The 59822-nt window shown below is 39.5% G+C and overlaps 6 protein-coding genes across 9 annotated transcripts; 2 read left to right on the top strand and 4 right to left on the bottom strand.

Moving 5' to 3' along the window:
• Positions 1-346: 346 nt before the first annotated feature.
• thap12a (THAP domain containing 12a) lies at positions 347-3888 on the bottom strand. Of its 2 annotated transcripts, none has more exons than XM_026327684.1 (5): positions 3709-3888; positions 3170-3287; positions 2830-2928; positions 2718-2754; positions 347-2582 (listed from the first exon to the last, which is right to left on the bottom strand). In XM_026327684.1, exons 1-5 carry the CDS (start codon positions 3792-3794, stop codon positions 766-768), a joined length of 2157 nt encoding a protein of 718 aa, XP_026183469.1. In that variant the 5' UTR covers positions 3795-3888; the 3' UTR covers positions 347-765. The 2 variants fall into 2 exon arrangements, with proteins under 2 accessions (XP_026183469.1, XP_026183470.1); XM_026327685.1 differs by having other exon boundaries at positions 3858-3884.
• Positions 3889-4731: 843 nt separating this feature from the next.
• On the top strand, positions 4732-8068 carry LOC113143008 (cytoskeleton-associated protein 2). Its single transcript, XM_026328423.1, has 7 exons — positions 4732-4836; positions 5184-5257; positions 5369-6102; positions 6182-6473; positions 6563-6617; positions 6756-7020; positions 7166-8068. Exons 2-7 carry the CDS (start codon positions 5213-5215, stop codon positions 7419-7421), a joined length of 1647 nt encoding a protein of 548 aa, XP_026184208.1. The 5' UTR covers positions 4732-4836; positions 5184-5212; the 3' UTR covers positions 7422-8068.
• stt3a (STT3 oligosaccharyltransferase complex catalytic subunit A) lies at positions 7940-15400 on the bottom strand. 3 transcript variants are annotated; one of them, XM_026328420.1, is made up of 18 exons: positions 15298-15400; positions 14442-14562; positions 14286-14346; positions 14079-14200; positions 13794-13939; positions 13055-13145; positions 12849-12955; positions 12590-12754; positions 12225-12405; positions 11925-12080; positions 11702-11793; positions 11355-11510; positions 10480-10668; positions 10276-10392; positions 10097-10199; positions 9520-9708; positions 8809-8924; positions 8208-8246 (listed from the first exon to the last, which is right to left on the bottom strand). In XM_026328420.1, exons 2-18 carry the CDS (start codon positions 14527-14529, stop codon positions 8208-8210), a joined length of 2118 nt encoding a protein of 705 aa, XP_026184205.1. In that variant the 5' UTR covers positions 14530-14562; positions 15298-15400. The 3 variants fall into 3 exon arrangements, with proteins under 3 accessions (XP_026184207.1, XP_026184205.1, XP_026184206.1); XM_026328421.1 differs by having other exon boundaries at positions 14442-14655; positions 15298-15356; XM_026328422.1 differs by lacking the exon at positions 15298-15400 and having other exon boundaries at positions 7940-8246; positions 14442-14529.
• Positions 15401-16850: 1450 nt separating this feature from the next.
• On the bottom strand, positions 16851-23454 carry ei24 (EI24 autophagy associated transmembrane protein). Its single transcript, XM_026329074.1, has 11 exons — positions 23328-23454; positions 21993-22129; positions 20944-21089; positions 20486-20546; positions 20055-20121; positions 19846-19970; positions 19402-19521; positions 18757-18868; positions 18570-18681; positions 17438-17512; positions 16851-17359 (listed from the first exon to the last, which is right to left on the bottom strand). Exons 2-11 carry the CDS (start codon positions 22032-22034, stop codon positions 17197-17199), a joined length of 1023 nt encoding a protein of 340 aa, XP_026184859.1. The 5' UTR covers positions 22035-22129; positions 23328-23454; the 3' UTR covers positions 16851-17196.
• A 2104-nt stretch (positions 23455-25558) lies between these two features.
• LOC113143571 (beta-galactosidase-1-like protein 2) lies at positions 25559-31704 on the top strand. Its single transcript, XM_026329301.2, has 19 exons — positions 25559-25650; positions 26211-26396; positions 26475-26543; positions 26920-27015; positions 27412-27520; positions 27600-27692; positions 27831-27912; positions 27992-28056; positions 28188-28272; positions 28746-28883; positions 29075-29155; positions 29258-29364; positions 29447-29593; positions 30026-30097; positions 30236-30314; positions 30410-30497; positions 30581-30692; positions 30791-30907; positions 31505-31704. The coding sequence occupies exons 1-19, from the start codon at positions 25559-25561 to the stop codon at positions 31589-31591; spliced, it is 1905 nt and encodes a 634-aa protein (XP_026185086.1). The 3' UTR covers positions 31592-31704.
• On the bottom strand, positions 31668-58814 carry b3gat1b (beta-1,3-glucuronyltransferase 1 (glucuronosyltransferase P) b). The gene is made up of 8 exons (XM_026329302.1): positions 58480-58814; positions 41362-41602; positions 36983-37052; positions 35690-35832; positions 34910-35421; positions 34425-34721; positions 34125-34230; positions 31668-33248 (listed from the first exon to the last, which is right to left on the bottom strand). Exons 4-7 carry the CDS (start codon positions 35799-35801, stop codon positions 34144-34146), a joined length of 1008 nt encoding a protein of 335 aa, XP_026185087.1. The 5' UTR covers positions 35802-35832; positions 36983-37052; positions 41362-41602; positions 58480-58814; the 3' UTR covers positions 31668-33248; positions 34125-34143.
• Positions 58815-59822: the final 1008 nt, after the last annotated feature.

Here is a 59822-nt window from a genome sequence, read left to right as displayed (position 1 = left end):
TATAAACTATTAAAATGAAAAAATTGATATATCACATTTACAACAGCAACAATGTGAGAGACTACAGGGTCATGCTCATAAACACAATATATAGTTTACTTTGAGCTTCCACACTGTGTATAGTGACAGACATTACTGCCCACTGAGGACGCACTGATTATTGAAGCAATAATATTAGTAAAGATAGCCTTTGAAAAATAAATGTCCAAGCAGGACTTTTGATCATCCTCTTGCAACATAAAGACAATGTTAATGACTTTATGTCAGCTGGGAGTTAACAAACTCAAAAATGTTCATTATTCCTACTTTTTGGAATACACCCTAGGATTCAAAAACACAAACCTCATGAATTTAGAAAGCAAAACAAAACTGTAACCAAAAAGCTATTCCTTTATTTAGATTCCAGGAGGGATCTATAGCTGATCCCTCTTACACACTGTCAACACTTTCACAAAGTTTGTAATTCCTACTCTAAAACAACAATGTGCAACTGATTTAAAAAAAATAAAAAAAGTCACTGGCTTCGTAAAACCTAACATGGAGATGGCAAATGACAGCAAAAACAAAATAAAATTCAAAGATGTCTGGTTTGTAACATTTTGCAGCCCAGTTTATGTTCATATACATTTTTTCATATTAGCCAAAACAATCTACAAATAACTGCTACTTCAATATAAGGACTACACAGATGTTTATGTCACACAATCAACACTAATAATGCTGTGGATAACCTCTCCACAGGCTTAACTGCCACATCACAACAGGCTAAGACACCACCTCTCTGTCAGGATATGTCTTCATGTAGACATCAACCATTGAATCCAGGTCATACTCAATATCATAGTTCATGTTCAAAAGAGCAAGACTTTTTGATTTAAATGTGTCAGGCATGTTCTCCATATACATCTGAAAGCGCTTATATGCCACATTGTATCTGTCCTCCAGAGCCAAAGTAGGCAGGATGCCGATCAGTCTCAGGACTGCAAGCATATTTGGGAAGAACTTTACATCAGCCAACTGCAGTGTTTCATGGAGACTGGAAGGCAAAGTCTCACCTTTGCCTTTTTTGCTCCATTTAACCCACCAGCAGTGAAGCTCGGCAGAGAGGGATCCTGCATTAGGGATGTCATTTTTAAACACTTGTATGTTATCCTCTTCAGGCTCAGTAGACTTATGCTGCTCTATGACTGATGGTACCAATGAGAGACACCTCAGAGGCTTCAGGTGGTCCTCACAGAAGAGCTCATTCATTTCTTTGATGATGTGGTTCACCACAGGAACAGACAGGTGGTCCTTGTAGTAGCTCTCTGACTGAGTGCTTCCAGATTCTGACTGATGCTTTCTCAAGAATGAATGAGGAACCTTAACTGGGATCTCCATCGCAGCAGCTAGGTTAACAGCTTCGTCATTCCAGAACTCATGATACACATCAATGTTGTCAGACACTTCTTTCAGGGAATGCAAGACAGCTTTTAAACTCACTGCAGCGAAATGGGTATCTGTTGCTTTCCCTTGCAAGTTCTTCCCAAACGCTCGAGTGAGTGTCATAGTGTTTTTCAGCACGACCAATGCCATGACAAACTCGAAATCCGCTAGTGCTTTTGAAATCTCTAAGGCATCATGTGTGACTTGATCGCTCCACCTCATGTCTTCATTGTCATGCACGCTGTCTACACAGAGTAGCAGTGCCTCTAGGAGTTCCACTCCCATCTCAAATGCATCATGTCTTCTGGTCCACCCGGTATGACAGATCTTCTTCAGTTCAGTGGCTTTCTCCTCTTTGTCTGAGTAAAATATTGAAATGGCATGCTCCAACTCCAAAACCAGTAAAGGGGACTGGCTGAAGAATGACTCAATCTTCTTAAAGGTAGACATGACAAGCTGGACACCTGGCAAAGCCATACTACTGGCCAATGACACATTCAATGGACGAGTAGATCTCAGTGTAAGCACTGCCATTGGATACCTCTTAATCAACATCGTAGCAAATGTTTTTATTTTACTAAAATGTGTCCCAGAGAAGGAGTGGGCTTGACCTCTACACTGTTCCATATCCAAGCCCCATTTGTCAGTCATTTCAGACAGAAGTTTCTCTGCCAGGGTTTCTCCATGTTCTTCAAAGCTTAAAAATCCAAAAAACCTCTCTCGCTGGCAGTTAGACTGGTCCACAAACCGGACAAAGACGGGAAGGTACCATTCTTCTGAGATCTTCACCGCATCATCAGTAAGTATTGAGAAAAAGCCATTTTGTTTGACTTCCTCCACCAGTTTACTGCGGATGCATTTCTCACACACCTCAATGAGCTGATTCAGGTGAGTTGAGGAGTAGCACTCCTTGTTCACATCATACCTCTTCTTCAGGATGTCATCTCCACAATTCATGTGATATTCGAACAATGCCTGAAAGTTGCTTGACCCAAGACTATCCTGTTTATTATCACCAGACCCTGTGGGAGGAATGCTTTGCTCTGCCAACAGTAGAAGAACTTCAAATGAGGACTTGAGATACTCTTTGTATTCCTCTTCCTCTGTTACTGTATGGACATCCTCCTTCGCTGTCTCTACTTGAGACTTTTTGATTTCTAAAATAAAAACAGAAACAGATGCAAAGACAGAAACCAAATCAGTCTTTCATCTTGTGTCAAATGTGGGTGTCGGCCTCATTTACTTAATCAAGAAATAAACATGTATTTCTGTGTGTTGATATTTCTACTCACTTTTTCTGCCCTTACTCTCTGTTTCATTGTCTTTGGTCTACAAAAAGAGAGAGAGATAAGTTGATAATGTGACTACTCTAATTATACTAAATATTTTTTTCCTTTTACCCACCATCTCTTTGGTACGCTTATTATTTCCATTTTGAGGTTGGCTTGTCATGTCAAATATAGTTGGTATGGCATCATCCTTTAGCACTGTACCTTGAGCATCCTGAAAATAAACAAGACAAAATTAAGTTAAGCTTATATTAAATACCTACATGAAACACGCACCAAACACTCCACAATGTACTGCAGTTATTAGACAATAATTAGTCAAATAATACACCAGCCTGGATTGTCCTAATTCTCACATTAAGATTAATTACATTAAATGTACTGTAAGGTCTGGGATCACATTGTGTCCTGCAAATTGATCTGAAAGCATTTGCAACTTGCCGTATCAAACTTACCGTATCAGTTAAAGATGTTTCGAAATGCTTTCCACAAAGTCTGTAGTATCTGTACAGTTGCGCTGGGGATTTGTCTACGAGATCTGGTCTCTGGCATTTTTCAATCCACTTCTTGGACCTGAAAATAAAAATCAAACCAGATTGAGAGCAAAGTTTTGTTTCAGTGCTATATATGCTAACAGCATGTTATAACGTTACATACTCGAAACATTGGGCATAGAATACTGAGCAGTGTATTTAAAAACTACTAAAAAACTTAAAATGTCCCAGTTGTGGGCTACCGAAAAGGCTATACTGAGTCTACCAATGCACTTAATAAAATATCTTATGTGTAACGTTACACGCTTAGCAAGGACATCTGTCAAACTGAATTTGCGCATCGTAAAGCTGTATTAAAATGTTTAACATCATTAAATAATGCTGTAAAGAAACTGACATTTTAGTTGAATTTCTATCTTTAAACGTGTTGTCTACAAATTACTGTCCAAACTGTAGCTGGAGAACTCCGTTTGTTTAGCATCGATGTTAGCATTAGTTACCTTTCTGCATCGTGAGGAAACCTGAAGAGTGGCTGAGAGTCGAATTTACTGCTTGTGCAGTTTAATACAGCACAGTAATTGTGCATTATAAATTTGTATTATAAACCACTGTTTAGCTATGAGCTATGATCAGTTTTGAGGTTACCCACCTAGCTTGATACTACGTACAACACAACGACTTCCTATTGCTGCTTTCAAAATACAATGCGTCTTGCTTAGTGATAATGATGTCAACTAACAAGTTGGTATTTTAAAAGTAACATCGAAGCAATACCCGGCCTGCTGGACAACTCCAAAAGACCTCTTTTGTTTTATTTATTCTGTGGCGCACTTTCTCTTTAAGGCCACAGACAAATTGCATAGTGTTTAATTTTATTTTGAAGACTTGATTGTTCGTTCACACAGAGCTGTAAACTTGGGCGTGCATCGACGAACGCGCGCTTATAGGGCTTACCCATAATTCTCAGCGTTACTTTTGAAATCCAGTGGTTGAAAACTAACACCCCCATAATGGAAACATGTCATGACATGTTTTCAGCATACTTAATTCATAGTGCTGTGCGTTCCTTAATTATCATACGTATAAAAACAACAACAGTTGTATTAATAATAATGATATCGTTGCCGATGTTTTAAAAACCTACACGCATTTGTATATTTGTACTCGTACAGAAGAAAATGACCTATAGAGGCCAACTGCCTTTAGGACAGTGAAGGTATGCCTTTCAATTCTACATTATGGCAACATGATCTAGTTACACACATAATGTTTCGTGAAAATAATTACTTCTGTTAATCTTATTTCTCTTATGACGATTTGTTTGTCACTGTATCTGCTGTAAACATGCATTCAAGTGAAACCATATTTGCTTTCAAATATTCAAACATTCAAATCACAGGAAAAAAAACTCGTGAGACAGAGAGTTGAAGCTTTTCTTCTTCTATTCTCGCGCTTTGTTTGGAGACATTCTATTGGTTAATGTTGGTCTCTCGCGATACTATTGTGGGCCAATTGGATTGCAGCCGCGCGAAGTCAAATTGGTTTCAACGATACGGCTGAAAGTGTTTTGCCTCAGATGCTTGGAGAGGCTATCTGTCTGTACTGGTCGACACACGGCCACAGCAAGGGTAAGATAACGTCGTTTACTGTTCACTTTGCTGCTTATGGTGCTAGAGCAGATTAAGGACTAATGTCACACAGAGCTTGCTAACGTTTAACTTCCAGCGTATGTGGACGCTGCTTCTCGCGTTTATCCTCCTGTCACCTAACGGCTCGTTGTGTTAGCTAACGTTACGTGACATAACGTGAACAGCTCCTTTTTACCTTAACAAAAAAGTAAAAAACATACTTGGAGAGAAAACGTCATCGACAGCTTGCTGTATACTGTCATACAAATAGTTAAACACCTAATAGGCCATTGCATGCACATAATACGTTAAAGAATAAAATCCTGGTGTGTTTGTTCGCCTTTCAGAAAACCTGATTTAACCGTAACTTGACGAAATGGACAAAGTGGCCGTTACAGGAAGAAAGCACATAAATAAGAAAGTAAGTTAATGTTTGTGCACATCACATAAAATGCTGGTCTTGTGTTGAATGGTCTTTGTTTTATTTTGAGTTTTCCCTGCCATCACCATGGTCTTATTGTCTTTGTATAAGGAAAACAAGGAGAATGCTGAGCCTACACATGGAAGCAAGTCCTTTATAAAAAGAGCTAAAACATCAGTTGCCCCACTCCCACTGAAAAGCAATGACAGAGTGGAGCCCTTGGCAAAAAGTGGTCCTCTTAATCCCAAAGCCAAACAGACAGAGACAGTGGCTCAGAAAAAGTTGAGGACTGTGCAGAAAGATGGGAAAGGAGCTGTTGCTGTTACTGATGTTAAGCAACAAGAAATCTATAGTCGGGTCTTTTTTACAGAACAGTCTGTGAAACTCAAAAAAATTGTCTCTGAAACTTCAAAGCCCCCATCTGCTGTGCCATCATCCAGACCAGCTCCAGGACTGTACAAAGGCAAGATTGTTCAGTCAAAAATCGGATCCATTTGGAAGTCCAGTGTGACTATGGGTGGGGCAGATCCCAAGCCAGCTGCACAAAAAACAGAGAACCATATGGTTGGAAATGTGCCAAAGGGCAGGTCCAAATCAGTTTCTGACCTGCCTGGTCCTCGCATGCCAAAACCTACATCGGCAAGGTCCAAGTCAGCATTCAGTAGACCTGCTCAGGTGTCCAAGCCAACTGTCACTAACCGCCCATTTGCCAGAACCATGCCAGCAACACTAACCAATACCAGCTCCAGAAACACTGCTGTGGCTCCCACAAAGGTCAACAGACCTTCTGTGTCAAGCACTCTCAGCCAATACAGATGTACCAGGGAGACTGCTGAGGAAAAAAAGTAAGTTTTTTCTTTTTCCTTCTACATTTGATGCTTGCACATCAGAAATGTTCATAATGTTTTGGTCTTCTGTCTGCAGAACAAAACTGGCAGAGTGGCTGGCATCCAAGGGCAAGACTTTAAAGAGACCAGCCATGACAACAGCAGGGTCCACAAAAGTCAGAGTCTCTGCAAAACCTGACACTCATCTCAAATTTCAGTCTCATGTTGAGCTTGAGCCTGCAGCACAGAGCAAACCTCAATCCGACCACTGTGTGGATGCAGAGTTACTGACAGAGAGCCAAACCCAAACTATCATGAACACCACCCTGGAGCTGCTTGAAGACTCTGATGCAAATCTACCAGTGGACTCAAAGGACAATATGGATGATGTAAGTAAACGACAGTGTTTCTGTTGCTGTTTTAGCTGGATTAAAATATTGACCACAGTAATAAACCATGTTTTTCCCCATTTTGACAGATTGTTGTGAACCTGTGTCATGCCTTAGAGGCAATGTTGACACCCTCTAGTGGTGGTAAGTTCAAATGCATTTTTGTGATTTTAATATTGTGATGATTTGATTTCGTATCACTGGCATTTCTTGTCTAAAGTTGAATAAAATTAAGTTATGCACTCTATGCTTTTGCTTTTACAAACACGTTTTTGTCTCCAGACGTTGCACAGGTGACAGCTGATGTTCAAAAGGAGGATGGCGAACCAAAGGATGAATGTACAGAAGAGGTGAAGAATGAAATGCCATGGGAGGGGAGAGAGAGTTTGAAGGTTGAGAAAGTGAAAAATGAAGAAGAAAACAGAGATGAAGTGGAAATGGATGATTTTGAGGAAGTAGAAAGTCATAATGAAGGCGTAACCACACCAAAGAGAGAGGATGCCTCGGTAATAAAATACAGTGTGAAGACAACTCCATACCTACAAAGGTGAGGCCAGTCATTTTTCATTTGCGGTAGTAGCATTCCTTCCTGTTCTCTTTAAACAACTTATTATTCTGCCAGGAATTAATTAACCATATATTTACTTTAATTAGTAACAGTATTTATTAAGCCTTCAGATATGTCTTTGCAGTGTGAAGAAGACAATTGGAGAGGCCAGCACAAGTACTTCAGGAAGAAAGAGTAATATCAAAGACCTAAAGTTTCTGACACCAGTGCGGCGCTCCTGCCGCATCCAGCGCAACACCTCCCACCTTCCATCGATGCTACTTGATCACGATCCCTGTGTATCATCATTGGCTGAACTGGTGAAACTGGATGATGATCCCAATGCCTATATTTACAGAAAAAACCCTGTTCTTCTGGAAGATCTACCAGACCAGGCCTGACGGTAAAGGTTTTCTGTTTCCCATACTGTGGTTGGTGTTGACACATCTTTACTGATATTATGATTTTACTAATCTGAGAATGTCTTTTCAGAGCATTTTAATTGTCATTTAAATGGTTTTATTGTATTGTAAGAACAGTTCATTTTGTTGTGTTGTGCTTGTTGGACTGTATGTATACTTAATCTTAATATAAAGTTAACATGTTGCCAAATGCACTACAAAAAGTATTATCTTAAATAGTTGTGCTTTGACAATAAAATTTGATAAACAAAACTCATTATACAGTTTCCATGCTAAAACACATGATAATGCCACTACCTAAAGGTGAAAAAACTCAAGTTATGAAAATAGCTGCTGGGGTTTAGTTGACCTTTGTTCTGTATACTTTTATAGGTTTTTTTTTTTTTTTTTTTTTTAAATATTAGAGTAGATTGAAAGTTAATCTAGGTGGATATCAATGGTTACCACTTCAAATGTTCAATTCTGTGCAGTCTGTAGGAGGAGAAAGAGAGACAAACTACATTTTGTAATGTTTAATCCCACACTAAAAACCCAAATCACTCAAATGAACAAAGAAAATGGACATTTTGACACCTGTTCCTTCTGATCCCAGATGAGACATTTCATAACAAAATTAAAAAATTCACCAAAAAAAAGTGATGCATTTTTTTTTTCTTTCCCCCAAAACAAAAAGTATAAAAGGTACTCTTCCCACTCATCGGCAGACCACAGGGGAAGGTGTACAGTGCTGTGGCAAAATGACTGTCTTCACTGTGTTTCGAAGTTTTATGTTCTTGAAAGACCCCGGTTGTCAAGATCTTTTACCTAAAAACAGAAAAGAGAAACTAAATTTTCATACTTTTTATGTTACCAACACTTCAAAATCTAAAGCTAAAGACTTTACAGTGTTAAATCAAACAGACATTCACACCCTGGAACGTTCAACTGTCTGGTGATGGGATAAGAGAAGATAAACTATTAACCCCTAAAGGGAATTCAGAGTGATGACCTAAATCAGTTGCTGTCAAAATAGTTATTTTAATAGATTTTCAGTCAAATGACCTCGATATGTCACGTTCACTTGACTTTCTAAATTGCATTAACAAAATTGTCTGAGAGACTTATCAGGGTGAGTACAGCAATATAAGGAGCCCAAAGGATCTTCTTGGCCAGGGGTCTACAACTCCAGTCCTCAAGGGCCACTGTTCTGTTTCTTTTCCAACTATCCCTGCCCTTGCAGTTTCTGACTGGTGGAACACATCTGATCCAGATAATCAGCAGTGGGTAGGGCAGGGATAGTTGGGAAAACAAGCAAGACAGTAGACCTCGACTGGAATTAGAGACCCCTGGTCTAGACTAATATGTCACATAAAGCTAGCTACTTTACCTTGTATATCCTAACCAGCCAGTGCTCTGTTGTGTAGGCTTCCTCCAACACGTCCAGCTCAAAGTCTTTGTTCCCAATCTCAGCGTTCCTCACTCTGTCATAACCAGGTGGGCGCTCTGCAATGAAGATAATTACAATAATTAGAAGTGCAGTACAAAAATCTAATTCAAATATGTATCTCATAAGAATAACACACATATATATGTATAAATTCGCCACTCGCTTCTGTGGGCAGTGTTTTTGTTTTTGTACTTTAAGCTTGGGCCCTCTACCAGAGACCTGGGAGCAGTACCCTAACTGTTCCTAGGACTGTACAATTCTGGACAGAGTTCAGATGTTGATCCTGGGATCTGATGGATCCCCTTGCCCAATGTTCCAATCACCACCGCGACCATTGTTGCCTTCCATCAATCTTCCACATCTTTTCTAGTTCTTCTTTTAGCCCTTGGTGTGTGGGTGTGTGTCTCATTTGTTCAGCTTCTAAGCTGACAGTTCAGTCAGAACACCTGTCACTGGGTGTTATGTAATGGCTCTAATCCATTGTTAACAGTTGTAACTGCCTAAAATGTAGCGTCACAAATGAAAGAATTGGTCAAACAGCCTACACTCAAGTCTTTTCACATAAATGCTCTTTGTGGAGTTATTGTCAATATGTCTCCGACTACAAGGTAAAACTGGTATAAGAAACAGGCAGGCTTAAAAGTCACTCACTGGCCTCTGTGTAGACCTGACCAAAGCGGTAGTAGCACATCTTGTACATGAGGCAGTTGAGCAGCACAGGTGAGCCCTCCCGGTCCACTCTGAACTCTCCAGTGGGCGTGTAGTAGTCGTGCTCCTTGATGTGTTTGCCTGTGTCTGTGCTTCCTCCAATACGGACCATCCAAAGAAACTTATTGATGTCTGTGATGCAGAGATATTAGTAAGACAGCAGCTCAGAAAATGTCTTCTGAAATAAAGTCACTAAGGCATTTGGTTCAGTGAAAAAAGTCAATTCAGTGAAAAAGTCAAGAAATTTGGTGAACTAGCTATGTTATTACTTCACACAATGGCTGTCTGACCCAAATTCCATAATATCTGTTGTACTGCTTTAATACACAAACCCAAGAAAGAGATGGAGAAATAATCCACATAATAAGTGGTCAAGTTATTGTGGCAGAAATATAGTCTTTCTTCATGGTGATGAATTTACCTATGGTAGACTTCTTCCATGAGTTCCTTATTGAGTCAAGCTGCATTAAAAGCCAGTGCATTAACAGGTTGAACCTCTTATCTGACACTTGAGACGTACCATCAGAAGAATAGCCTGTCAGTCCTCCGAAGATGACAAGGACATAACTGACATCCAGCTCCCTCATGATCTCATAGGCCCTCTCCTCTGTGGAAGCCATGGCCTACAGGATAGACAGCAGTCCGGTCAATACAGCAGCACTTTGTAAACATGAATACCCTAAAAGTTACCCAGTTCACCTGTCCAACTCTAGAGATGTGAGTGTTGTTCCATGTGTTGTTGTCCACTAGAATGGTTCGATTAGCCATGGCAGTTATCTGGTAGCCATAATCCCACCACGACATGACTTTGGCATCCTGGAAACAAAATAACTCTAGATTTAACTCAATGTCTATACAACACAGACAAACGGTTTATTCTTTCTTTCTTTGGCTATGACTGACCTCAGGCGTGTTGTGACGGAGCCAGTAGTAGGCCTCTCTGAAATCATCAAAGATGATGCGGCTGCCATCTCCTCCACGGGCTGACAAGACAATTGATGGAGAGGAGTAGGCTTCACTAGTAACCCAGGTAGAGTGGAAGGTGTATGTGATGAGGAAGAAGGCCATGACCAGAATCATTCCACTGGCAACCTATATGCAACACACAGAATGTGATCAGATTTTAACCCCACTGAAAATGTGCTTCCACTCTGAGTACTAAAATTTAGAAATGGTTTAGCAAAACACTCAGATATACTTCTTTTAATTACAATAGAATAGCAGCTTATCGGTGAAACTGTACATGTCTGCACGGGGAATTTTCAATGTTACTAAATTAAGTGGTGGAAGAAATATAAAGATATTTTACTCCTGAAGTAAAAGTACAAATACAGAAATATCAGCTATTAAATTAAATGTACATAAGTACGGGTACCAAATGGCCACAAAATAAATTGAGTACATTTTCACCACTGGAAAGGGAACATTAAACAAATGAAAATATTTATGGCCTTTAATATGCAAAGACAACATGTAGCCCATTTAACATTTACTTTTTCAAAATCCTTGAGGACACACAGGACATTACCCTCGACTTGTTACCTATCTGTTAAAGCTACAGAATACAAACAAACAAGCAAACAAAACAGAAGAACAGGTGAAACATGGTAGAGGTCATGACCATGGCTATAGTATCAAGAATGGGCAAGATTTTTTTTTTGCACTTAAAAGTAACATCCATGCAATGATTGTGATTCTTACAATGACTACATGCTTTACAAAATGCCAACCAGACAAACTGCTATAACAACACTGAGCCAGTTGCTTAGGCCACCTACCTCATTTTTGATGGGGTAGGTGGAGTCCTGCTGCTTCTTGCTCTTCTTGTCTGGCCGGCTGACATCCAAATTCTTCATGTAAGTGGTTAATACCTGTGACACACCAATGCCTGACAGGATACACATAACTGGAGCCAGCACCAACATCAGACGCACCTGAAGAGGCAGCAAACAAGCACTGTATAAATCCATGCGACATACACAGAAGGTGCAAATTTGTAAATACATTTTTCCATTTTCTTCAGTTATGCTCAATGCTGTTAATGTACCATCATCTACCGTTTCTTTTGGAAAGCTTCCTGAGGATTCTAAGATATACTGTATGTGTAGCTCTATACAGGACATACCATGACAGCTGAAAAGTACATGCTGGTTACTCCATACATGATAATGAAGATCCTGGCATCAGAAAGGTTGTTGAAACAGTAGTAGAGCCCAACTGGAAGAAAAGCAAAGATAATGGTCCATCAAAACCTAACAGGCAAACAGCAAACTGTGCTCTATTTGCATCTGAGATAGAATGATCATGGAAACTGTTTTATTGTACTCTCCTGTGGAGTGTACACTTGCCTGGGAACATGAAGACCAGCAGCTGAAGGTCAAAGTAGTATGAGGACCAGGTTGTGGGCTGGTGCTCAGAGACAGAAGCAATGATGGGGATGTTGTTCTTGGCATATGAGGGATCCAGCAGGGAGTAGAAACGACCCGTCCATGGAGAGATCTTACCTGAGAGAAACAGGCCAATCATGATCCAAAAACACTTCTCATCAACTTCTTAAAAACAAGCTGAACACACATTTTTAGGTTTTTCCATCCACTATGCAACAATTTCCCCAATTTATTTAACTTGTGCACTGACACTCCTCCTACCTGTCAGCATGAGAACAGCACCCACAGACAGCAGGATGAAGCCCACCAAGGAAATGACACTCTTGAACAACACCTCAAATTGCTGGGCATTGAGCTTGCTGCGCAGATAGTCCACAAAGGCATGAATCTGGCACAAGCCAAACATGCCGAAAGCTGCCATGTGCTCTGATGACTGCACTGGCTGTTTGGGAGAAGAGAAACAGGGAGGTCAGCTGTAGGCCACAACAAAGTGAAACCTCTTCAAAATCAAGTGACAATGATCATGATGATGTTTAGACCTGAACAATTGTGTGAAAATGCCCTGTAAGTCAAGACAGAATCATCACAGTAACTAAAAGGACATGAGAAAGCCCTTTTCACCTTACCTGGAAACCAACAAAAGAGATCTGCATGGAGAGGATGGTGCCCAGGCAGTAGACTGTACAGTAAGCCACATATATGCGGTGAGAAAAACGGCCTGTGAGCATCAGCACCAGGACGTGGAGGGGGATAAGGTTAATGAGGAACACGTAACCACCCCAGGAGGAAACCTATATACACACAAAACACCTGATCTCATTGTGTCCAACTAATGCAAAGTCTGAATTAATTCAGTGAAACATGATGAGTTTTAGATCTCCTAACCATGTAAAAGTAGGCCAGGGCACACATAGAGGACCAGTACACGGACCCTGTTTTAACAGCCTTGATCCACATGTAATACGTCAGCAGCATACAGAAGATGGCAATACCTGAGAGGGACAGCACATAACAGCAAAATGTAGAGATTTGATTAACAATCTCTTGTAGATATTTTCTTTAGATAACACTGCTCACTTCATCTGTCTAACCTTCGTTATCATATGAGCCAGCAACAGAACGGGAGATATAACCAGGCACCACTGCAATCATGGCAGCAGCCAAGAGCCCAGCTCCTGCGTCCTACAAAGACAAATGAAGATTTAGTGACGTATAAAAAAAAAAATAAATAAATAAACAACACACACACATCCAATTCATCAGATAGTGGGTCTACTTTCCAGTGAAGCTACTAATGGGATGGGATACTAAAATGACGGTAACAAAAAGTGTCCTGGGCAGCTTTCTTAAATCTCCTTAAAAATAATCCTGATTATGTCATTATGGAATCTCTCTTTAGTTTGATACTTTAAGATCTGAATAGAAAATTGGTGTCATAAGAGTTTGAAAGATGTGGGCATTTACTAGCCAAGTAGAGGCTAATGAACACCAGTACTGAGTTACATTATTGGAATTGTATGATCCAGTGTTTTTGGGTCTTGACCCAAGCTAAAATCAAAAAGGCATAACATCTCTACTTCTACTGTTTGGTTTTGGCCATATATGAATGGCAGTCCTTTAATTTAACTGAACCCATTAGGTATCTTAAATAACACTATTATATATGTTTGTGAAGATTCTCAGTCGTCCAGAGGAAGTTATCTAAAGGTTGAGTCATGGCAACTGGACTTTCAGTTTTTAAGTCGAAACATTTCACCACCCATCCAAGTGGCTTCATCTGTCTGAGAAAAAGCTGGACTGGAACCTCTAATTCGTATATGTGTTTTTTACCTTCAGCTCCTTGGTAAAGTGGTAGGTGACTATGGCAGTGAAGGAGGAGAACAAGGGAGCCAGGAAGACACAGACATTGCGGATGTCAATGGTGATGTGGAAAAAATGTAGGATGTGGTATAGGACAGCAGACGTGATCATCAGTCCTGGTGAGGGAGAAGACAGGGAGAGGCTCCATGACATCTTCGTTTTAAAGCTCAGGTGACACATTAATTTGACTAGTTCTGATTTTAAACAACGCAAAAAAAAAAAAAAGTTAGGAGCAAATTTAAGTCTGATTCCTACCTGGATAGATGGTGCCACCAATGATCCTGCCCAGAGGATACCATGCCCTGTCATCAAACCAGTTGTGAAACTTATAAAATCCTTCTTCTGCCAGGAAGCGGGTGGTACGGTAGTTGAAGTACCTGAAGATGATATGGGTGAAAGCGAGACATTGTTTAAGGTCAAATATCAACCCTAGAAAATAACCATGAGAGAAACAGCACTTACGGGTCGAACTCATGGATGACGCTTTCAAACCTCAAGACGGAGAAGAGTCTGGTGGAGAATGCTGAAGAAAACAAAGCACATGGTTGATGCAGGTGTGCTGCTTGTTTTTAGTGCGACACAGACAGTAGTTGTGTATATATGAAGTGGAAGACTTACAGAGGACAGCAGCCATAGACAGGATGAGCAGCTTCAGCAGTGTATCCTGTTTCTCATAGGACAAGCGTAGGAAGCCCAGCTTGGTCATCGTGGCGAGGTTAGGGACAGCTCACCGTACTACCTGACAGGAGGAAGACACACACTTGGAAATCAGCTGCAACAGCCTCTGTGGTCCAACACCAGCTAAGACAGGTTTCATTTGAAAAAGAAAAACCTACAAAACAAGAAGAAGCATTTGATCAAACCAGACACTTTGGAAAAAGAAAATCAAAGCAGTGCAACTCTCAGCAGCCAACCTTCATGAGCAGGCCAACCAGATAAGGCCACGCACTACATACAGCGTCAGGAACCAGGAAGCGGCTACTCTGGAAAACTTTGGCGAGGATCTGTGCCTGTCTTATCCGGACCACATCATTAAGCCCAGCTGAACTCTAAAGTTAATTAACTCCATCTCTCAGTGCAGCACAATCACAAGTAAGTTACTACAAGGACCACCAGCCTGCCAACCTTTATACCATCAGAACTGCATCACATCAACTGCAGTTCATATTTGTTAACACGCATTTTGTGCATCTTTATAATGCATGCAAGACCTGCTGCAGATTAAACAGCAGCTGATATGCAGTCAGCATGAGGCCGGCTCCTGCTGATACTGCTCCAGCCACCTAAAAGTGTGAGTAACGTTAGCTAGCGCGGCTAACTTGCTAGCCGCGACACAATGAGCAGCGTTACCCTGCGCTCCTTCTCTAAGTTATTCTGAAAACACCCGTACCCCCTTAACTTACGGAAGCAGACCAAAAGCCTGCAAATAAGAAGTAATACTCAATTTTTATATTAAATGTTCAGTAAGACTCACCCACTCCGCTCCTGCTACTCACACACTTCTCACACACAACCCTGACAGTGCTCTTATCCCGCCCCTAACATGCTGGCTCGCGTGTTTATTGGTTGAGCGTCAGTCAACAGTAGCACAACATAAATGTGATTGGTTCTTAAAATGTCATTCAAGCTTGATTCACCACCTTGCTTTTCTAGTGTAGTGACGTGTCCTTAGTGAATAAAGGAAACATCGCCGCCTACTGGATCAACACTATTAATAAAGCATCGTCTCGTGTGTGGTCAAGAGCTATACTAATTAACATTCATCAACAACTTGTTAAATGTATTAATGAACTTCCTATTCTTACGATTATTAATATTATCAATACCATTGTTATTAATAATAGTAAATATGGAAATTGAATGGAAATGCAAGATACGATTGCCCACCCAACATTTCTGCTTATTTCAGCCACTTTACTATTATACCCAACGGGTCAGATTTGAAATACTGTACTTGTAGTACAATATTCAACACTTATTTTTTTCAGTTGTCAACGTCATCTCTGTGGGATCTCAAACCAACTCTAACTGCCCTCTTTCATTTTTTTCATACTCATCTTCTAACTCTTCTCTGGTAGCAAAGCCCTGAACACAGCAACCAATGATTTCAATACTGACCAATTTTATTGAAATTACACATATTACTTTCACAAAACCTCACTCACAAACACTATGCTCTTCTTGCAATAAGTGCACACTGTTTCAAATTCATGGCCCCTCCCATGGCCAAGTGCTGTGACAAGTGAATGAAACTCTGACTGTGTTGTTGCATGGTGACAAACTTCTGGTTGAGCATTCAGGATGTGTTAATCCTATGTACAGCACAAAAAACAACCAACCAATGTATGCTCTTAAAGGAACAGTTATATTTGCTTGAGCTCTCAGGAGGAAAACTCGACCAAGCAGGTCAAGGCTGTGTGTTACGATACAAAGACTTTAATAAGAAGAGTCCTTCCTATATTACAGAGTTTAGCAGTGCAGTGGTCAAAGTGAAATAAAACACAGATGCAGCAGTTTGGCTGTGTCATCTCACCTATCACCCACTAAGTTCAAAGTGACTGGAAACGCTGAAACAGCCTTTGCTGGTGTCACCTTGTGATTTGCAGCATGTACATCCCATCCGACAGTAAAGAGAGGCTTTGGAATTTGCGATGACACACCAAGCAAACCTTAAGTGAACACACAACAGTGACGTTATTTGGTTTCCACTACTAAGGTCACCAATCATTTTTATAGCAGCACCTGAACTCATTTGGAAATTCTACTAAAAACTAAGCTGTAACAGGATTAAAAACATCCTCACTATTTACCAGTACAAAGTTATTTCTAGAACTGGTTGGACGCCATCATTTGACAGAGGAACAGATATCCATGTGCAAGAAAGCATTCGATCTGCAAGGAAGGAATGTGACTTGCAACATCAAGAAAACATACTGTAGTTAAAAGCTTTGCTTCAATGCAAACAACCCGCTTTAAAGTTTAAAAAAAAAGTCCTTCTTTAGCCAAAAGTTAGCCTAAAACTACATGATCTCTTTTGCTGTAATTTATTAAAGGAGTCTCACTCAAATGGCACATTATACAAAAAATGATGAAAGAAAATTCACAAAAGAATACAAGTCAACAGCTGAGTATATAATGTGTTTTTGAGTGTGAGGCACAGAGCAGTCTTCAGTTTTTTGTATCACACCAAATATGTGTCTGGTGGTTTTCTGTGAATATATAACCAAAGGGGCTGAGATTAGATAAAAGCATGTAAACCGTTTGTCCTAAACCACATATCAACTTCATTAAGGGCAACCTTTCTAGCATAATCACTTTTACACACTGAGCAAAGACACTCAGTTGCTTTCCCCATCTCCTTCAAGAGAATCCATCACTGGGTGGGTAGAAGTCTCTGGCGGGTCGGGGAGGTGTGAGGAGAGGATAGTCTCTCTGAGGAGGTGGATGATGTCAGCGAAGACTGCAGGTGGACTGTCTTGTGGAAAAGCTTGTTGCTGATCAGCACAACCAGGGAGAAGAGACGCAGCTGGAAGTGGCTGGAAGAGTAAAGACGTCATCAGTTACTCATGTATTTATACAGATAGTTAAAAAAAAAAAAGGTTCTTTACACTTACTAAAGCTTTGTTGGTGTCTTGGCCTCATTAGCACTGATGATGAACAGAGGGAAGAGGATGGAGAACAGGCAGCCACTGGATAAAAAAAAAGAATACAGACAGAACAAAGGCAGTAAAAGATACCATCCCACAGAAAACATGAAATGTTTCCCAGAATACCCTCTTTCTCAGGTTGTGTGGTTTTCTATACACAGGAATATTGTTGATTTGGCTAATATGTTAACCCACCTTTCTAAACACCACTTATATAAGGTCAACAATTACTAATGTTCTTCATCAATTAAGGTGTTTTTCCCCCCACATTTGAACCTTTGGCCCATGAAATATCAGGCAACATTGTAAAATGGCCAAAGCCCCATATTTGAATGACTTGTTTTTATTAAAATTATCACAGAAGGATTTAGTTTACCCTCATCTATGACACAGGAAGCTTCAGATATTAACCTACTGTTAACTTGCCATTTTTGAAGGACTGGAACAACTGGAATTGTTAAAACAGAAGATTTTTTTGCTAACTGCGTAATTAATGAATCAATTCTTTCCGCTTTACTTACACTCTGTTCTATAATGCTATACAGGTAGGAAACACCTTTGAACTGGAGAGGTTCATCCTGTCTATGGACCCTTGCCCTGGTTAGTGATTCTTGAGATGTGAAAAATACCGTTTTTTTTTTTTTTTTTTTTTAGAAACCCATAGATCTGAGGAAGTTCATGTTTTCCGTCACATTAAACTTAATTTCTAAGATTAAATTGTTTACATATATTGTTTCCAGTGGTTAGAATTAACTTTCGAATTATTGAAAATTATAAAAGCATGTAAAATTAAAAACTTGTCTAAATGAAAATGTATTTCAACAAAAAATCCTTTACATATACAAAAATGTAACATCAATTAAAGAGAGGTCCAAATGTAGGTTATGAAGTTGAAGTTTGTTTGTATAGTAATGTTGATAATTGTTTTTATGGTAACATTTATATATGTTTCTATGGTAAAAATTTATAAAGAAACCTGTTGGACACCAGCTGGAAAATAGAAATTACATACAGATTAAGTTCAAATTACTGGTTCACCTAATGATTATTTTCCATTACCAATTAATCAAGGGATGAATGAAACTGAGAATTAGCTTACCTAATGATGTATGAGGAGGGCAGGGCGGTGAGCAGAGCCATGGGTAAACCAAAGCCGAAGTAATAGGGCCAGTTCCTCTCAATATTGGACAGACGCTGGTGCATCTCAATGCCTTAAACAAGCCACATTTTCATCATTAAATGCAGATGGTTTACTTTGAGTCTAAAATGTAATGCACGTGTCTTACCATGGTTAAACCAGCGATACTCAAAGCAGTACAGGGAGTAGAGCAGAGACATGTGGAGGAGGCTAACCATCTGTCCAATCGCATCAATGGGGAAGAGACTAACAATCATTCCCTAGAGAACCGTGAAAATATATATCACAATTATATTCACCAAGAATGCACAGAGAAAACTGTCCTTTACATTTCATTTGCTTTAGCTTTGTGTTTTATCTAACTTGTTTAAAAATCAATGCCATCAAGTTATGTATTCAACAAGTAAGAACAGCCCTCATCATCACTTCCTTAAATTCAGAAAAGGTGTGTTTTCATATACTGGGCCTTCTCTGAACTGAGTGGCTATGAATGGAAGTTTGTCTCACATGCTGAGATGAAGCTGCTGAATAACTGTTCTGAATAACCAAACTCTTTGTGCAAAGTACAGTTAGAAATCGTTGCATGACTTTGTGACACACAGACAAATTAGATAATTTGCACACTGAGTAGACTATTTGATGAGTCTGTGCCTACAGAGAGACCACAAAATCAATTTCTCTGGAACTGCTCAGATATCCTGTGTATAGCCAGTGTGTCAGGTCAGAAACACAGACATGGGACAGAGTTTTGAAAATAGAAAGAAAACCAAGCTATCAGTGTGCAAAAATGTACCTGAATGAGGAAAAGCGCCTGCAGGAGAAGGTTAAAAAGCATATCAGCGATGATCTTACTGACGCTGGGGAAGGGCTGAGCTTTACAGCCAGACACTTCAAATGCTAGGTCAGCAATATCCTGTAACACATAATAACACAACAATATCTATGCCATAGTTAGGTGCAACAGAGCATATATAAAACAAATGTATTAACATTAATGGTCCTTTGTTCTGCAGTGGTAATCTGAGCTGACAGGAGATAAAGCAGTTTCTCTTATGTACAACAAGTACAGACACTGTGTAGACAGTGTGGAACAAAAATCATTTGGAAATAGATGCAGATACAACTTTCATTACTCTGGACATAGCATATCAGTCTGTGCAGTGGGATATGTGTTGATTTCGAAAAGACTGCCTTTTGTGTGATCACATCATCACAGCCTGGTAAAGCTGGGCCTGACCTGGAACCAGATAGCATTGACTATCTTGCTGAGGACAAACAAAGGGAGAACCCAGAGAGCGCTGAAGACCGAGGTCAGGATGAACTCTAGCCAGGACCACACGTTGCCATGGAGAGAGGGGTCACCTGGAGCAAAAACAGCCTGTTGACTGACTGGTTCCTACCACAACCCATTGAACCTGTCCCAGATTCACAAGCAGTAATACATACCGATAATTTTTGCAGTCAGAGTCTGCAGCAGTGGGATAAACACTCGGTAGAAGAGAAACAGACTGAGCTGCAGAGAAAATGAAGTGGTTGCTTTTCAACTCATAATACTCATAATCCACTGTATTGTATGATAATTACTGAAGTTTTATGAAACAGAAAACTAACTCAAGTGGGATGATTGATTGAAATTGGTCTATAGAACATTCTCATCACAACAGGGTTTCAATAGTTTCAATATTTGTAGGCATAGATACTTTTTTCACTGAACATTTACAAGACAGACTTGCAAAAATTGTACAGAAGCTAAGAGATACAGCTGGGATAATGCAGCTGAAAGGACTACCATCTTGGAAAATTAGAACCTGTAGCTGCAGATTCTTCAGTAGTGCAAGAAAAACAAGCTGTACTGTAAAAGCAGGTAAACATCTTACCCAAAACACTCCTCCATTCCAGGCACAACACTGAAATATCCTGCTGGCTACTCTGGGTTCACTGAAAGAGAAAATAAAAGTGATGATGACAACCACAGTAAATGATTAATGATACAGTGTTGTTTAATTTTAACATGACTTTTCAACTGAGCGAGTGTCAAAATGTTTGGATGCTGCTTTCTGTGTTCGTAGGCTGCAGGTAGTTGGAAGAGTGCACTTTGTTGACCTGAATTCAGCCCCTACTTTCAAGTTGTGTAAACTCCTTTTCATTCAAATTTTCCTCCTAATTCAGAGAGATATAACCACTGGACTGAGCGATAGTCCAGTGATTTCTTTTGTGTAAACAGAATGTCTAACTGTTAGCTGATGTTACTCCATCCTATAAATAGCATGCAAATAAATACAGATAAGATTCATGAACATTTCCTTTATTAGCCAGTCTTTTTTTTCAGGCCTACTTTTCCGGTTTGCGCTCCTCACTCTGAGCCCTCCTCTGTGCCAGGGCCCCACTGGCCCTTCTCCTCCGCTGTTCTTCCCTTTTTTGCTGGATGCGGGCATCCAGCTTAGAGATTGTTCCAATTCCCAATATGGAGTCCTTGATCCCCTAGACAGCCCAGAGAAAGACTTGCTGAAATTACCTTTGTAAAGGAGATTTCAAATGTCTCAAGGAGCATTTGCTGGACCTGTTGCTTCTGTGCACCATGCTGTGTATAGCCAGTGCTTCTGGTTAATATGTATCATTAGGTTTAATCAGTATATTAGTAACCAGCTGAAGAATCCTCTGAAACAGCATGTAGACTACCAAGACATTCTGTGAGATATTCCGATAAAAACCCATATAAGTGAAGGTGTTTCAGGGTCAAAAGTATTTCATGGCAGCTGTAACATTGAGTTAACTCAGGGGCTACTATCACACAGGCCCACTATCATCCTTCTTATGTCCAAACATCAAAAATACAATTGCACCATTAGCAGCTATGTTAAGGAAAAGCATGTATCATGTGAGAGGGGGATAATGAAGACTGGGTGATGTCAGAATAATATGCCATAAGGAGCAGTTTTAATGAAGATGACTGTTGACTCACTATTGATCAACAGCTACCGTACACCATTTAGTAAAAGGCTCCACCAAGTCTAGTCTGCTATATGAAGTCAGCTGACAGACACCATTAAGTAGTGAACAAAAGACACATATGGAATTATTCCAGACAGACATAATCTTTGGATTCTTACAAAGCACAAACGGCTCACAATCAAGTTGAATATACAGCTCAACCATCCTCAATTGTTCTGAAAAAAAAAAAAAAAAACAACAACAAAAAAACAAACAAAAAAACACCATGAATAACTCTGCCTCTTTAGACTGTGCAAAAACTATAGGCATTTTCAATGTTTAGATTTGCACCCATTGTGCAATTCAACCAGACAGTCCCAGATTCATGCTGCAGCATGACAGTGACCTCAAACATTAAGCCTCGGTCATACAGAACTCTGTGTGTGTGCTGACCGTCGCAACATTGCGGAGGAAGGCCCTGACACTGTCTGTCATCTCTGGACCAGCTGCAGATCCATCAACTGCAGAAGGAGGGGGGGCTGGTGACCTGGTGGTCAGCTCTCATGGCAGGAAGAAGCTCATCAGGTAACCTGCATCAACAGAAAATCAAGGAAACACAAAGGAAGACAAGAGCTAAATGGTGGACATACTCTTACACTGCAGATCTAAAGAGCAAAGAATCACTTTGGTATACTTAAGGAAACCATATTCTGTTTGCCAAATAGTGTCATAGAAGGGTTAGGTTATTTACTTAAGTTCCCCACGCAAGTCAGCTTTATCCAGTGGTACAACTGACCCTGCTCATATAAAATAACAACCTTTAGGGCTCTTTTTGTATAAAAATAGGCCTTTATACAAAGTGACCCATTTGGCAGTCTTTCAAGTGGAAATCAAATCACATTGCTATTAGTTATCCCTCACCTATTTACACACTTGTAGCCACTTGTGCTGTTTCATATTGGGTATAATTTCAGACCTTCCCACAAATATCCATCATTCCATAAGAAAAAGTAAGAGCAATGATGGATTTATCTCTTTTCCCTAAAATGCTTCTTTTAGTAACAAGTATTTCCTCTGGCCTGGACAATATCAGTGGCTCTTCATTGTAAAGTTTAAATATCACATGAAGGACAAACAAGACACAAACTCGTTAATAACTCCATTAAAACCGAAAACCTGGAATCCAACAGGCCCTAATATTATTAGCGGACTGAAATTAGGTAAGCCTAAGTAATGTATGTTTAATGAATGTCGCTATTTGTGTCTTTGCATGGTAAAGTTACACCACAGCTGTGTCAGCCCTCGCCGCTGTGTATTACAGCTGGAGAGAGGGTAACCAATCGGCTTCGTACTGAAATAAAAGTCACGTAGTAATTCAGGTGATATTAAAATCACTGTAGCCCTCCTGAGGTGACAGAAACTCGTCTCATCCAAATGCGGCGTTAGCCTCGGTCATTAGACACGTTTTGTAACAAGGCGATAACGAGCTGACTCTGTTAGTTAGCTGTTAATCTCAAAGAGGTGACAACGAACAGTGGCTCACCTGGTCAGCTGCTGTAAAACCTTAGCAATTAGACACGTGAAGACCCCACATGTAGCAGGTCTGGTCTCGTAGCTAATCTTTGACTTTGGCTGGTTTGTTCAGTGCTCTGCTAGCTTGTCTGTGTGTGTTACTAGCTAACTGTTAACGCTCAACAACAAATGTAACTGTTGTCTTTTCAGCCGAGACAACACCTAAATAAGCGAGTGAAGTCAAAGACACGCAGTTCGCCGCGGAGCCGTCCTTACCTCATGCGACAAGCTCAGGGTTACTGAACTAAGGCTACGTTAATTCTTTCTTCTCTCCCCTCTATGTGACAACAACACTAAACAGACACTATCAGCAGCCAGGGCCGCAGAGAACGTATTGCGGAAGATCCGACTTCTGAGCAACATGGGAAATGTAGTCCTCCTTAATGGAGGCTGGAAGGAGACGAATGTCTCTTCTGAAGTGAGGAAATGGCACATAAAAATGTTTGCGATGTTTATATTTTGGTATTATATTATCCAATATAAATTCTTTTGTGAATATAATTTATTACTGAACTTTTGGTGATAGAATAATCTAATCTTTTCTGTGCCTGATGATTATTATCAGGCCAATTCTGCCAAAACATTAGCCTATATGTTTTCCAATCAGTAATTCATATTGGAAGGCCAGCTGATTAACATATCTAAAATAAAGCATGCATTAACAACAAAGTCCTTAAAAGAGAATCACTGGAATTCTTTTATTAAATGTGCTGTGGGTGCAGTTTGTCAGAAAAAAGAGTGAGACATTTCATTTTCAAAGACCCTTTTTGTGATCTTTAAAGGTATCTGGCATATAAAATGTAGCTTCAATGTGAAATCTCACAGGTAACACAATTATCTTGAGGAATCATGTTGATTATCTAAGAGGTTAACCACGATTAACAAAGCATAACAATGACTGAATAGAGTACATTATACTAATGGGTAATTGCAATGTTAACAGCAGCCGAGTCAGAAATACACAAAACACTACAGGCATAGCTGGTGGGAGATTCAAAACAAATTTAATAAAATAATTAATATTGTAACTATGTTCTTACAGTTGAACACATTTAAATGACAGTGCCTGGTACTATATTGTAAGCAGTGTAATGTAGTGCTTCACTGACTTGCATATGAGTGCAAGTAGTGAAAATAACTTCACAGTGACCCAATACAGATAAACAGACACTGTATACAAGATATAATACACAGTTCAGCAACTTCAGAGATGTAAAATTCCATGAAATTCACTGATGTACTTATGGCTATGTCATTAAGACACATATTTACAAATAGGCCTACATTTTAATGTTTAAAACTATCCCAACATAATATCAGGGATCTATATTTATACAAAATAGTTTACTTAAGCATGAAACTACAAACTAACTTCTGATAACAGCAAAAAGAGTGATGTGACCCTCTGGTGGTGGTAGAGGGTGCAGGCTGAAACATTAGGATGGGGGTGGGGAAGTAAAATGAATGTGAAATGTAATTGCAAACCAGTCGCAAAAGGATATGACTCTTTTCATTGTGATGGTGTGGAAAATGTGTCTGTTGGGTCAGAAATGTGGCCTCTGCAGTGATTTACACAATCCCTCACCTCAGCTTTCCGGCTCCGAGTCCTTCTCTCATTTGAAGGGCTCCCGATGACGCGACTGGCAACGCGGTTTGACAGATCGCTTGCGGCTATATTTCTATTTCATGCTACATTAAATTTTGTACTCCACTGCAATTGATTTATATATAATCATTTATATTTTATCGTTTTTTTTCCCTTGTTTTTAGTTTTGATACTTTAGGCCTACTAGTTTCTGTAGTGTTCTGTAACATTTTAGATTAATGCAGTTCCACTTATTTGTGTAGTGCCAAATCACAATAAAATCATCTGAAGGATACATAAAAACACAACAATTAGATTACATAGAGACATATTCCTAGAACTGAAAGGTTTGCATGACTGTTGTGTGCAGACATACAATGATGATCATTTTAATTTGCATAATTCAGATTTGAGCATTCGTCAATGGAAAGAATCTTAAAACATCAAAATAAAGTGTACAATATTTTGAAAAATGTCAGTTTTTATTGATGTTGATACAAAGTTTGCATAAATAGATTACAGATTCATATCTTTATGGCCATATTATAAAATTAATAAGGACAACTGGTGAAAGTAAGGTTTAAGTTTTAAATTAAAATTTAAATATTACTATCAGGAAAAGAATTATATTGCACATAGTTATTTCTAATAAAGGTCATCCTCATCCATACAGTTTAAACAGAACTAGAATAACACTGGCACACACACAAATCCTGGTAATGAGGTGTATTAGATTTCCATGGCTTTGCACAGGGGCACTCCCATGAGGCGGTGCATTCATGTGTTCCCCTGTGTTCAGACGCTGCTGTAAATTTAACACGGTTGCTGCCTATGTCATTGGAAGGGATCCTACACACCATCGATGGTTGTCCTGAGGATAAGAAATAAGCACAAAAGGCAATATGCGCTTATCTGTCTGTGCGTTGTTGGGTTCATCATGTACAGATATCTTAGGTAAGTTACATTCTCATTATTGTCCAAAATATGTCAGCGATGAGCTGCTCTAAGGTGGTTTATGCCTAATGTTGTACATTATTAAAGTGAATTAATGAGCTCTTAAGATATTATAGCACTCCTATCTCTTTAGTGATATGGTCATACTAGCAGTTTGTGATATGATATAATAAAATGTGATAGAAAATACTTAAAGGCATTAATGTGTTACAAAGAGACTTTAGCACTCTACACGATAGGAAAGCTGTACTGGAACCATTTTAAATTATAGTCACTATAAAGTGCAACAATCTTACACTCTACCATAAAACTCGCAGAGATTTTGCCTTTGGTAAAACTGACAATTTTAACTACTATGTAATTGATGTTACAGAATAAAATATAGAAAATCTTATAAGTGCTGAATTAATCTGTGGAAATGGTTCTTGGTTTATGCTTGCCAAGGCAAGACATCTGCAAATTCCTATCAGGCATGTCATGTGGTCAGTTCAAGAACAATAGTCTGTGTTCTACATACGTAATGTGAGTGTGATACAAATGAACCTTTGCTTTTCTTCCAGCATACCAGCAAGGGGATGGAGGATGAGCAGGAAGGTGGGTCTGAGCGCTAACTCCTCCCAGTTCACCCTGGAGAGTAAGCCTTTTCACATCCTTGGGGGATCTATCCACTATTTCCGTGTGCCAAGGGCCTACTGGAGAGACCGTCTGATGAAAATGAAGGCCTGTGGCATTAACACACTCTCCACGTAGGAAAACTGCCGTGGATGTGGCTTGTGTCATAAACCTGGTCACCTTTCGAACATTAACAAAGCATATGCTTGCAGGTATGTGCCATGGAGTCTGCACCAGCCAGAGAGAGGGGCTTTCAACTTCCATACACAGCTGGATTTAGAGTAAGGACTATTTGACTCTGACCTGAATACAAAACACTCATGATTAATCACCTACTACCTGCTGCTTCCAGGAGTTGAGTCCATGCTCTTAGTAACACAAACATGCATCTTGAAAATGATGCTAAAAAAATGAAAACACCTTGCACCATTTCTCTCACTGTTCCAACAACATTACCTGTAGGCTCACTTGCAGTGCTCTCATTTTCTTTCTCATCATCTGAGCTTTAGTACTCAGGGGAGAAGCTATTGAGGTGCAGTCCCAAATGACAACAGTGTTATCTCCAAAACAACAGCAACTCATCAGCCAATTAACCACGCAGTGGTGTCAATGAAGATAGAAAGTGCTTATTGACTGTTTGTTCTGTCTTGGTTTCAGAGCCTTTATCAGTCTTGCTGCTGAACTGGGACTGTGGGTAATTTTACGTCCAGGGCCATACATATCCTCCGAGCTGGACCTGGGAGGATTGCCTAGGTAGTGCTAGCATTCACTGACCATTTAGAAAATCTGTACATTAGTGTGCCCAGACATCCTCGTGTCTTGGTTATGTACTAAACCCAAAACTTGTACAGTGCTTTGCTGGAAGAGCTTTGAGCAGTAAGCAGTAATAAATGAAGTTTTAGTATAAGAATTAAGAAGTAAGTAAGTGCATTTAATCCAACAGTACAACTGAAAAAAACACTAGATCTGAATCACAAAGTGACACTTTTTGCTGAGTGCAATCAGAGTTAAACAGTTCCTTCTTGCTGCAAAGGAGAAGACTTGACTGGTGTGTGAAGCCTTGTCTACTATATTAGACTGTGCCTGCATTGTTTTAGCAGCTGTGCGGTTTAGTCATAACCAAACATGTTGTTTTCTGTCGCTTTGCAGCTGGCTTCTCCGGGATGGCAGTATGAGACTGAGGACCACTTACCCGGGATTCACACAAGCCGTCAACAAGTTTTTTGACAAACTTATCCCAAAAGTGGTACCATTGCAGGTTGTGCTTTGTTACTAAAGCTGGAAACAAGTGTGTTGTAGCTCAAATTCATTAACCTCCCGATGTTTGTGTGTTTTAGTTCAAAAAAGGAGGCCCCATTATTGCAGTACAAGTTGAAAATGACTATGGATCTTTTGCAAAGGATGAAAGTTACATGCTTTTTATCAAAGAGGTAACATGATACATTTAGGTTTTTTAAAATGCAGTTTTAGTACATAGAAACACATATATAAAATAGATATTGAGAGCTGATTAATCTGGTGGTCTTGATATTTATCTTAAATCATGATATTCTGTGGTATTTTGAAAGGCTTTACAGTCCAGGGGGATCAGCGAGCTGTTGCTAACATCAGACAACCACAACACGTTAAAGTTGGGGGGTGTAGATGGAGGTACAGCATATATTTAACACACAAAACAGTTAAAACAGTAACACACATACAGCATAACTTGTTATCTCCTATCTTGTAGCCCTCAGATCACTGAAGCTGCAGAGGCTTAATCACAGAGACATACAGGACCTGAATGCTATTCAGGTGTGTACCTCACTTTTCTATTGCATCTGTTGCTGAGGATGGCAAAGCCAATGCTGCAGTGAACATTTAGCACTGTAGATTAAAAACTGAGGTGTTTTCTTCTCGTGTTAATGATAATTTCCATTTGTCAGCCCAACAGCCCCACCATAGTGATGGACTACTGGACTGGCTGGTATGATGTGTGGGGTGACCTCCACAATGTGCTTCCCCCAGAGGGTAAGGCTGTTTTCCTTTTTATCTTTGAGTTTTTAGATACCACTGACATTGGCTTTCTCATGTTATACATAATTAAATTCAAATTAAATTATTTGATTTACTAGAATAAACCACCCGATATCATTGCTTTTCTAAGATGTCCTTCAGTACTGGCTCAAGCAATTTAAACATTTATTTCAGGATAAATCAGAATTAGGAATTATTTGTTAGGATTTCAGGATTATTCAACCAGTTATTGTTGACTGATGTTTTAAATACATTTCACTTTAGTTTGCAACTGAATTAATTAGATATATGCTATGACAGCAGATGCATCTTAGAAATAACCTAACAGACATCAAAAGCCAACTGGTCAAAAGATGGTAAAAAAAATCATGTTTGTAAATGTATTGCTGTGATTTCACTGTCGCAGTGATTGTTATATTTTTAAGAGGTTGGTTTGTTTACAGAGAACATGTTGAACTTCCTTTCAGATATGGTGTCAAGTGTGAGGGAAATGCTGAAGCGCGGTATGTCTGTCAACCTCTACATGTTTCACGGAGGCTCCAGTTTTGGCTTCATGAGCGGAGCACTTGATGATCCTTCCTACAGAGCATTAATCCCCAGCTATGGTCGGTTCCTCTGTGTCACAAGCAAATGAGTGGTGCCCTTCATGCAAATTTACAAACACTTTATCATATTGATGAAGCACTGCCATACTGAAGCATGCTTAAGCTTACTTTTGTCAATAGCATTGCACTTGATGCCCAGCAGGTGGCAGCATATGATGCTTAATGTACAGGTTGTGCATCATGTTTTTCAGATTATGATGCACCTTTGTCTGAAGCTGGGGAATACACTCCAAAGTACCATCTCCTTAGAGATCTACTTTCTCGATACAACAGTAAGATACAACAGTAAGATAAACACTTAATATAAATGAAAATAAAGTGATGCTGTGACTTGCCAATTTGCCTGATCTTGTCTTTGACTCTCTGACCAGAAGGTGAGAATTTCCTTGATATGCCAGCCCTGCGTAACAGAGAGGCTTATGAACCTGCAATCATGTACCATCACTTGTCTTTATGGGATGCTTTGAGCTTCACAGAGGGAGTATGTTTTTTTAAGATGATCTGTAACTAACTGAATATGTATAATGAAAAGAAACAAGGTACATTTAAAATTTTCTTTGCAGCCATTCAAGTCAGCTAAGCCAGTAAACATGGAGAATCTGCCTGTGAACAATGAGAATGGCCAATCCTATGGGTACACCCTCTATGAGACTACCATCACTACTGGAGGATTATTACATTCTCGAGACAATATTCGAGACCGTGCCCTTGTGAGTCCTCACTGGTCATGAAGGCATGACCTCACTTATGTACTATATGGGTGTGGTAGCCTACTATGAACTAATTTCACACATTACTATCCAAATGTATTTGTAGTTGGTGAAACTACATTTAAAAGAAAAGTTTGACATGTTTGACTATATGCTTTCTTATAAAGAGTTAGAGTATGATAAGACTGATACACATCTTATATTTGTACTTATAATTTGAAGGTAGATCCAGCAGCAAGTTAGTTTAGCCTGGGTCTACCTAAAGGTAATAAAGTCTGCATACCTGCACCCTTATCGTCCACATGGTATATCTTTAATCCATACAAAAATGTGACTGAAGTCAGACTTTGAGATTTGAGTTCATTCAAGCAACATAGAGTTAATATGGAATGCCCAAAACAGATAATTTCACAGCAGTATTTGTCTTCCTAGGTGTTTGTAGACAGAAGCTATATTGGCCTTTTCAAGCGACAGATTGTGGAGCTGGCGGTTCCTGATGGTAAGGTATGACATCAAGTTGAGCAATGAAAGAAAATGTCCAATGAAGTCATTCACAGTGCTTTATCAGCTGTAACGAATACCTAAGTGTTGAGTCTTTGGAAGTTAAAACTTAGAAGCCATAAAAACAATCAATCCCTACAGGGGCGTCGTACCTTGAGCTTATTAGTGGAAAACTGTGGACGAGCTCACCAGGGAAGGGACCTTGACAAACAGCGTAAAGGTGATTGAGTGACAATATGCACTTCATTGATATTCCTGCCATTAAATCACTTGAGCACTCAGTGGGTAAGCCTATTTTTATTTGTGTTCTTGCAGGTCTCGTGGGAGACATTTTATTAAACAACAAACCTTTGCGGGATTTTACGATATACAGCCTGGAAATGAAACCCAGCTTTATTGATAGGTTTGTATGCCTTATTGAATCTAACAAAATGCATATCACCTTTATTTTGGTATAATATGTTTGAAGTGGAAGCATTATTTCAGTCTGTATAAGGCACCATGGAAAACTCTCCCAGAAACTCCCAGCTTTCCTGGATTTCTCATGGGGAGGCTGTTTGCCTATGGGTATCCAAGTGACACATTTGTGAAGCTTCCAGTAAGTGGAACAGAGCATGTTTTTATATTATGTGTATTTGTATGAGAAATATTTCATGTATGCATTGTGAGGTAGTAAATGTTTCTTTGGGTCCACAGGGCTGGGAAAAAGGGGTGGTTTTTATTAATGGTCTGAATTTGGGCCGCTACTGGTCCATTGGACCTCAGCAGACACTTTATCTGCCTGGCCCCTTTCTCAACAGTGGAATGAACCAGGTAAAGATGTACACAAGGCAGCATTTGTTAGAGAAAAGGTTTGACATTGTGGGAAAATCAGTTATTTTCTTTCTTGTGAAGAAGTAGCTAGAAACACTGACATGGCTTTCATCGATGTACTATGTTACTGTTGCCAAACCTACTAACTGGAAATTGGGGGTACTAGATACCCTTCCTTTGTTTGGTAACAACCTGCTAACATTTCTAAAAGCTTGAAAACAACATATGTGCAGGTCACTATAATCAATAGTTTGGCACATAACCCATGTGAAAATGCAGCATGTTGTTGTCACACTTTGGCTTTTGGGTGGATTAAACAAATACAATATAATATGTGAATAAGTGAGCAGGTTTTGAGACAAGCCTGGCTAGTTGTTTCCTGTTGCTATCCTACTGCTAGGCTAAGCTAAGTGGCTGCTGGCTCGATTATTTTTAGCATACATGTACGAGAGTGGTATTGATCTTCTGAAATTGCTTTTGGCTTTTAAATGCTTCTCCTTTGAATTATATTAGACTTAGAAAATGTATTCTACATTTGCACAGGTCAGAGTGGAGTCCCAGCTCACTCTCTCTCTGTTCTCTATTTAAATAAACAAGGTCATTGTGTTTGAGGAGCAAGAGGGAGACCACAAGGTCCACTTTGAGGATAAACCTGACCTTGGCATGGCAGCTGACATCCAGTGACTGTCATCACCACCTGTGTGGGCGTTGTTCTTGTGTAAAAATGTCATTGCTTTCACAAACAAAACCAAACAGAATCTTTATTTTTTGGGATATGAGTGTTTTGTATTATAACAATTTGAAGGTACATAGGTACACAAAGTCTAAAATTCATCCACATTAACTATCCATCAAAGGCAGAGAGACATGTTTGTATGAGAGCAGTCTATAGCTATGTACATACAGTACCTTTAGTTATAGTGACTCACACATAGAGCAAGAATGTCCTCATGCCTGTGGATTTCCAGCTAAAGAGTAGTCATTTTTGTTTGGCGATGGTTGTGTTGTGTTATTTTATTCACTTTCTATTGCTTGTTTGAATATTCTGCAGAACATGTTTTGTGGCAGCTACTGAAATGACAGCATCTTAGCATGTAAAACAAAAATCTGGTTTGTGGGTTAATGTGAGCTGATAAAGTGATGGGAACAGCTTTTCAAATGAAGCACAAACAGCATGTAGCAACATCAGATCTCTAAAGTGAAGCTTTAAAGTTGTAGATGGTTTTCACATTGATATCTGACCAAATGCTTTAACAGTCACAGTTTCTGAGAGAACATTAGCATTTACGAGCAGTGCCACTGCAAGTCAGTGGAGTATGAAATAACTTGTAAGCCATCCATCCATTGTGGGAATAATTAGACTGTGCAATACAACCATTTGAAAAGATGCACATCCTTTTTTAAGAGTAATGGTTTCATATCCCATTAATTTTCAGAAGCATAGTTCATAACTAACAAGTAAATGGCACAGTTGAACAATAAATAATTCTGCTGTGAAACCTTCAGTTCACCCAGTGGGATCTTAATTAGCTCATGAGGAAACCTGTGAAGTGGACTGGTGCCTAGGAGGACTGAATCCGCTCTTAAATATGAGTAGTCCGCATGTCAGGAATAAACAAAAGCTTGAAGAAAATGACTGTAATGGAGGACATTGTCGTTACACTATAACAAATTGCTCTGTTTTCAAATCTGTGTGCTTCTGCATGCTCATCATATGTAGTGTGACAGCTTAGCATGTGTGAATGTGTGCAACAGGTCTCCTAATTAGTTCTGGGTTCAGGATTCTATTTAAATAGCTCATTGCTGTACAATGCAAGTGGGGAGGGCTCAGATCCCCGCAGCGCAGTCTGTCAGTCAGTGCTGACTCACTTAAGACAAGGACCCCTTTTATTCCTCTGCGCAGCACTGTGCCCGACAGCCAGCTTGCTTCAGAACAAAAGGGCCCTATTTAATGCTGATTGGATAGTTGGCTGGTGTTGTCTGTGCTGAGAGGGCCCTTTATTGCTTGCTGTGCCATCTCTTCCTAGAGTTTAAATCATGTAACAGCCTTTGTCTCAGCTCTCCTACGAGACCTCAGTGGGTTCCTTTTGGCAACTCCTACCAGTGTCTCGCATCAGGCAGCGCTCCAAGCAGAACAGGCTGGCTTGTTTCTGTGCAGTTGTGCTTTGATACACTGGGGTCAGTACACACATAGCTCTGTGCTGCCTCCTGGGGTGGATGGATGCTCCTCCTTTTCTAAGCTGTGCTGAAGTACAGCTACTGTGTTGTGATAATACTCTTCCTCGTATTAGGACTGAGGCCGGTTTAAATCTCAATAGAGTCCAATGGAGTAATGGCTCCCCTGAAACAACAATTTGACATTCAATAAAGGAAAAACTAAGAGGCTGTACTAATGCTGCATTCATATCATACTGAGCAACCTAATTAAAGTATCCAACTAAATCTTGGCAATTTCCAAATCTTTTACGACAAAGAAATGACTAGGATTTTTTATGAAATGCCAAATATACCTGTCCTAATACAAAACAATAATAGGAAAGTGCCAGAAAAAAATAAGAATATGGATGTCTAATATCAAAGACAATAATTCAGTGTAATTAAGTCCACATTTAATGAATATGCCAATATATACTGTAATCCCCCAAGACCACCTCTGTAATCATTCAACCATCTTGATGGTATAGACAAGTCATAAACATGGGAATCTATCCATTTCTACCATCCAAATGGACACAGGAACATGGCAGTAGACTCTGTGGTGTCCTGAACTTCAGCATGCTAACATGCTTGCAATGGCAATGTTACCATACTGATATCAAGCATTTGTTATTTAACACTAAACACAAGGTATAGCTGAGTCAGATGGGAGGAATTTGGTCATAAACCAAACTACATGAAGTCATAATGTGAAAAGAGGTAATTCATTTTGAAGGGGACATAAACGCTTGTACCAGATATCATGGCAATCCTTCCAACAGTTCAGTCACCAAAAAACTAGAATTGTCAGTCTTATAGGAGTGCTATAACAGGAAAAGTTAAGTGACCACCAAACACGGAAGTGAAGGATGTACAGACTAAAATTGCCACCCATGATGCTATGACTAAAAATAATTTTTGTTACCTAAAACAAAAATGCTGAACAAAATCTGCAGGTGACAATTTTTACATATTAAACAAGGGTCATCTGTTCCAAGTAAAATCCAAATTCTGCTATTACCTGTGTCAGATGAAGTATGTCATATTTCCACATTAGAGTCAGTAAATCCTTTCTTGCCCTCATTTACTAACACAGGCTTCTCTGTCCGTGTGTGCCATACTAATACCTGTGGGTAAGAAGGAAGGGATGCAGACAAGCTTAAATACAGTTCATTTATAGAAACAATCAGAGTGAGAATATAGCAATAAGCATAAAGGGCTGGCTATAAACTGACAGTTTTTGGATTTTAAGAAGAAATGCTAATGAATGATAAATCTTACACCATCAGCATTTCAGATTCAGCTTGTTTTACGAGCTTACCTTAGTGCAGTTTGCAGCTTTGGGCTCCAAGTCACTGAGAGTGACCAGCTCTTTTAATAAACTGCTCTCCTGATATCCTCCTTTCACCCCACGTAACTTGAAATAAGCTTGAGGTTTAGACAGAATGAGGTGCAGGTTCACAGCAAACCCAGCCATGTCAATGGCAAAGGGCCGGTGTGGGTCAAATACAGTTTTCCATCCGTACACCTGCCCCAAGGTGTTTACTTTAGGGGACTCATACCGAAGGCCGCCCACAAACGCCACTGGCCACACTGACACCTTTTTGGTTGAACGCATCTGGCATTTGGAAACACAGCCAGAGATGCATGTCACTCATATAAGTCGTTTTAAACTCCATAATTATCATTTTGCTGAAGACGCAGAACTCAATTAAAATATGTAAGGATGAGGCAGAGGAGACACTGCATGCTGGAAGAATAATTCAGCTCTACGTCATGTTTTTGCTTTGAACCATATCTGCTTACCTCCTCAAATAGCTCCAGACTGTATGTGTTGTCATCATCTGCAAAATAGACGATCCCAGGCTGGCTGTTATTTACATTGAAGGTCTCCCGGAGCCAACGCAGGGCCAGGTTTCTCTGTATGGTACCACGTGGGATTCTAGGGTCTCTAGTGTCCCCACGTACCTTGTAGTTCCTAGGTGTCTCCACGTTGAGGTGGGTGTAGTTGAGTCCTGTCTCCAGGAGTAGACGGCTAACCAGTGCAGTCCTCCTATGGGAATCCTCCACTAGGATCCAGTGCAGGTTTGGCACATGGAGTAAGGTATTGGCCAGGCGTGTCAGCTCTGCCTTTTGCACTGGCCGGCTGTACGTGGGAGTGATGAGGTGTATGGTGGGCAGGATGTCGGACCATGGGGGAGGCCGACTGTAGACGTATTCAGTGCGTACCACCTCCACAATATCATGATTCTGAAGAGAACAGGACTCCTTGAAAACAAAAGTATTCCTGGAGTTGGAGTGACCATCACGTCTGTCATCTAGCCAGGAGGAGAAATGATTAGAGAGCCTCTGTGTGCTGTCTAATATGGACGGGTTTTAAAGCTACACCCAGCTTCTGTATATTGTTGTCCCTCAATCCTCTGTGTTTTACACCCCAGCCTCATAGCATTTCATCCAAACTAGTGATATTTTCCCTCAGGTTAGATCACTCTGACACATATGCATGCAGTTAGTAACACCAACACCTTTGTTAATATGGTGAATAGAACTGGAAAAAAAGGTTCACTTGATCATTTCAATCCTTACCCTTTCGAATGGCAAGCATAGGTGTGATGGTGCTCTGGTGCCAAACAGTGATGAGTAGTGTCCAAGGCAACACAATCAATACAATGGCGACGATGTCTCGTCTCTTCGGCATCTCCAGGGTCAGACCTGAGTCATGTCACTACCTGTGAGGCATAAAATACATGATTAGGTTCACAATCATAAGAACCACTGAACTGTTGCGGGGTTGAAGCTTTTCCAGGACCCTTTGAAGCTCACAGGAAAGGCTTGCAAACTAAGCATCTTCAGTAAATCTTGCTTTAAATGTAGTAAGACTTATATATCTGTGATTATTTCATGTATGTATATTCAACTATCATCTGTTTCACCACATGTATCATCTACAATTGTAGATTTGTATTTGTTTTTTTACATTTATTAGTATTTTTTTAAATGTAATAAATGACACAAAATTATTTAACCTATTACATATTAAGGGATCTTCTATCAAATGTGTAATTCTTAGCGTGCTTTCATTTTATAAAGAAGCTGTCTCAGCCTGCTGAAGCTGCTGAAAAAAATAGGTCAAAAACTGTTGCAAGCCTTCTTGTTGTCTCATTTGAAAGCATACCAGTGTAATACTGATTTAAAGAAACCTGCAGTTTGGCTGAAAGGGTCGGACACTGTATTACTTGTCAACAGCTGAGACACACCTAAACCTGTATGAATCAGGTTCAGTTAAACCATAAAGTATCTGTATGATAGTGAAATGGAAATTAGGCTGCAATTATATAAGGCTACAGGTAATTCCTCCTGAGTGTTTTCTTACCCATTCTTTATTAGTGACTTTCATTTATTCATGTTGGACAGGGCCCAACTGTTATTGGGCTATTATATGAGAATTTATGGTCCATTATATATAAACATCTGTAACTTAGTATATAGCTCAGGTTGCCTATTAATTCCATCCCAGCTCCTCCTCCACATTATAGTGTCTTTGACCATCCTTGATCCTGATGATCAGGCCCTACATGTTAGATCCTGCGAGTGTGTGTAATTCTATCAAAGTGAAGACATTTTCCTCACTTTTTTTAGACTCCTGTTCTAGGTTTAAGACTTGGTTTTTGGGTTAAGATTAGAATAGGGTTAGGGTAAGTGTTGGCTTTAGGCAGTTAGTCATGATGGTTAAGGTTAAGGAAGCATTTAGTCTGAGTGTCCTCACAAAAATGGAAATATAAGTAAGTGTGTGTGTGTGTGTGTGTGTGTGAAAGGCAAACTGTAAAAAGATAAAAGCATTACAGTAAATAATTGCAGTCCATTTTCATTGTATCTTACCTAAGTTTATAACCAACACACATGGTCATTCCGAGAACTGATGCTCTGTCGGATTTGTGCAGATAGAGGCCTGGAGAAGAAGAGGAAACTGTGAATAGAAGGTTCACTTCAGTTGATCATCGCTGCAAATAAAATGTAGAATTACAATCCTTTCAGCAGCTGGTACTGAAGGTTTCCTGCTGAAGCCGTTTGGTCGGTCTTGTACAGCTGCTCCAATCCTGGCTTGTTTGAAATGCTCTAATGGATAATTATTGGGTCACATAAAACCTTAGAATAAATGTTTTATCTGAATTATTTGTGTAACCATAAAATGATTTATTACAAAATGTTCTCTGTGTTACATCAATAAGACTCAGAACTGCTAAAAATATAGAATAAATGGGAATACATTTTTCACACACTCACTACTGCCTTGGGTTTCCATATACAAAATAACAAAGGAAACAACAGAACCATTTCCCATTTGAGTGTTTCTATTCAAATTGCTGTACAGAGGCACAAAACTCATACAAACTGAACTGTGTTCTACTGTATGTGCAGATTTTGTATAGCAGTGACACAGAATCATTATCTCATATACTTTAGCACTGCCCTGCCCTCCAGTTAAAATACAGTGTGTCTAAAGGGTTGTATTATAAATGTTGAGCTGGAGATTCTAACTGTACTCATGGGTAATTTAAAATGCTTAAGAGGCAGTGAGCATGATCACCCTCTTTAAAACACTAAAGGATTTAAACCTGTCATAAAACAATCACAATCACATAAACCAATGTCAAGTACAAACCAATACATGCAATGTCCTCTACAAAGACATGCTGCTATATCACTCATGTGCAGTACCAGTCAACAGTTTTGACACACCTTGTTATTCAATATTTTTTCTTTGTTTCTGTTGTTTTAAGGATACAAACCTTTGCATAAGAAGGTGTGTTGAACTCGAACTCTGTGTGTACACATTTGTGCTTAGATTGCTGATTATCCATTGGATCAGCTGTTTCCTGCAGTCCATACAACATCTTATGGTCTGCAGTCTACACCATAAACATCTGTGATTGCAATAATACAAGCTCTAACCACTGTGTGTGCTTTTCTTTCTCTTCTCCTCAGGAGTCTCTTCATGAACCAGATCCTCTGCTGGTTAATCACAAAGTCTTTAGACATAATTAATCCTTGATTAAAGAGAATCAACTCCAGTCTGAGATCAAAGCTGGTGCTACATAATTAACACATCAGGATAAGTTTAATAGGGTCATATTTGATCAGCATATCATTGATATAGACAAGCTAAGTATTCATGCATATCATTTTCAATCCATTTAAAAAAAAAAAATAGCATCATGGCTGCCAGCAAGAACAGCATCAGCTATCTGAGGCAAAACTGTGGCATGAGGTGGAAAAAAGAAAATCAAAGTGAAAACAGTTGCACTCAACTACATATCCTGATCAGACAACACTAAATGTAATACTGTGAATAGTGAAAATGTTCAACGTTTATATTTGCCTCAAAATCTTACAGTGGCAGACAATCGTGCAGATTTTTTTGGAGAATAACATATCGGGGGAATATTACACAGTACAAGGTCAAGCTATAAGCAAAATGTAATCAAACTGAGTAATATATCTTGAGCTTGAGGTCTGATTCAGCTGGACAATGAGTTCAAATTATGGAGGCTGTGTCTGCAAGAATGTGTCAAATTACTTATTTGGGATTATACATATACAGTATACGTTTTGTGAATGTTATACATAGCATATTATGTATATAGAATATTATTTGTAATATTAAAAATACATATTTTCATTTCACAACACTTTGAAAGAAAAGTTGAGAAATCTGTGTATATTGTAATGTGCATGGCCTTTGCAGATTGATGGCACCCATTTTGTATTTTAGCCTGCAACAGAAAAGACGTTTTTACTGGATATTGAATACCTCCAGCATATGCTTGCCTTAAATAATTTAGGTAATTTCTGCCAAAAAAACAATAAATAAAGATTCTCATCAGTATAAAAAAATACTGCAATATACAAGATAAAGATACAACACAACTAATTTAAAATGTTCACGCAAAGATAATGGCCAGTGCACAGTCCATTTTGGATTGAATGACAGAGATCTGGTCTTCCGATGTGGAGCTGTAGTTAAATATTTGTCAGGTATTTTAAAAAAACAATCTAGGATATAAAATAAATGATCTGCATTGATTCTTTCTTCACATAATGATCGGTACCTGTGTTAAAATGAATAATCTACCTAATACAAAGTCTCTGTCGTACATTTGTAAGTCATGCCCAATGATTTTCTGCTTATCAACATGTCATAATTGTCTGGTGATTATATCATCATCAGCATGTGGAACTATAACTCTAGCTCCAGGTAATTACAATCTTTTTGTCAAAATGTGTTTATCAAATCCCCTCTACTGAGAGAGTGCAAATAAACAGAGATATAATATACTGACACATAATGTCACTGATAAGTGAAAATCAAATATAAGCAATTTTTAGCAGTTCTTTAAGCATTCTGGGTTGTGACCCTCTAAAATATAATTTTTTGCCAGAATATCTGCCCAAAGTGAACACTGAATCAATTTAATGCCTGTTTGGGTTGTTTGTTTGTAGGATGATGAATAATAAATGTTACAGCTGCTTAGATGAATAGTTGTAGATGAGGGCCCTACCTGTTTGTTAATGACTGCAGTGGGTTAGCATACAAAACCAGGAGCTCGAATGTGAATGAAATGCCAAAACCTTTATTTTATCATAGTGAAGTGCAAGATTTTCACAGTTTAATTGTGTTTTTATGTCTAGTGTTTTATAAGTTCAGGAATGAATTTATCTTGATGCATCTGTTTTCTTCAGCCTTGCCAGCTCAGCAGTAAACATGGAAATTTTACACTGCCAGCACTGAACCATAAAGCCAAATCCACAACCAATCTACAACCTGCTCACCCAGGAGGAAGTATAACCGATTTACAGCACAAAACCTTCCCTCTACACGTTTACTTGGCATCATTACACGATTTTATTGTAATTCTGTTGTTGTGGCATGTTGATGGTAACAGATATAAGAAATAACCATCCATCCATCCATCATCTATACCCACTTATTCCTTAACCAGGGTCACAGGGATCTGCTGGAGCCTATCCCAGCTCTCTTTGGGTGAAAGGCAGGGGTACACCCTGGACCGGATCATATAAGATATAACCAGTTAATTGGTATATGCAGTAAGCCTGTAGAGCTGGAAACATGCTCACAAACATAATGATATCAAACCAGAGCTCACTAATGACAGACTTCAACTGGATCCAGGTGAGCATTACTGGCTAGTAAGACAGCCAGGAGTGGAAGATGGTACCAGTCTTTCTTAACACTTAAAAATATGAAAAGCTTCTTAGAGCATGTTTAAAATGGATGGCATAGCTCAAGAAAATTATAAATAGGTCTCTCTTGACATCGAGGCCCATGAAGATGCAGCTTTTAAATCCTGTCTCAGCTGGGAAATCCTCACTGAAGTTGTCTGTGCTAATGACAATCAACAGGCAGGTGCTGCTAGGGGCTATGAGGCAGACACAAACTGAAGGCAGGCTGATGAAAGATCCTCCATCTAAAGGCTGTAGAGCACTGTGCAGAACAAAAGATAGACATGTATAGCTTCAGCGATGATGACCTACAACACCAATTACCAGACCTTTTCACGTTTTCTGTGTGGATGACCTTCAACCTCTGCAAACTGTACCCAGGGCAAACCCTCATTACTGAAAAAAGTAGCCATGCACATCCACAATCCTCCAGGCAGGTGGTGGACACAGCCACAAGCAATAACAAAATAATAATAAGTCACATTGTAGTGCTCAGTTTGTTGTATAATCAATAGCTCAGTTTAGGCTATAAATACGATCACTGCAGAGGAAGATTATCAGGACCTTTGAGGAACTGTATTTTGTGATTTTTTTCATTAAATTCTTAGTGCTGTCACCTGAATCCAGCCAAGTGTTAATAATCTCTTAAATCCGTGTGGTGATCTGTGGTTTTATATGACAGACAGGTGCAGGGAGTCTAATGTGTTTCTGTTTCAATATGTTTGGTGTTTGCACAATCCCTTTCAACTTGTTTGAGGAGTAAAAGTTGAGCCTTGCTCCTCGGTATGCATAGTTCAGCTGCTTTAGAATTCTAATATTCAGGTGCAATGAGAATTTCCAGATGTGTCTTTGAAATAAGCTTTACTACTTTTTATATCTGCTTCTATCCTTCGGGTGCTGCTAAATCTTTTCTTTAAACAATAATATTACTGATGAGCATTTACTGTCAAATTAAACTCACCTGAATACAATGTTAATTCAATAGTCACAGTTAAAATAAGCAAAGTTTTACTTACAGAAATAAATGATCCCCTTTCCTTACAGTGTCTAATCCTGTTGTGTGGTGTTAATGATGAAGGTGCTAATAATGGTGCTGGGCCTTGTTCTGTCAGCTGTGATGAATAAAGAAATCCATCAATTCCTCTTCTTGGTGAAGATTAGTGTTTCTAGCACACATATGAGCAGGAGAGACAGGGTGACAACCAGCGATGGGTGCTATCCAATCCTGGGGTAGGGTCATGTCCTCAGTGCCAGCCCCTGTAGAGACAGAGGAGGTCATCCCTCTAGAAGAATGCAGCATCTCAGTGCAAAAACAAAGGCTGGGATTGTCAAAGCTGATGGCAAGGGGATGGGGCGGAGGGCTGGCCATGGCCGGAGACTCGGGACAATAGAATAAATCATATAAAAATCTCACAGCCCTACAAATGGAATTCTTGCTTAGGGACGAAGCAGGATTTGAAAACTGAGAGAGCCATGCATGACATTGAGGGTGTTTATCTGTGGCATAAACAACTATGTAAGTCACATGCTCCACTAGTCAGACAGTAAAAGCATTTCGATTCACGTTGCTTTCATTTCCTGACAGGCCTATGAAAGGAGTGCATTCTGAATGGACTAATAATGACATAGGATAAAAATATATCATCTAAAGAAATCCAGATGAGAGGAGGCAGCAGTGTGAAAGGCAGCACAACAAACATCAGTAATTATGGAGGGTGGTAATCTTTTGGCATGTGACAAAGTGCTGCTTATAGCAGCTGACTGAAATGAGTGACTGACCTTTCAAGCTTTCGGAAGATTAGGTCAGTTGAAACTGCACCTACTGTATTACTGTGAGAGACATGTTTTGTGTGAAAGTACTTTCATTGCTGATGCTTCTCATGGCAGACTTGACTTGTCGTTGCACCACCAAAATTGCAGAAATGTAGCATTACTAACAGGATTAATGATGCTCAGTTGCTTTTTGAGTGTCATATTAAACCCTTGCCAGTGAGCCAGCATGAAAAATCTCAGGGCCCTAGAGCTACAGTAGCACTCCTCAGTGGAATTCATGTTATTAGTTAAGCCTTTGTTTGACAAGTAAATATGTCTGTCATGGAAAATATCTATTTTCATTAATAACTCAACAGTTTCTCAACACTTATCAATGCAGCAAGTGTTTCAAATATTGAACCTGATTATATTTTCAAACATGATTTCCTAAAAGGATCACCCACCATGAAGAAAATCTAAATCAAACTATTCCAGTAATTTTAGGAAGGAATAAACACAGCCAGCTGCCGCCATTTTAACTAATGATCATCAGGTGACACTTATACAGCTGGTCCTTTGATGCTGAATTAGTCACTGACTCCACATGCTCTCCTCACATTACCTAAGATTTAGTTCAATGTAGCCCTTCCAGCTGTAAAGCCAAATATATCCACATATTTAAATACGCCCTTAAACATTTTACTGTTGCTGTCATCTGTCTCTGAGGATGGCTTGAGGTGTTTCTCTAGATGAGAATACAGTCACTATATGTAAATGTAAATGTACTACAGTACAAACTAACCTTTCCACTTAATGTTTGAAATGCAATGTGTGTTGTAAATTTGCCTTTCTTTCATTGAACAAGTCTTTATTTATTTGCTAAATTATTAGCAAATTATATCATAGCAGCAATTTAAAGCAAGTAAGACCAAAGAATTGTCATTTCCATCCATCCATCCATTTTCTATACCCGCTTATTCCTTAACCAGGGTCACAGGGATTCTAAATTGCCCATAGGAGTGAGTGTGAGTGTGTGAGGTTGTTTGTCTCTATGTGGCCCTGTGATGGACTGGTGACCTGTCCAGGGTGGACCCCTGCCTTTCACCCAAAGAGAGCTGGGATAGGCTCCAGTGATATTATTGTCAATACCATAAAAAATAAAGTATTTTGGTATGGAAATGCACATTTTTAATTGAAATTGCCTATATTAGTTTGCAATATTGTATTCGCCTGAGAGAGTATTAGATTATATTCATCTTAATTGTGCTAAAAGCAGTTAATTTAAAACTACAAATTGAGTAGTTAGGATAATGCATGTGCACTTATTAGTGTGGATGCTGACTTTAAATTTTCACCTTTCAGTTTTGTTATATTTACATTAAATAAAGTTCCCATTTTACAGCTTTCTTGTACAAACATGGTGCAAAACAGCTGCTAATTTAAAATGCCTTCAGTATTATATGAAGTTGGGTGGAACATTTTGAGACATTCTAATTTTGAGCTAATTAGCATTAAGCACAAACTATAACTTCAGCGGATGAGAAAGTAGTTTTGCAGGGTCTGGTCATACACTAAAGAACTGGACAAATTTAAAATTAAGGTTTGATTTGATGATGGTGCAAGACAACAAAGAATTTCAGTCTAACACATTCGACTGAAAGACCCATATTTCCACAGATATTTATTGCTGAAGGTAAAGAATACAGAATCCTGTAAATGATGTTCTCATCCCCAGCATGTGTGTTGTTTGGCACCCAGCAAAACTGAGTGCTCCTCCCATTGCACCATCTAGAAGTACAAGTGTGTTGGCAGGTTGCCATTTTCTCATGTCTAAATTATTATTTATTTGACTTGTCAATCAAATATGAAATGCTCACAGAAGAGTAGCTCATATTTGTAAACACTCCTGTGTTTTGAGGCAGCACGGTCAAGGTAGTGTCAAGGTAAAGAAACAACAGTACACTGGGTAGCATGTAGCACACACACACACACACACACACACACACACATTTACTGCTTAAGATCAGTTTGTATTTCAAGCATGTCCTCATTTGTCAAGAGGATGCTCCAGAATGAATCTGTTTTAATTTGTTATCAGTAGTCTTCATGCACTTAGCACTGACAAGCAGATATGAAATTACTAAGGTTAAACCTACATCAGTAAATGTGATAATGGCTTTTCACATTTACTCTCATGGCTTATGGATAAAACATGGGTAGAGGCAAAGCCAAACTTTTAAAAAATAACTGCAATTAACCCTAAAGGAAGAATGTCCTCATAAAAATTGTGTTATTAAAAGTGAGAGATAGTTTAATAATTTAATATGTGGGTGTTTGCAATTACAGCTTTCTACTGTGAAGATGTTTACAAGTACAGGCAGTGTGAAGTCTAACATTTCAGTGAAAGGCTTAATGAGCACCAGATAACACCATGCCAATGACGCATTTCAGCTCCAATCCAAGGGAAATGTTCCCACTTCCAGCACAGTTTGCATTATTATTATCCATCCATCCATCATCTATACCCAATTATTCCTAACCAGGGTCACAGGGATCTGCTGGAGCCTATCCCAGCTCTCTTTGGGTGAAAGGCAGGGGTACACCCTGGACAGGTCACCAGTCCATCACAGGGCCACATAGAGACAAACAACCTCACACACTCACACTCACTCCTATGGGCAATTTAGAGTCACCAATCAACCTAACGTGCATGTTTTTGGACTGTGGGAGGAAACCAGAGTACCTGGAGAAAACCCACACAAGCACAGGGAGAACATGCAAACTCCACACAGAAAGGTCCCTGATGGGTTTCAAACCAGGAACCTTCTTGCTGTGAGGCAACAGTGCTAACCCTCACACTATTACTTTTATAGTTTTTATTGGTTGCATACACATGCAAAAGTGAGGTGTAACATGACAATGTTTGTCTATTTGTGTCTGGACTGAGCAAGGCCTCAAAGCTGCCTGCCCTTTATCTCAGCCCTGAGGGTGCCAATTACCACGGGGACCACTGTTGCCTTCACCTTCCACATCTTTTCTAGCTCTTCTTTAAGCCCTTGGTATTTCTCCAGCTTCTCATGTTCCTTCTTTCTGATGTTGCTGTCACTTGGGATTGCTACATCTACCACTACGGCTTTCTTCTGCTGTTTGTCCACCACTACTATGTCCGGTTGGTTAGCCATCACCTGTTTGTCGGTCTGTATCTGGAAGTCCCACAGGATCTTAGCTCGGTCATTCTCCACCACCTGTGGAGGTGTGTCCCATTTTGACCTTGTGACCTCCAGCCCATACTCAGCATAGATGTTCCTGTACACTATGCCGGCCATTTGGTTATGGCGTTCCATGTATGCCCTGCCTGCTAGCATCTTACAACCTGCTGTTATAAGCTGGATTGTCTCAGGGGCATTTTTGCACTTCCTGCACATGGGGTCCTGTCTGGTGTGGTAGACCCCAGCCTCTATTTATCTTGTGCTGCTATGATTACAGCCTCTGTGCTGTCCTTCAGTCCAACGTTTTCCAGCCTCTGGTAGGACTTTTTGATATCAGCCACTTCTTCTGTCGGTGGAACATACCGTGCAGAGGTTTGTCCTGCCATGATAGTTCTTGCTCCTCTCTTTCCTCCTCGGGCTTCTGTTCTGTTACCAGCGGGGTATCTGATGACCAGCAGGCACTGGTGCCAACTAAGTTTTAGAGGAAGTTGCTACAGGCAGAACGATTTGTTGCTAAAAGTTGCTAAATGACGCTGTGACATCACTGTGCGATGACGTCATTACGTAATTGCAACGCAAAATTGTATTTTTATGTGATATACAGAATACACAATGAGTTTTCTCAAATTAACTGGCCATCTCAGCAAAAACAGTATTTGAAATATGTTAATTTAGATTTGTTTGGAAAAAGTTATATATAGTAGGCTATTTGTAAAAGTAATACAAGCACAAGACCTTTTTGAGCAGATATTTTTATTTTTAAATATAACTGATATTGAATAGTTACACTCTTTTGAACAATCACAGTTTATGTAGTCTATTTTTTAAAACGATTATTATAATATTTAATATAATATTTTTAATATTTAATATTTATTATTATTATATTATAATTATATTGATTAGTAATTCATAAAGTAAAGTTAATAAAGGAATAAAGTAATTAACTAATTATTTAATTGGGGGGGGGTGTCTGTACATGCATGTGTTTGTGTGTGCGTCTGCGTGTGTGCGTTATTGTTTATATTGTGGAATTATAGAGTCTTACGGCTGTGGACACAAAAGACTTCCTGAATCTCTCAGTTTGGCTTTAGGAGGAATTAGTCTGTGGCTGAATGAACCTCCCATTCTCCACAGTTCCTCATGAAGTGGGTGGGCAGGATTGTCCGGTATGGAGTTGATTTTGTCCACCATCCTCCTCTCTGCCACAGCCTCCAGACTGTCCAGTTCCAGTCCAACAACAGATTTTGCCTTCCTGATCAACTTGTTTAGTGTGTTGGTCTCACCAGCCTTGATGCCACCTCCTCAGCACACAACTGCAAAGAACAGTGCACTCACTACTACAGGCTGATAGAACATCTTCAGTAGCTTGTTGCACACACCAAAGGAACAGAGTCTCCTGAGGAAGAACAGTCTGCTCTGTCCTTTCTTGAAGAGGGCATCTGTAGTGCAGCACACTCTTAAGTTAAGAGTGTGCAGTGGTTCAGTGTTGCTTTTATTGTGCTTCAATGTTTCCTTAACACTGAACAGAGACATGTTTCATAAGATTTCGAGATTGTCTGGGAGCCTTGCTTGCAGCTCCTTGCTTAGAGCAACAACATAGTCGATGCATCGTCTCCAAATGACCTTTTCATCATCTGAGTTCGTCTTCATCCACGACTGAGTTGTGACATTGTGCTTTCAAAAAGGTTCCCAAGATATGGTTCTGGACTGAGATGACCTTCAATGGCATCCTTCAGGACATCAATCTTTGCCATAGGGTTGACTCCTCTGCTGCAAACTGATAAGAGGTTAAGCAGATTGTCCAAAGGCTTGACAGGATCTGTATGTTCACCCTCAAATGATGTCACTACAACTTGTAGTTCAGATAGGATTGATTTTAAAAATGTAAGGTAGACTTAGTTGTTCTTGTCCATGTACATGGCATGGAGCACATCTGCCATATAGCAATGCTCACTGGCCTTGGTCAACTCAAAGTGGAGTTCTTCCCATTTGTCCAGTATAAATCAATGGATAGTCAATGCGTGGCACACACTTTGGTGATCTGCAGGGGTTTCTGACCATAATTAATGGTGGCATACACTGCTTTGTATGCCTCTCTCCATTTTGGGGAACTCGAAAACCAATTATTGGTTTCCCTAATTAAGTATTCAACACATCTAGGGATGGTTTCTTTGGATGCTGCACTGACAGCCAGTTGTAAAGAATGGCACACACAGCAAATGAGTACCAAATAGGGCAAAGCACATTCTTCTTTTAAAATCTTGTGGACTACATTGTGCACCCCAGTCATCACAGAGGCATTATCAGTGCCAATACCCAGAAGGTTCTCTTTTTTAAGGTTACACTTTTTGAGAAACCCAACTATTGCCTTTGCTATTGATTTGGCATCGCCCGCCTCCAATTCAACCAGCCCAAGAAATGTGGGTACAGACTCCCACTCTTTTCTGTATTTCTGGCTGTACAGTTTTGATTGAGACATATTGATAGATATATATCCAGATCAAAAATTCATGAACAGCTACATTCACTGAGTTTTTACTGTGACTGTCATTTTAATTATTTTTCTAAAAATGTGAAATGTGTGCTACTGCTGCTGCACCCAGCCAATAGCTTTTGCTGCTGCTCCAGCTTCTGTTCCCGGCTATTTAGACCTTATGTAGCTCTGCCCCTGCACTCTTTGTCTTTAGTCTTGCAGTTTGTGTTTCTACAGCGATCTTAAGGATTTATGAATTGAGTTAAGTCTGCAGTCACTACTGCTCTTTAGATTTGAGTCACTTTTCAAAAGTTGCTAAAAGTAGCCAAATAAATTTTAAAAATTGCTAAATTTGTTGCTAGGTGCTTTTTGAAAAAAAGGTTGCTAGGGTATTCTGAAAAGTTGCTAAATCTAGAAACAAAATCGTTAAGTTGGCAACACTGCCAGCAGGGTGTAGGTGTTGATGGCTGGGACCTTGTTCTTCCCATTTAGCTGACGACTTCTTCATCTGATGATGCCGCACTTGATGGAGACTTGTGCAATCGGCCCTATATATATATATCAGCTGGACACTGAAGCCACTGTATTTATTACACTGCTATTTACATACTATAGCTCCATTCATATTCACAGCTGACATGACAGATAATGGATTTAATTTACATGCTTGCATGTGGCACCACAAACCAGAAAGCAGAAAGAGAATCTTCCTATCAGTACAGAATCTGTATCTGTATTGGTAGGAAGGAGACAATGGTATATCCTTACATATTACATTCTATCCTCCTTACTAATTTGTCCCTTGACAGTCTTAACTGTATTTTATAGTTATTTATGTAAACTTTTGACATACAATTTGATTGCTGTTAGATTTCCTTAGGTAGCAGAAAGAAATTCAGCCTTGTCCTGCCAGTAAAATCATAGGGCCAAATCAAATTCGGCTCACTGACATTTATGCAGATACAAAGTCAAAACTCAGTCACACTGAACCGCTCTGACTCTCTTGCATGAATAGTCCAGTAACACTGTAATAAAAATCCACTTTCACTGTCAAAGTTGTTTCACTTTGTTGTTTGTTTCATGCTTCACTGAAGACTAATTCAGTGTTATAAACTTTATGTCAAATTTACTTACTAACTTCTATCAAACTCTAATAACTGCACAGAAGCCAAAAATAATTCAGTACACCCCATAAATCATCATGGATACTGTTTCTTTCTGTTTTCATCCAGCTTTGGTTATAGGCATCTATAATTTATTCACTATATGCACTAATTTCATCAAACTACTGCCTCAGTTAATATTCCTATTTTCTTGCTATTTTGCATACTACATTTGTTGATTGAATGAATAATTATGTCCTTGTTTCCCGTGAGGCAATCAGCATGCGTCAAATTTCATTAATTTAAATTTGACCATAATCAAATTAATAATTATGTTAAGATGCCTATATGACCATGTTGTATCTGGTAGATTATTATGGTAGAAATTTAAATCAGCAGCCCAAGGCAAATGGCAATCAGCTCTCAAAGCAAGAAACAACAATATTGCGTAAGTAGTCGCAGCTAATGGAGTCGCTTCTCATTTTCCCTTGAAGTGACATCAAACTACTGTTGTCTCTACATTTTGAAGAAATGTGGCGAGTTTTGTTCTGTACAATCCAGGGTCAGAAAATTGAAAAAGAGCTGCATATTCATATGTGCACACAATCCACTTGCTAAATCTAAATTACCATTTACTCTATTTAATTGAAAATCTCATAGAGGTCATTTTATCTTTCAGCTCAACTAAAACTTCATTCAAACTAATCAGCCACAAACACAATCAGTAACAACAATCAGGAACATCCTTGAGTCAGCTGTAATTCACACTGCCAGAGCAGCTTATTAGAACATATACAACCTGCACCATTACACTAAAACACACATTAGCCTGCTCATTGGTTTACTGTTTACTGTAGACACAGCATTCACTCACATTCAGGCAGTGTTCCAGTGTTCTTCTTGACTCAGTTCAAGAAAAGTGTGAAATTTGTTAGTTCATCAGGAATCTGCTGCGGAGTAGGCCTACTGTATCTGTATCTCCTTCTCCTTGGTACAACTGAGTCACAGCCATACAAGAATGCTTCAATCCAGATGGAAATTTAGCCCAAATTCCAGTGTAAGACTAGAATAATTGGGAGTAGGATAAGAATCATATGATGAGCAAAACAGCTGCTAAAATGTAGTTGTTTGTCTTCACTGAATTCCACAATTTGCCTACAGAGTACAATGTGTGCAGAATTTACAGACTGAGCTTAACTTTCACATTTTGCTTTAACTACAGTATGAGTGACATTTCATACACAACAGGACACAACACAGGTAATCTAGGAGCAAGTCGGTTCAAACTGTTTCAGTGAACTTGGCTGAAGAACAAAGTTCGGCCTTTCAATCTGTGAAATAGTTCTTTGAGATGATGTTCAGCGCTGTGTGAAAAACCCCCCAAAACAAACAAACAAAAAATGCAGACCATCCATTCATTTGAATGAGACTGGTCAATGAGACGTGACAGGGTGTATGTAAAAAAAGTTGACTCTTGCAAAATTTTGCTGGCTCATAACGCAACATTGTCTGGCAAGATGCTATAGTGGCCCAGTGGATTAATTTAGCTAATAAGCAACTCATGGATATGAGACTGAAGGCTCATGCATCTCGAAAACTTAACTCTGCTGAACATCCTTCTCGTGGATTGATTGATCCTACTTGGGAGACGGAAGTCTAGTTCAAATGACACATTAATGTTCACACAAATATAAATGCAACAACTCTGTGACTGTCTCCAGCACATATTTGCATACATGCAGTATGAATCTGGCTTTAGTATGCCAACATTTGCTAAATACCACTTCACTCAAAGCACAGTTAATGAGAATGTCATTAGTTTTGCAGGTATTTAGCCATAAACCAAACAACTGGACACACAGAAATTTAAAATTCATGGGATTGATAAAAATGATTAAATTCCATCTTGAGGGGACCATGAATGCATGATCCAATAGTTCTTTAGACATTTCATTTAAAACCACAAATGTGAAGCTCCTATCAATCTATCCAATTGATATCTAAGTCTGGACCACCGATTCACCATCAGACTGACATCCCTAGAACCACACCACTTGTTTGTTTAAAATACAAATATATAATCTGTTTAATCCATTTTGTTAGCCTTGACTTTCACAGTACTTACTACCTTACCATTAAAAAGAATTATTCAGGTGCAGCTTACTGGAATAAAGAAGAGTTTCAGCACATGGGATGGGAAAGAGAAAACACATAGGGGTCCAAATGGAAATTCCATGTTATAGTAGTATCTAGACCACAAAGATTTCTAACATGCAGTTATTGCTCAGGGAACACTCCACCAGTGGAGCATTATGTTCCACCAGTATTAATGACACCGTTAGACCAGAGCCTAAATGTTATTTTACATCGGGGGTTAAAATAAACTTGACTGAATCTTGACTCGGTGATGGCTCAGATGAAAAGTTCAGTTCAACTTCAAAGGAGACAGCATCCTGTGTCATAGGAGACTGGTTTGGTGAAAGTCTACTGATCTGTTCAAGCAGCTTTCCCACTGCTTGAAGTGAAGATTTGCCTCTGATCTGAACTAGCTTTCAAGTGGGCAAAAACAACCTCAGACGATCTGCCTCCAAGCCTTTTTTTTTGTAATGTACATCAAGATCATAGCAGAGTATGCAGATAAAAAAATTACAAGCCTGTAGAGCTGGTTCAGAGCATATTGTAAGCTACTCGTAATTTTGCTGACATGCGCTTAACGCAGATTGAAAAGGAAGTGATGCAGAATCAAAATTGTTGGTAAAGGATTTCATATTTTCTATGAAACATCCCTTTCAGGAATTTCTAAGCAGGCCTTAATTCTAGGTCAAAATATTTCATCAAAAAGCGTTTGCCAGCAAGTTGTTGCTAAACGGCCGCCTGAGCTGATAGCACATTGGAAAGTTAAATGTTTATTACAACTTCATAAGACAACTACGTATTAAATAAGACTGAGGTGACTGAGGCAGCATATGTTCATATTATACACTGGAAACAGATAAAAGAGTTTTTTCCCTTTACTTGCAGGACTCTACACAAAAAGAACTTGTGGCTTGGTAAAGTGTGAAAAACCATATGTGCAATATTGCACACTTTCAATTGACACATTTTAATGAGAAAAAACTCTTTCTGGTGACAGAAAAATATACTGGGGGTAACCAGTGTTTTTTTTACTTCACTAAGTAATAAGTGATACTCAAGGAGCTTTTCAAAAAGAACTAAAAAGAAGACCATAAACTTTTTGAATGCCGAATAGTACTTTGCAAACAAACAAAAAAAAAAAGTTAAAAATAAAACAAAAACAAAAAACATTCTCATTGATGTTTAATCAACATTGCGGATACAAAAATCTATTTACATATCACTCTAGTTCAACTAGTTTGGATCAATAACCCTTACACTGATTTACAGCAGTTTATATGGGGCTGAAAGCAGCATATGTATATGGGCATTGCTGGTGAATCTGTGTGTGTGTGTGTGTGTGTGCAGATGTAGACGTAGATGGGGGGAACAAAAGAGTATTAAACTAAACAACAGCAAAATCAAAGAATGTTGAATTAGTGTGAATAATAATAATAATAATGCTAATGTGGGGTGAGATGTTTCACCATCCACATAGAGTTTTTTTTTTTCTCTTTTTTGTTATTCCTCTTCAGCTATATTAAAAATATTTGGTTTGGTTTACTAAGGGAAAGTGGAAGAAGAGGAAGAAGAAGAGAGATCTTAATAATAATAGTAACAATAACATCATAATTGGTCTATATGTAGGAAGAAGAAATGGGATTATAATAACAAGGCCTCAAATGGCCTACTTGTGATTTGGACTTTTGTAAGTTTATTAATTTTATTCTCTGTGTTTGATTTGTCCAATAACATTGCGACATTATTGAATCAGTGGATTTGAATCAGGAGGACTTGGGTGGGGCTGGGATCATGGAGAGGAGGTAGCTGATTTTTGGAAGTATTGAGATTTTTATTGTTGCTATTCTGACCATAAGAGATAACTAGGTTATATGGGAATAAATAGAAGCGAGACTAAACAGCTCTGACAGCCTGGAGGAAATGTTAATGTCCAGGTATGTGAAATGATTAGTCCATAAAGGAGTAGGTGTTGCATGGGCTGCCATATCCCAACAGTTTTTCTGTACTGGGAGGATTATGGATTGATGAAAGTTGATTGAGTAATTGGAAATATTTGAATATGTTTTTATATGTTTAATTGTATCTGTTAGGGCTGTATATGGCTGTTGCAAATAAAGCAGTATATCATCAGCCTATAGACGGATCTTGTGATGGGCAGTGAATGTCTGTATTATCTTAGGGTTCTGGTAGATAGCTGTAGCGAGTGGTTCTACAAAGATGGTGAATTGGGATGGAGAGAGTGGGTATCCTTGTCTCGTCACCCTGTGCAGTGTGAATGGCTATGATATTAGTCCATTGCTTAGTACTGTGGCTGTGGGTCGGGTGTGTAAGATGTGAATCCAATTGATAAATGATTCCTCAAAGCTAAATTTCTGTAGTTGTTAGAAATGACCAGTTTTCTCTGTCAAAGGCTTTATCTGCATCTAGTGAAAATATTATAGTTTGCTTTTGTTGTAATGATGAATATTCACTTATGTTGAACAGTCTGCATGTGTTGTTTTATGAGTGTCTACCTTTAATAAAACCTGTTTGATCTGTGTATATTATGCATGGTACGCCTTTTTTTTATGGTGGGATAGTTCTTTTGTTTTTGAGACAAGATTTTGAGGTCTACATTGATGAGGGAGGTGGAGCAGTAACTTGATGGTAATTTTGGGTTATCATTGGGCTTTAAAATAAGTGTTATTATTACACTGTTCATGTGGGTGGGTAATTTTGATGTTTGTTCTATTTTAATAATGAGTCTTATTGTATTATTATTATTAATGCAACCACAGAGGGTACAATCCAGTGTCTTCATGTACTGGTCCCAAGTCCGGGTAAATGCAGAGGGTTGTGTCAGGAAGGGCATCCGACATAAAATTTAAGCCAAATAAAACATGCGAATCACTAATACGACTTCCATACTGGATCAGTCGCGGCCTGGGTTAACAACGGCCGCCATTGGTGCTGTTGACCTACAGGGTGCCCGTGGAAATTGGACTACTGTTGGTTAAAGGAGAGGAGGAAGGCATGTTCGTAGGCAAAAAGAGAAGAGGAAGGGCAGGAGTAGGGACATTGAATGTAGGGACTTTGTCAGGGAAAACTAGAGAGTTGGCTGATATGATGGAGAGAAGAAAGGTGGATATCTTTTGTGTTCAGGAGACCAGGTGGAAAGGTAGCAAGGCCTATAGATTAGGGGCAGGGTTCAAGCTGTTTTATCATGGTGTGTACGGAAAGAGGAATGGAGTAGGAGTTATCCTGAAGGAGGATTTTGCTAGGAATGTTCTGGAGGTGAAGAGAGTGTCAGATAGGGTGATGAGTCTGAAGCTGGAAGTTGAAGGTGTGATATTGAATGTTGTCAGTGGTTATGCCCCACAGGTAGGATGTGAGTTAGAAGAGAAGGAGAAATTCTGGAAGGAGATGGATGAGGTGATTCAGGGTATCCCTAGTGGTGAGAGAAGAGTGATTGGGCCAGACTTCAACGGACATGTTGGTGAGGGAAACAGAGGTGATGAGGAAGTGATGGGTAAGCTTGGTATGCAGGACAGGAATGCAGAAGGACAGATGGTGGTAGACTTCTCAAAAAGGATGAAAATGGATGTAGTGAACACATTTTTCCAGAAAAGGGAGGGGCATAGGGTGACATATAAGAGTGGAGGCAGGAGCACGCAAGTTGATTAGATCTTATGCAGATGTTTCAACCTGAAAGAGATCAGTGCAAAGTAGTGGTTGGGGAGAGTGTGGTCAGACAGCATAGGATGGTGGTGTGTGCGATGACTCTGGTGGTGAGGAAGACAAAGAGGACAAGGGCAGAGCAGAGGACCAAGTGGTGGAAGTTGAAAAAGGAAGAGTGTTGTGTGGCTTTCAGGGAGGAGCTGAAACAGGCTCTTGTGGGTCAGGAGGTTCTTTCAGATGACTGGACAGCTACAGCTAAAGTGATCAGGGAGACAGGTAGGAGGGTACTTGGAGTGTCATCTGGAAAGAGGAAAGCAGATAAGGAGACTTGGTGGAATGAGGAAGTTCAGGAGTGTGTTAAGAGGAAAAGGTTAGCTAAGAAGAAGTGGGACACTGAGAGGACATAAGAGAACAGACAGGAGTACAGGGAGATGCAGCGTAAAGTGAAGGTAGAGGTGGCAAAGGGTGTATGAGGATTTATATGATAGGTTGGACACTACGGAGGGAGAGGTGGATTTTCACAGGTTGGCGAGGCAGAGAGACAGAGATGGGAAGGATGTGCAGCAGGTTAGGGTGATTAAGGACATGGATGGAAATGTGTTGACAGGTGCCACAAGTGTGATGGAAAGATGGAAGGAATACTTTGAAGAGTTGATGAATGAGGAAAATGTTAGAGAGCACAGAGTAGAAGAGGTGACTGTTGTGGAGCAGGAAGTAGCAAAGATCAGTAAGGATGAAGTGAGGAGAGGCAATTGGTCCTGACGACATACCTGTGGAGGTATGGAAGTGTTTAGGAGAGGTGGCAGTAGAGTTTTTGACTGGGCCACTTAACAAGATCTTGGAGAGTGAGAGGATGCCTGAGGAATGGAGGAGAAGTGTACTGGTGCCCATCTTTAAGAACAAGGGAGACGTGCAGAGTTGTGGAAACTACAGAGGAATAAAGCTGATGAGTCACACAATGAAGTTATGGGAAAGAGTAGTGGAGACTAGGCTGAGGTCAGGTTTGTGAGCAGCAATAAGGTTTCATGCCAAGAAAGAGTACCACAGATGCAATATTTGCTTTGAGAATGCTGATGGAGAAGTACAGTGAAGGCCAGAAGGAGCTGCATTGTGTCTTTGTAGATTTGGAAAAAGCATATGAGATGTGCTGTAGGTGTGACAGAAGAGTTCAAGGTGGAAGTGGGACTGCACCAAGGATCGGCTTTGAGCCCATTCTTGTTTGCTGTGGTCATGGACAGGCTGACAGATGAGGTTAGACAGGAATCTCTGTGGACCATGATGTTTGCAGATTGTACCACTTCACTCAGATTGTCATCTGTAGGGAGTGCAGGGAGCAGGTGGAGGAAAATCTAGAGAGGTGGAGGTTTGCTCTGGAAAGGAGAGGAATGAAGCTGAGCTGCAGTAAAACAGAGTACATGTGTCTAAATGAGAGGGACTCAAGTAGAACGGTGAGGTTACAGGGAGTAGAGGTGAAGAAGGTGGAGGATTTTAAGTACCTGGGGTCAACAGTCCAGAGCAGCGGAGAGTGTGGAAAAGAGGTGAAGAGACGTGTGCAAGCAGGTTGGAACGGGTGGAGGAAAGTGTCAGGTGTGATGTGTGACAAAAGAGTGTCAGCAAGAGTGAAAGGAAAGGTGGACAAGACAGTGGTGAGACCAGCAATGTTGTCTGGTTTAGAGACAGTGGCACTGAGACAAAGACAGGAGGCAGAGCTGGAGGTAGCAGAGCTGAAGATGTTGAGGTTCTCTCTGGGAGTGATGAGGATGGATAGGATCAGGAATGAGCACATCAGAGGGACAACTCATGTTAGATGTTTTGGAGAAAAAGCCAGGGAAGCCAGATTGAGATGGTTTGGACATGTTCAGAGGAGGGACAGTGAATACATTGGTAAAAGGATGCTGAGGTTAGAGCTGCCAGGAAGGAGGCCTAGAGGAAGACCAAAGAGGAGGTTCTTGGATGTAGTGAAGGAGGACATGAGGATAGTTGGTGTGGGTGAGGAGGATACAGAGGATAGGGTTAAATGGAGGCAGATGATTCGCTGTGGTGACCCCTGAAGGGAGCAGCCGAAAGGAAAAGAAAGAAAGTCTTATTGTATTATTATTATACAGGGAGAGGTGCAAGTATGGTCCAAAAATGTTTATAGAACTCAGCAGACAAGTTAGTTGTGTGGAGTTCTTTGTCTATTATTGGTGATTTGGTCCTTTGTGAGTTTTGGTGGACCGATGTTTACAAATGTGTTCATGGCCAGGTGGTTTGTGTCATTTTCTGATAAATATAAGGTTACATAAAAGTCTTTAAAAATGGTATTAATCTCCTCTGGTGATTGTGTTGGCTTCCCTTGATGCTAGCAATTGTTGTTTTTTCCTGATTCTGTTTGATTTGCTTAGCCAGACAAAGTCTATATATCATGAATTGAATTTTATTATTCATAATATTGTTTAATTTGTTCTGTTTTTTCCTGTGGAATTATTTGCATTCGTGGTTTCCAATTATTATTGTTATTTATTTTTTGTTCCAATTCAGTCGGTTTTTGTTGTTCTTTTTTGTGTCGAGACTGAAATGATGATACCTCTAAGAACGTTTTTTCCCATTTGCCATAGAAGTGATGGAGATGACTTTAGGGAATCATTTATTTCTAGAAAGGATATCCACACTTTTTTGATAAGACTATTAAATTCTGGGTCTTTGAGAAGAGATATGTTGAAGCGCCATCTGGTGGGTTTATTATTGTGTTCCATGTAAATAATATTGGGGCATGATCGCTGATGATGATGGGGTGAATTATGATGTTTGAGATATTGGACATGATGGAGTTACTGATAAGGAAAAGGTTTATGCGTGAATATGAATTATGGACCTGGGAATGGAATGAGTATTATCTTGAGGTTGGGTTTTGTAGCCGCCAACTATCTGCTCACTCGTAAACTGTTTTATGGTTTCAATGGATGTCTGGTTTGATTGGTGGTTGAGATATTACTTCTGTCTCTTGATGGTTTGATTACTGTATTAAAGTCTCCTCCAATTATAACTGGGCACTTTGAATGGTGGTATTGTGGGTAAAGGTGATATTTTTTTTATTAGGATAGAAATGATCCCTTCGTTTTGGGTTATGGTGGACTGAAAAGATGTTACTGAATTGTGATGTAAGTAGTTTATTATTTTTTTCTCTGTTCTGTGTTTTTAATTGACAAACCCTGGTTGGACAATAGAGTTCTATGGCTTATTCTGATTCTGTCTAAATTATTGTACGCTTTTGTTTAAAACAGATGCAAAGCAGTAACAGCATACAGTACTTTTTATAAATTAAACTTCAACTTCATTAGTGTCACTGTGTCATTTCAGAGAACTGGCAGCAAGATGCCAGAAATATCTTTTGAAGATAATCCCATGTAAAAGATTTGCATTTCAGTAGTGCTGAAAATGTACAGCCCCATATGACTAAGGTTTTACAGTTACATGGCTGCAATGTTACTGTAATGAGAGTATTTCACAAATCGTATCAAAAACAACGAACAAAGGAACTAAGAAATGAACAATCATCCTCAACATATCTGCACTCTAAAGTAGCCATGATTCTCTACAGTGTTCTTCAAATCACTTGTATCAACATTAAAGTTGTCACTAGTTGAGGCAGATAGATACCAGAGGGTCTGACAAATGAATCTCAGCTGTATTGTGTCTTGTTGAATGAGTACTAGAGCCAAAAAAGCAAGAACTAATTATCCATTAACAGTCAGAAAGCATGTTCTGCCTGTTGATCTGGCATACTTCAAAAGGCTGACAGAAAGAGGAAAAAACACAGACCTTAATCGCAGACTGGGGCATCTCAGCATCCACATCCCTGCATGTCTCCACTGGCTCCAAGCTGAAACTCAAGCTCAAAATAGATTTAAAACACTCCTTGCATTGTGACCATTTGTACGCGAATGCTGCATCCCTGAATGAATGAAAAGGGCTTACAGGTGTACATGTCGTGAATGCGCTCCAGTGCTCACAGACTGAGATGTGGTAGAAGAGAGGGCAGCTTATGGCAGTGAACCCTCCCTCCTTGTGTTCTACTCTCCTCCCTTCGCTCTTCCTTTCTCTGTCACTCTTTCTCTATGCTATTTTACCTTTTTTCTACCCCTGTTTAGCTCTCACATTTCCACTGGAGTATTACTCTCAGCTTTTTGTTTCTATTAGTATTAATGTGAGTAATTATCTTGTTTACAGCGGGAGTATGTGTGTGTGTGTGTCTGTGTGAGAGAGAGAGAGAGAGACAGAGAGAGTGAGAGAGAGGCAGACACTGCTTGAAGCAAGACATCTGTGAGTGTATTTATATGGGACTGAGGGAGTCTCTGCTTTGAGGGCAGGACCAACCCCCATCCTCTGAATATAGTGACATGTAGTAGAGAGGCATTAACAGCCTACAAAAGGATGAGAGGTATGGGGAAGTAGGATTGTCTTCTCAGCTGTGTCCTATTTGTGTCTGCAAAAAACACAGATTGTAGAAAGGGGTTCAAAATTTCAGTCTGTGTGTAATGTGCCAACTCATACTGTTAAAAACATACTGATTTGAACAAGCCCCTAAATCACCCTCCCAACAAGGTGGATGCACTTACAGTTTTTGACACTGAAAGTTCACCCCTCAGGAACCACTAAGTGCTACTTACTTTCCCTCTTTTTGAAAAATGTGTCATTTACATAAATGCTAAGCTACTGAGGGCAATCCACCAAATTTGAACCCAACCTTTACTTAACATTATATAGTGGCTATGCATCATGCAAAACCTTAGTAATTAGACAACAGTATGAAACATTTGTGAATAGTAGTGTGCACATTATTAGAGTGCATAATGCACATTTTTTGATTAAGATGTACCAGACAGCAATGAATGAAATAACACCCATGAAGCCATCAATCATATTCTTGAAAAATTTTCACTCCAGTCCTGTGATAGTGCTGTTCTACTGCACATTATGGAAAACATATATACCACCAGATATAAGTATTTTAAAACTTCTCTTTCAAACCTAAGTGAATATATCAAGTAGAGTCCATTACAATCACACTATAATTGGAGCAAGTACTTTATTTCTGAGTAAAAGGTTGATATGCGTATGTAATGAGTTGCTGCAATTTAGCAGATTGCATGTCAGTGCATTGG

The sequence above is a fragment of the Mastacembelus armatus genome, chromosome 14 (genome assembly GCF_900324485.2).
Source record: "Mastacembelus armatus chromosome 14, fMasArm1.2, whole genome shotgun sequence".
Classification (NCBI taxonomy): domain Eukaryota; kingdom Metazoa; phylum Chordata; class Actinopteri; order Synbranchiformes; family Mastacembelidae; genus Mastacembelus; species Mastacembelus armatus.
The sequence above is the reverse complement of the archived record's forward strand: the minus strand, read 5'-3'. Positions and strand labels throughout refer to the sequence as shown.

Excerpts from the sequence above, each read along its gene's own strand:
- thap12a (XM_026327684.1), bottom strand. The coding sequence starts at position 3,794 with ATGCACAATTACTGTGCTGTATTAAACTGCACAAGCAGTAAATTCGAC. Across the intron at positions 2,929-3,169 it reads AAACATCTTTAACTGATACG|GATGCTCAAGGTACAGTGCT; the intron begins GTAAGTTTGATA and ends GTTTATTTTCAG. Across the intron at positions 2,583-2,717 it reads AGAGAGTAAGGGCAGAAAAA|AAATCAAAAAGTCTCAAGTA; the intron begins GTGAGTAGAAAT and ends TTTTTATTTTAG.
- LOC113143008 (XM_026328423.1), top strand. The coding sequence starts at position 5,213 with ATGGACAAAGTGGCCGTTACAGGAAGAAAGCACATAAATAAGAAA. Across the intron at positions 6,618-6,755 it reads GTTGACACCCTCTAGTGGTG|ACGTTGCACAGGTGACAGCT; the intron begins GTAAGTTCAAAT and ends TTTTGTCTCCAG. Across the intron at positions 7,021-7,165 it reads ACAACTCCATACCTACAAAG|TGTGAAGAAGACAATTGGAG; the intron begins GTGAGGCCAGTC and ends ATGTCTTTGCAG.
- stt3a (XM_026328420.1), bottom strand. The coding sequence starts at position 14,529 with ATGACCAAGCTGGGCTTCCTACGCTTGTCCTATGAGAAACAGGATACA. Across the intron at positions 14,201-14,285 it reads GTCATCCATGAGTTCGACCC|GTACTTCAACTACCGTACCA; the intron begins GTAAGTGCTGTT and ends TATCATCTTCAG. Across the intron at positions 13,146-13,793 it reads ACTTTACCAAGGAGCTGAAG|GACGCAGGAGCTGGGCTCTT; the intron begins GTAAAAAACACA and ends TTGTCTTTGTAG.
- ei24 (XM_026329074.1), bottom strand. The coding sequence starts at position 22,034 with ATGACAGACAGTGTCAGGGCCTTCCTCCGCAATGTTGCGACG. Across the intron at positions 20,547-20,943 it reads GAGGAGCGCAAACCGGAAAA|TGAACCCAGAGTAGCCAGCA; the intron begins GTAGGCCTGAAA and ends TTTCTCTTTCAG. Across the intron at positions 19,522-19,845 it reads TCAATGCTATCTGGTTCCAG|GATATTGCTGACCTAGCATT; the intron begins GTCAGGCCCAGC and ends TATGTGTTACAG.
- LOC113143571 (XM_026329301.2), top strand. The coding sequence starts at position 25,559 with ATGGTTGTCCTGAGGATAAGAAATAAGCACAAAAGGCAATATGCGCTT. Across the intron at positions 27,016-27,411 it reads GACCTGGGAGGATTGCCTAG|CTGGCTTCTCCGGGATGGCA; the intron begins GTAGTGCTAGCA and ends GTCGCTTTGCAG. Across the intron at positions 29,365-29,446 it reads CTTTGAGCTTCACAGAGGGA|CCATTCAAGTCAGCTAAGCC; the intron begins GTATGTTTTTTT and ends TTTTCTTTGCAG.
- b3gat1b (XM_026329302.1), bottom strand. The coding sequence starts at position 35,801 with ATGCCGAAGAGACGAGACATCGTCGCCATTGTATTGATTGTGTTGCCT. Across the intron at positions 35,422-35,689 it reads TATGCTTGCCATTCGAAAGG|ATGACAGACGTGATGGTCAC; the intron begins GTAAGGATTGAA and ends CCTCCTGGCTAG. Across the intron at positions 34,231-34,424 it reads AAGCTGCAAACTGCACTAAG|GTATTAGTATGGCACACACG; the intron begins GTAAGCTCGTAA and ends TCTTACCCACAG.